The sequence below is a fragment of the Protopterus annectens genome, chromosome 5.part0 (genome assembly GCF_019279795.1).
Source record: "Protopterus annectens isolate FY-2018-M chromosome 5.part0, PAN1.0, whole genome shotgun sequence".
In the NCBI taxonomy this organism is placed as follows: Eukaryota; Metazoa; Chordata; order Ceratodontiformes; family Protopteridae; genus Protopterus; species Protopterus annectens.
The window spans coordinates 1,728,695,159-1,728,767,247 of NC_056735.1; the positions used below are offsets into that span (position 1 = coordinate 1,728,695,159).

Sequence of the window (72,089 nt, forward strand, 5' to 3'; positions counted from 1 at the left end):
AGAGTTGAGAGCTAGAGTGCCAGGTTTCAACTGAGGTAAAAGTTTGTGTGGAAGAGGCACAGATAGTAGGAAAGACTGTGACATATGTCCCTGTCACTTGACCTTTGCCCCCACCCCCTTATGTATGGGTGCTGTGTGGATCCCTTGTTCTAGGTGGATGTTCATCGTGTATACAGCTGCAGTCATAACAGATGGGTTTTCCTGCCGTCAGGCAGGTCCTCGGTCGGCCGAATTCCAAAGTCTAGGTCCGGCGTCTGTTGTCGTCTTCTTCCCTGACAGTGCGACAGGGGGTATAAAAGAACCAACCGACGCCATTTTCTCCAGTCTTTCTTGCCGTGTGGTGCCTGAAGCAGAAGCAGTTCGCAAGTGCCAATCGGCCAGCTCCTGAGATTACGAATATCTACAACCGAAGTCTTCTTGAAAGCTAAGTACCCCGTTGGGGAAACTTTTCTTGCCTCAGACCAATGTCAGACAAAGTTAATAATTGTATTTCATGTGGGAAGCAAATACCTCATAAGGATTTTCATTCCCTCTGCATTCCTTGCTTAGGCCCAGACCATGACGTCTCGGCCTGTCGTTTTTATTCAACAAACGCACCATTAAGCATCGGGCGGAGTTCGCCCAGCACTTTTTTGGCAAAAAATTTAACTACATAATGTCGTCGGATACTCCGACTCCAGTTTTGACTAAAAAACGCAAAGATAAGGACCGACACACTAGGTCCGCGGCCTCTTCCGACACCACGCCCAAGCCGACTACAGGTGGTCTGGTTCTCAGCGAGGCACCTACGCAGCCCCTGACTACCGACAACACTTCATTGGCAGTGTCTTCTGTACCCGAGGTCACAGGCTCTTCGGCCCACACCCCGACTACAGATACCGAAGCCACTCTTGGTGGTGAAACTCAGAGTTTAGACAGGTCTGCCTCCTCTCAAGGTGTCTTCAGGCTTTCCTCTTCTTTTTCCATCAAGGCTTTCACTAAGTCTGACAGCCATGCATTCTAAAAAACAAACCCCACAGGGCCCTTCTCAAGGCCCCATGCCTAAAAAGCAGATGCTCAAAATGGCTGAGGACTTGATTACTCTTATCAGGGGTTCTCAACCCCCCCCCCCCCCGGAAAAAAGGCCCAGAGTGGAGGAAGAATCCCCCTCCTCGGACCAGGCCTCCATTATTTCAGAACATTCTGATGACCAGGAACATTCATACTCCCCTTTTGAAGATTCTGATGCAGAGGAGTCCATTCCTTCTGTCCCCCCCCCCGAGGATTACTCTTTTGGGGAAACCTTGCATACCTTGAGGGAACACTTCCATTGGGAAGGCCAAGAGTACTCAGACTCCAAGAAAAGGCTTAGGGATTTTCTCTTGCTCCCTCAGCACAGGCCTCTGGCTATTCCTCCTGTCTTAGATATCCTTGATGATGTGTATTCGGAGTCCTGCCTCATCCCAGATTATTTGCCTCCAGCCCCAGTCAAGCCTGACAGGTATTACCGGGTTCCTGATTCACACCAATTCCTATACAAAAGCCATGTGGCTGACCCAGAATCTATCTCACAGGGCCCCAAGGGAGTTAAGGCCTCCACTGCTAAAAATCCATTAACTTCAGAGAGGGATTCCAGAGCTTTAGAAAGGTGGGGGAAAAAGGTATACACCTCGGCCACCTTATCCATGAGGGCATTAAACTGCCAGTTCCATATGTTAAAGTACCAACAGTTTCTGTTATCACAGTTGAGAAACAAAATGTCACAACCTGAACAACCAGATTTGAAGGAGTTGCAGGATTTGATACATAGTGCAGAGCAAGTAGGTAAACATACCTTGCAATGTGGTTTTGATGCTTTAGAAGCCTCATGTAGAGCTGCTGTTACAGGATCAGTCATACATAGACATGCTTGGCTTAGAGCAAACCTTACCAGATCATGTCAAAGCTAAATTACTGGATGCACCTCTGCCAAAAGATGTATTGTTTGGTGTTAAAGCTGAGGAGGTATTAAAGAAAATGGAGGAAAAGGCAAAATCAATGCAAACAGTGAAAGATTTCCTACAGGTACAACCTCCACGTTTTAGTAGAAATTGGCCTTCAAAAAATTGGTCCTTTCCAGCCACTGACAGACCCCAAAGAGGTAGATACAGGCGCCGAGGGGTAGAGGGCAATCTCAAGGATCGTTTAGAGGCAGACAATGGCAAGCACCTACCCAAAGAGGTAGTGAGGATAGTTCACAGCCATTCAGAAAGCAGAACCAATGACTTCCCCTTTGCATGCCAAGCAAGGCTCAAATGGCAGCACCTTTAGGCGGGAAACTGGCACTATTTTCAAATAATTGGCATATTGTCACAAAAGACAAATGGATCCTGGACATTATAGACAGAGGCTACAGATTCCACTTTCACACCCTTCCAAAAATGAGAGGCATGCCAAACCTGCCACACAATCAAAGGGCAGAGGCAGAAAAACAAATTTCAGATATCATGGACATGAAAGCTATTCAAGAGGTACCTGTACAAGAACAGGGTCAAGGTTTTTATTCCAGACTATTCCTGGTACCAAGGAAGGGCAAAGATTGGAGACCTATTTTGGACCTATCCATCCTAAACACTTTTTTACTCGTGCCAAAATTCAAGATGCTCACATTACAGCAGCTTCTTCCCATGCTGAGCAAGGAGTCTTGGCTGGTAACATTGGACCTCAAGGAGGCATACCTGCATGTCCCAATCAGACAAGATTGCAGAAGATACCTCAGATTTCTTGCAGGTTCAACACATTATCAATTCTCTGCATTGCCCTTTGGCTTATCTACTGCGCCCAGAGTGTTTACGAAATGCCTGGCATCAGTAATTGCCTACTGCAGACTACAAGGGATACAAATATACCCATATCTGGACGACTGCCTGATCCAAGTGGACAGCAAGCACATACTTCTGAAACATCTGGCTTTTGTAATAAGGTTGTTGAATTCCCTGGGATACACAGTCAACAAAAAGAAATCAAGGCTACTACCATCTCAAACAATAATTTTCCTGGGTGCCAACTTGGATACAAACACCCAGATGGCCTACCTCACGCCAGAGAAACAAGGGCAACTAACTCAATACTTCAAAAAAATGGCAACTTTCACCAGGCTGACTGCAAGGAAAATCCTGCAGGCTCTGGGATTCATGGCATCTTGCATCCTACTAATCCCATGTGCAAAGCTGCATATGAGGAAACTTCAATGGTACCTGAAAAACCTATGGTCTCAGCACAGCCACAGCTTGGAAACAATAATACCACTAATTCCATGTCTTCAAAAGGAATATCTGTGGTGGGCTCAAGCATGCCAAAGAAACACAGGTCTCCCATTCTGCAAGCCTCAAGCAAGCCAAATCATCACAACAGATGCCTCTGATTACGCCTGGGGGGCGCACGTGACAAATCGATGCATTCAGGGCAGATGGTCCCAAAAGGAAAAGCACCTACACATCAATCAAAAGGAAATGCTAGCAGTAATAAATGCTATTATAGCTTTCAAAGACCTGCTGCATCCAGGCCAGCTATTGATAAGGACAGACAACACCACAGTAATGTGGTACATAAACAAACAGGGAGGAACTCATTCATACCCCCTATGCAGGCTAGCCATGTCTCTTTGGAACATGGCTCTAGAATTGCAAATCGAGCTTCAAGCACAGTTCCTGCCAGGCAAGAAAAACACGCTGGCAGACAACCTAAGCAGAAATATGACAGATCCACAGGAATGGAAGTTGCATCCTCAGGTTTTTTCAAAGATAATTCAAGCATGGGGAAGGCCAGACATAGATCTCTTTGCCTCCCACAAAAATCACCAATTGGCAAAATTCTGCTCAAGGACCTTTCATAAACAGGCCTGGAAAGTAGACGCACTCTCTTTCAGTTGGACAACAATGACAGTTTATGCCTTTCCACCTCTTCCTCTGCTGCCCAAAGTTCTATTAAAAACCAGAGCAGACAGACCACAGATGATTCTCATCGCTCCAGACTGGCCAAGGCAACACTGTTACCCACTCCTGAGGAGCCTGACCCATTCCCCACCATGGATCCTGCCTCTAATGCCTCTTCTACTGACTCAGCACAACTTCAAAACTCTTCACAGTCAGCTGAAAACACTCAATCTAGCCGCATGGAAGATTCCTTAAAATCACAACAGACCCTACTCTCCAAGGAGGTACAGGATGCCATTTTGGAGGCCAGAAGTCCTTCTACTAGAAAAGCCTACTCCGCCAAATGGAAACGGTTTTGTGCTTGGAATGAGAAATAGGGCCAGAACCCTGGAATATTGAATTTACCTCAAATATTACAGTACCTAGCTGAGATGCTAAGCAGTGGACTTTCATTCTCTTCCATCAAAATCCATGCCTCAGCCATTTCTGCAGAATACAACACCGATCCTCCTTTATTCTCTCACCCCCTCTTAAGACAGTTCCTCAGAGGGGCTAAGAATATTAAACCCCCAAGGAAACAACCAGTGCCGGCTTGGGATCTCAATTTCATTCTAGAGAAACTGACTTTGCCTCCTTTCGAGCCAGCTGCTTCATCAGAACTACAATATTTGTCCTGGAAAACAGCCTTCCTGCTGGCTATCACCTCAGCTCGCAGGGTTTCTGAACTACAAGCCCTCATGGCTGTGCAACCTTTCATCATTTTCCATCAGGACAGAGTTTCCTTATGAACCAACCCTTCCTTTATGCCAAAGGTAGTATCCAGGGTAGCCTTGAATCAGGCTATCCACTTACCTACCTTTTACCCCAATCCTCAAAACAAAGGGGAGAGGCTACTACATTCTTTGGACATTCACAGGCAACTACGCTGTTATTTGGACAGAACAAAGCCTTTCAGAAAATCAGAGCAACTCTGTGTCCTATGCTACAGGGGCTCAAGGGAAGCCTATTTCCAAACAGACAATCTCAAAGTGGATAGCCCACTGCATACGCTTTTGTTACTCTCTTCATGGTAAAACTGTACCTGCAGGCATAAGGTCTCACTCCACTAGGGCCACAGCTACCTCTGCAGCTTTCCTCAGGGGGGTTCCTACCAAAGATATTTTGGAAGCTGCCACTTGGAGTTCTGTGCATACTTTCTCCAAGCACTATCACCTGCCTTTATACTCCAAATCTAGAGCAGGTTTTGCCACTGCAGTTTTGCAGGGCATCCTAGCTCCTCCTAGTTCCACCTAGTGCCTACCACCCTTATTTTAGCTTTGGGATTCTACCCATCTGTTATGACTGCAGCTGTATGCACAGTGAACATAGTACAGTTTTGTACCTACCATAAATGTAGATGTTCGAGTGCTAATACAGCTGCAGTCCAAGTTTCCCTCCCTCCTTCCCCTCTGGAACAGGCCTAATGGCTAACACCTCCTCATACAACCTGATTGGGGTATTCTTTTATGGTGTATTTGCTTGCAACTATTGTTTTGTGATTATATTGCATTGCATTATTGCATAAATTTATGTATTACCTTCCTTCTGGTGGCACCTGACATCTGGGGCAAGAAAAACTGAAGAAAATGGCATCGGCTGGTTCTTTTATACCCCAGTCGCACTGACGTCAGGGAAGAAGCGACGACAACCGACGCCGGACCTAGACTTTGGAATTCGGCCGACCGAGGACCCGCCTGATGGCAGGAAAACCCATCTGTTATGACTGCAGCTGTATTAGCACTCTAACATCTACATTTATGGTAGGTACAAAACTGTACTTTGTGAGGTACGGTAGGTCTGTAGCAGGTAGTTGAACATATTGCTGCATATGTTGCAGGCTGCAGCTGCTGTGTTTAGTCCAGGAGTCATACTGGGGAGTGTGAACACATTGGAGGACAGCAAGCTGTATGCGTCAGTCAGGGAGCAGTGTCAGCTCTGTTGTTACAGCATAGCCAAGGTGAGGATACCCATAACAGTCCAGGTGAGGCGTGTGCTATATGTTATGTAATAGTGCCATTCAGAGAGTGGTAGGTGACATTTAGGAAGCCTATACATATTTGTGCAGTGTGTCCCTACCTACAGGCCTTTGACATGCTAACATGAGTAGCAGCGAATGCAGTAGCAGCAACTGGTTCTGCTTAAAATTGCAGGACTCAGTCATTATTTGTTGTATTCACAAGCATATAATTGAAGTGCATCATACTGGAATCGAACCCAGGACTGTGAGTGGCAAAATGTACAGCATGCGAGGAATGTAACAGAATGAGCTACTGAGTCAATACTACAGCAGGTGTGTTTGCAAGATATATGTCCATGCATACAGTCTGTTACACAAGTTTCACATAAGCATGTGTGTTCGGACAGGTATGATGTGTGACACTGAACTGTCTGTCATCATTTTCTAACATCAGTCTGTACTGACTTGCCAGTACTTCAGCACACAGAATAGGTTTTGTGACAACTGTGCCAAAAGTAGGTGGCACAACTGTGGATATTCTGCAACAGTCTGTGCAGTTGTCAGCTATACCCGATGTCCTAGGCCTCACGTACTTCCATCATTATTTGGCTGTGTACTGGTTTGGTGTCTGCATCACAGTCCCAAGTACACTGCCAATTTTCCCATTATATGTACAAGCAGTGTGTCATTGGCAATCAGGGTATGTTTATGGAAATGCCTGATGTTCATCGTATTACACTGCTGCAGTCATTACACTTGGGTTATCCTGCCATCAGGTGGTCCCTCAGTCGGCCTGATTTCCAAAGTCTTGGCCCGGCGTCGGTTGCTGTCGCTTCTTCCCTGACGTCAGTGCAACAGGGGTATGTAAGATGCAGCCAATGCCATTTTCTGCAGTCTTTCTTGCCACGCGGTGCCCGAAGCAAAAGCAGTTCGCAAGTGCCGGTCGGCCGACTCCTGAAATTTTCATTTCCGAATCCAGAATCGAAGTCTTCTGCAAAGCTAAGTACCCCGTTGGGGAAATTTTTTCTTGCCTCAGACTGATGTCAGTAAAAGTTAATAACTGTATTTCTTGTGGGAAGCAAATACCTCATAAGGATTTCCATTCTTATTGTATCCCATGCCTAGGCCCAGACCACGACGTCACAGGTGGTCGGTTTTGTGCTAGGTTTAACAAGCGCACTGTTAAACGTCGGTTTGAATTTGTCCGACATTATTTTGGCAGAAAATTCAATTATACCATGCCGTCAGAACTACCAACGACCGGAATTCACAAAAAAGCGCAAAGACAAGGACAGGCATCCGAGGCCCAAAACTGATGACGAAGCCTCTTCTAGGCCAGTCGTCGGTTCTCCGGTTTTCAGTGAGGTGCCTTCGCAGCCCCTAACGACGCTTCTTTAGAACCTCAGGCCGCCTCTGACTCCCACGTGGAGATGGCTGGGCCTTCGGACGCACCAGTTTTACAGCCTACCGAGACTAACCCTACAGAGGGATCCGGAGTAGCTGAACAACCCGTAACTTCAGAGGGTGTTTCCAGACCTACTCAGTTAACCATTAAATCTTCTGCTACGTCTAAAACTCCTTTAAAAACAAAGAAACAAATTCAACATTCACCAGGACAGGCCTCCATGCCTAAGAAACAAATGCTTAAAATGGCCGAAGACCTAATCACCCTGATCAGGGGGTCCCATCCCCCTCCTGACAAAAGGCTCATCCAACCAGGTATCCATCTCTTCAGATTAATCCTCAGACCTAGGATACTCTCTACCCCCTTATGAGGATTCTGATGCTGAGGAATCAATTCCTTCAGTCTCTCCGCCAGAGGACTACTCCTTTGGGGAAACCTTACATACCATGAGGGAGCATTTCCACTGGGAGGTCCAGGATTATTCAGAATCCAAGAAAAGGCTCAGAGATTTCCTTTTATTACCTCAACACAGACCCCTTGCTATTCCGCCAGTGTTAGATATTGTGGATGATATTTATACTGAATCCAGTTTAAATCCTGATTCTTTACATCCTGCTCCAGTTAAGCCTGATAGATACTACAGAGTCCCTGACTCTCACAAATTTCTTTACAAAAGCCCTGCTGCTGACCCTGAAACTATTTCTCAGGGCCCCAAAGGGGTAAAGGCCTCCTCAGCGAAGAATCCAGTCCCCTCTGACAGAGATTCCAGAGAATTAGACAGATGGGGGAAGAAAGTATATACATCTGCAACTTTAGCTATGAGGGCCTTAAATTGCCAGTTTCACATGCTAAAATATCAGCAATATTTGATGTCTCAGTTAAAACAAAAAATGCTTCCAAACTCAGATTCTCCTAATTATAAAGAAATGCAGGATTTATTGCATGCAGCTGAACAAGTGGGAAAACATACTTTGCAATGTGGTTTTGATTCATTAGAGGCCTCCTGTAGAGCAGCAGTTACAGAATCTGTCATTAGAAGACATGCTTGGTTAAAAGAACAGACGTTACCAGATCATGTTAAAGCAAAATTATTGGATGCACCTTTGCAGCAGGATGTTTTGTTTGGAGTTAAGGCAGAAGAGGTGTTAAAAAAAATGGAGGATAAGGCAAAATCTATGCAAACTGTGAAGGATTTCTTACAGGTTCAGCCTCCTTGATTTAGCAGAAATTGGCCAACAAAGAATTGGTCTTTTCCAGTTACAGACAGACCTCAAAGGGGCAGATACAGACGTCCAAGAGGCAGAGGTCAACCACAAGGTCCTTACAGGCCTCGACAATGGGGTGCATCAACCCAGAAAGAAGGGGAAGACAGGCCTCAACCTTACTAAAAACAGCCCCAATGACTTCCCATTACAGCTGCCAAACAGTTCTCTCTTGGCAGCTCCCTTGGGAGGAAAACCGGCACTTTTCTGTCACAATTGGCATATGATCACCAAAGACAAATGGGTTCTCAACATTGTATCTCAAGGTTACAGGTTACACTTTCACACTCTGCCAAGGCTAAAAGGAATGCCAAATCTGCCACCAAATCAATGGGCAGAGGCTCAAAGACACAGCACTCATGGACATGAGAGCTATTCAAAAGGTACCAACACAGGAGCAAGGACAAGGTTTTTACTCAAGACTCTTTCTGGTTCCCAGAAAGGACAAAGCCTGGAGGCCCATTCTGGATCTTTCTTCTCTAAACACTTACCTGGATGTTCCAAAAGTCAAAATGTTGACGCTACAGCAGCTTCTTCCCATGCTGGGCAAGAAGGCTTGGCTCGTAACTTTGGACATCAAGGAGGCATACCTGCATGTCCCTATCAGACAAAACTGCAGAAGATACCTCAGATTCATAGCTGGTTCAATGCACTACCAATTCTCTGCACTGCCCTTTGGCTTATCTACTGCGCCCAGGGTCTTCACAAAGTGCCTGGCACCAGTAATTGCATTTTGCAGACAGAAAGGAATTAAAATTTATCCGTACCTGGACGACTGCCTGATTCAAGCAGAAAGCAAGGACATTCTTCTAAAACATCTGGCGTTTGTAAAAAAGTTAAGTTGCCTAGGGTACACAGTAAATGAAAAGAAGTAAAAACTAGTGCCCTCACAAGAGATAATATTCCTGGGTGTCAGCTTGAATACAACGGCCCAGATGGCTCATCTCACACCAGGAAAAAGAGAAAAGCCCTGCAAGTAGGATCCAAGTGCAAGGCAAAACAAGCTATCAGTAACTGAAAAAATGCCAGCACAAAACTCAGTATATATCAGCAACAAAATTACAGCAACACTAAGGTAAAACCTAAATGTTTTAATACATATCGAACAATTCAATAATCCAGACCGGTTTCAGCCTAACATGGCTTTCCTCAGTGGAACAAGAAAAGTACAAACAGGAAATGATGCACAAATGCAGGTTTAAATAAGGTCCATAGACCAATTAGGTGCTTCCAAAGGATTTTAGGCATGCCCATAATACTACCTGAAAGAAAAACTAGAAGGAAAAATACAAACTAGAAAATAAAATAAGTAAAAAATAGATGATCCAAATAGCAAATATGGTAATAAAACATAAGTATGATAATACATTCAATATTGGATATATTAATTGGTTATAAATGATCATTTAAACCAGGAGAAAATATATTGGATATATTAATTGGTTATAAATGATCATTTAAACCAGGAGAAAATAGTGCCCCTAGCTTGATAATCCAGTATTTCTCTTTTTGGTTGAGAATGGAATGCCATCACTGTTTGTTGGATCTGTCACCCAAAATTCTATCTACAATACAAAATTGAAATCTAGCAGTATGATGTTGTGTGTAGTGCCTGAACAGAGCGTTGGTTTCTCGTTTGGTTCGAATGTCACTACGATGTTCTGACATGCGTAATCTCAATGCCCGTGATGTCTGACCCACATAAAATGAACCACATGTGCAAGTCGCAAGATATACCACCCAATCACTATTAGTTTTATATATATATATATATATATATATATATATATATATATATATAATATATAACGTATTTCAAGCAATGGATAAAGTTTTTGAATTTTTATAATTTATCGTAGTACTCATTTGTACATTTTTTGTATGGTATTTAGGTTTGTTTTCTCTAACTACTACTGATACTATTGTTTTTTGCTATATTAACATTTTTTGATGAGGGTTAATAGCTTTGTAGCTTTTATTTGGTTTACTTTTACACTACCTATTTTTAGGTATGTTTGGTCATCTATTGTATACTTCAACATTTAGAAATAGGGGTTGGGACTAGATCTCTAATTCATTCTTTCTGTTTGCATTACACTACACTGTTAGGGCAACATAATTTTTGTTGGACTGTACAGGCATAACTGAGTTAGGCCCACATGGCCCATATGTCCTGCCTAGTAAGATTTAATCTGTCTACCTCAGGATATGCTTTTATTCTTTAATACTCTTTTAATATTAATAATCAGGTAGGCTCATATCAATTTATTTGATTTAGGTTACAATAGATGCTTTACAGGTGTTCATATCATAGGGAATTGAAGTTACTTAATGGTCACATATATATACTTTTTTGATCATCATATGTCATTCCCTGAATATTGACTAACTGATGCAAGTTTTCGTGTGTGTCAACTGTCCCTTCTTGCATTTTCAGAGGGCTTTGTTTATTGGTTGCCAACACTATTTTTGTTACTGAATAATTACATTAATACAAAAGGAACTTTATTGAGTTCATGCTTTTGGCTTAGGTTCAAGAAGGGTTCCTTTCTTCTCCCGCCTCCCCCCTTTTTTCTTCCTATATATGGTTCTTGTTTGGCTTATTTAAAGAACATCCCAACTGGTGTATTTGGGTGCTTGATATTATTCCTTAGGTTCACATATTAGCTATACATATACAGACTAAAAACATTTTATTTTGGCCCTAAAAATATGCTAGTTTCAAATACAGATATAACAACTGCAGTTACGTATGTACTCGTATATGTGTTAGTGTGTTTAGACACTGACACTAGCATATGCATGGGGGCAGGATTGTGGTGGTGAACAAGTGTATAGGTACATATACATCATCTCACCTATAATTTTTTGGTGGCACTGGGATTGCCCCCCTGATTGGAACAATTTTGGTTACACATTTTTGCTTAACTTTAGGCTCACAACCATTTGACAGTTTACTGGCATATTATTGTATATCAGCTTTTATTCTATCTGGAGATCTGAATAGATTTCATGTAGATCAGCTTATTGTCATGGATCTTGAACAAATAGGGCCTTTGTGCCGACAAAAATGATATCTGGGTTTTTGGTATACCCGAAGGAGATGGTCTTCCTCAACCCATGGATCCAGTTGTCGGCTGTAATGATGCTTTTTATAAACTCAGCAAAGGCATGAAGAATTTGAGATCCAACATTTGGCATTTGAGGCTTTTCAAAGCCTATATGAACAAACAAATTACGCCTAGGGGCTTAAGAATCAAAATTCAACCTTTGGTGAGCAAGATAGATGACATCCTTAGCAAAGAATGACATTTGGCACAACAACAGGCATCTATGAATTTCTTTCAGATTTTAAGTTCATGTTATAAACGGACTATTGAAATTAATATTAAAGAAGTTGGTGATCTGTGTGGACAAGCTAAAACATATGATGGTCACCCACAATTTTCTATATGCCTTAATAAACTGTCAAAGGAATTGCTTTTGTTTGAAAAACAGACTAAAGAAAAAAAGATTAAAAAATTCAACAGAGATATTACTGACTATCAGAGGGGGCCGACCCTTTGAGGCCACCAAAAATGTTAGGTTCATGGAAACTGGCCAGAGGTCTGGTAGATATATCAACCTCAAAAAAAGACCTAGATCCATACTCAAGGGGTCTCACACATATAGCAGCACCTCAGGAGATGATTCTTCGACAACCGATATGGAGGGTATTTGTACTGGTGAGTCTCTGACTCCCAAAAAGACTAAAAGCCAAACACATTCTTTAAACTCACTAGGAGGAGGGGTGGGAGAAAGCACAGGAAAACACCAAGATAGATGCAATCGAAGCACTTATCCAAACATTCATGACACGATAGATGACAATATTTTGAATATTTCCAAAATTGTCGTGACAGAAGATCAAAGGAAAGTGTTAAATAAAGGTTTAAACTTTGTTCCAGGGTTTTTTGTGGATGAATTTCATATTGTCAAAGATGTTAACGATTTTTGTCGCAGAATCAACCTCAAATTGTTTTTTGGGCCCATGTCTGATTCTCAAAGATCCACATAATTCAAATTCCATAAATCCAATTTTGTTCCACTTATGAATCGAAATGTGGCTATCTTTCAGCAAGCTGTACTCAAGGACATACATTTTAAACTAGATCACTTTTCACCTCTGAAACATAATCTCTCTACCCCTGAACTACAGGCTTTACAACAGCTCAGGGACAACAAAAATATTGTTATTATTCAGGCTGACCAGGGTGGGACATTAGTAATCATGGATACAGATTATTATCTTATCTGGGGGAGGGAAATGGACAATTAGCCAACCCATCCCACTACATGAAAATGCCTATTGACTCTACCCCGAACTTTGAGAGAAATTGACAATTTTCTTGAATTAGCAGTTGCGGAGGACATTATATCAGACACCGTTAAATCACAATTAATGGTACGGGACCCACAACAACAGATTCTTTATTTACTACCTAAGATACACAAGTGCCTGAACAAACCACCTGGTGGACCCATTGTGTCTGGTATGGGGTCATTGACGGAACCACTGTCTGAGTTTTTGACTTCATACTTGAAACCAATACTAAATTTGATTCGAGCAAGGATACAAGACACGACCCAATTCTTATCCATTATAGATAACCAGTTAGAACCTGAGTGGTTACTTTTTACATTAGATGTCAAGGCTTTATACACCAATATACCACATTGGGCTGGACTTCAGGCCCTCAAGTTTTGGTTAGATAGAGCCAAATTATATCCAGTTGGTTTCAACACGCTTTTGATTTGTATGGCGGAACATGTTTTGAATAAAAATGTTTTCTATTTTCAAGGTGAATGCTATTGGCAGTTGAAGGGTACCGCTATGGGAGCCTCTTTTGCTCCTATATATGCAGACTTATTCATGGGCTACATTGAGGAGTAACTCATTTATGATCAAACACATAACATCTATCTTGAGGAGCTGGATATTTGGCGACGTTATCTTGATGATTGTTGGTTAGTTTGGCGTTCCGATGAAGAATATTTGGCTGAATTTGTGTCATACCTCAACCATAACAAATGGGGTATTGAATTTACTTCAACTTATCACCAAAATCAAATCAACTTTTTGGATGTAACAGTCATCAGGAACCCAGATGGTACTTTACGAAGCAAAACATTTCGTAAATACCCGCAATACAATACTTTATTACATGCAACTAGTATGCACCCTAGCCACATCATCCGGAATATACCCAAATCCCAGTTCCTCAGGATACACAGGATTTGTTCCGCAGAAAATGACTTTGAAGACTCACAACAAGATCTAACCAACAGATTTAGAACCAGGGGATACAAGGAGCCTGACATTAGGTTGGCACGTCACTTTGCAACCAATTCCACCAGAACTTCCCTTCTGAAATATTGTGACAGAAATAGGGATGCACAGGATGGAGGATTATGGTTTATTACTACCTATGGGCGTAACATCATTTTGATTAGAAATACCATGATGAAACATTGGAACATCCTCACTGCCAATGAGGATATTGCCTCCTTAGTCGGTAACACTTGTCAATATGGTTACCGTAGAGGGAGAACACAAAGTTCATTTTTTTCACATTATAAGAGGATGGGTTCAGTTGGCATTATACATCAACAACTTACGATGACTGGTGACAAACTTTGGGGTACTTATCAATGCGGCCATTGTTCCTCATGTCCATTTATATTCACATCTAAACAATTTTCCAGTAAAAACACTGACAGGATTTTTAACATGAAACTGTAATCGTGATTGGGTGGTATATCTTGCGACTTGCACATGTGGTTCATTTTATGTGGGTCAGGCATCACGGGCGTTGAGATTACACATTTCAGAACATCGTAGTAACATTCGAACCAAAAGAGAAACCAACGCTCTGTTCAGGCACTACACACAACATCATACTGCTAGATTTCAATTTTGTATTGTAGATAGAATTTTGGGTGACAGATCCAACAAACAGGAATGGCATTCCATTCTCAACCAAAAAGAGAAATACTGGATTATCAAGCTAGGGGCACTATTTTCTCCTGGTTTAAATGATCATTTATAACCAATTAATATATCCAGTATTGAATGTATTATCATACTTATGTTTTATTACCATATTTGCTATTTGGATCATCTATTTTTTACTTGTTATTTTTTATTTTCTAGTTTGTATTTTTCCTTCCAGTTTTTCTTTCAGGCAAGTATTATGGGCATGCCTAAAATCCTTTGGAAGCACCACATTGGTCTATGGACCTTATTTAAGCCTGCATTTGTGCATCATTTCCTGTTTGTACTTTTCTTGTTCCACTGAGGAAAGCCATGTTAGGCTGAAACCGGTCTGGATTATTGAATTGTTCGATATGTATTAAAACACTTAAGTTTTAACTTAGTGTTGCTGTGGTTTTGTTGCTGATATATACTGAGTTTTGTGCTGGCATTTTGTCAGTTATCTCACGCCAGACAAACAAGGACATCTGACTCAATATTTTCAATTGATGGCAACAAAGGCCCAACTCTCTGCAAGAAAAATTCTGCAGGCCTTGGGTTACATGGCATCTTGCATACTACTAATTCCATATGCCAAACTGCATATGAAGAAACTACAATAGTACCTAAAATGTGTCTGATCTCAACACCGTCAAAGTTTGAAAACAGTAATACCACTAATTGTGTGCCTTCAACAGGAGTTTCAATGGTGGGCTCAAGCTTGTCACCTCAACAAGGGACAGTCTTTCACTCAACCCACAGCCAGGCAAACACTGACAACAGATGCATCGGATTACGCCTGGGGAGCACACATGGCAAGAAAATGTATTCAGGGCAAGTGGCCCACAGAACAAAGGCATCTTCACATCAATCAAAAAGAGATGCTAGCTGTACAAAATGCCCTTATATCTTTCAAGGACCTTCTGCATCCAGGGCAACTACTACTAAAGACAGACAACACCACAGTTATGTGGTACATAAACAAACAAGGGGGCACTCATTCTTATCCCTTCTGCAGACAAGCCATGACCTTGTGGAACACAGCTCTAACCTATCAAGTTCATCTGCAAGCACAATTCCTGCCAGGAGAGAAAAACACACTGGCAGACGACTTAAGCAGAAACATCATGGATCCGCACGAGTGGAAAATACATCCACAAATATTCAGATTGGTAACACAAAAATGGTGGAGCCCGGACGTAGATCTATTTGCATCCCCAATGAACTGCCAGCTACAGAAAGTCTGCACAAGGACTTACCATCCACAAGCATGGAAAGTGGATGCCCTCTCATTCAGCTAGAAAAACCTACAAGTATATGCTTTCCCACCACTACTTCTCCTTCCAAAGGTACTCATAAAAGCCAGGAAAGAAAGGCCAAACATGATCCTGATTGCCCCAGACTGGCCACGCCAGCACTGGTACCCAATCTTAAAGAACTTAGCACAAGGGCCACCCTGGATTTTGCCTCAAATCCCACATCTTCTGACTCTGCACAACAATCAGATACTTCACAGCCAGCTAAAGACTTTAAACCTGGCTGCATGGCAGATTCGTTAGTCAAGCAAGCAGTGCCTCTCTCCAAAGCTGTTAAGGATGTCATTCTGGAGGCCAGAAAGCCTAGCACCAGGAAAGCCTATTCGGATAAATGGAAGAGATTCTATTCCTGGAACCAGGCTCACAGCCTTGACCCTCTTGTCCCAAATATTCCTCAGATACTACAATATTTTACTGAGTTGCTGGGCAAAGGCCTCTCCTTCTCATCCATCAAGATCCACACCTCTGCCATCTCTGCTCATTACAATACGGACCCACCTATCTTTTCTAATCCTTTGCTGAAACAGTACCTCAGAGGGGCTAAAAACATAAGACAGCCCCGTAGAGCACCAACTCCAACTTGGGACCTCAACTTCGTGTTGGAAAAATTAACTTTACCTCCTTTTGAGCCAGCTAACTCAGCAGATTTAAAATATCTCTCTTGGAAAACTGTTCTGCTCCTGGCAATAACCTCAGCACAACAAGTTTCAGAATTACAGGCACTAATGGCGGTGGAGCCTTTCATCATTTTCCACCAAGACAGGGTGTCTTTAAGAACAAACCCTACTTTTATGCCAAAGGTGGTATCAAGTTTGGCTCTAAACCAAACTATTCACTTGCCAACTTTTTATCCAAAACCACAGAATAAAGGGGAGAGACTTCTGCATTCCTTGGACATACACAGGCAGTTACGCTTCTACTTGGACAAAACCAAAGCTTTCAGAAAATCCGAGCAATTATTTGTGGCATATGCTGCAGGAGCACAGGGAAAACCCATTTCAAAACAGACCAATTCAAAGTGGATAGGACACTGCATACCTTTCTGCTATACACACCATGGAAAAACTGTACTTAACAGCATTAGGTCACATTCCACCAGGGCAACAGCCACTTCAGCTGCCTACCTCAGAGGAGTTACCTATCAAGAACATTTTGGAAGCAGCAACTTGGAGTTCTGTACATACCTTTACCAAGCATTACCATCTGCCTCTTTACTCAAAATCCAGAGCTGGCTTTGCCGCTGCAGGGCCTTATAGCCACCCCTAATGCCTTACAGAACCAGCCACCCTACCTCAGCTTTGGGATTCTACCCAAGTGTAATGACTGCAGCAGTGTAACACGATGAACATAGTACAGTTTTGTACCTACCATAAATGTAGATGTTCGAGTGTATACACTGCTGCAGTCCAGGTTACCCTCCCTCCTTCCCCTCTTTCTTGCTGGTACGTACCTAAGCCTTATACCCTTTACTACCTATGGGGAGTATTTGCTGGTAACTGTATATTTTTGATTGCTTTTCATATGTATGTTTTATTAGCAATTTGCATAGCCTACCTTTTTGGGGGCGCCTGACATCTGGGGCAAGAAAAACTGAAGAAAATGGCATCGGCTGCGTCTTATATACCCCTGTTGCACTGACGTCAGGGAAGAAGCGACAGCAACCGACGCCGGACCAAGACTTTGGAACTCAGGCCAACTGAGGGACCGCCTGATGGCAGGATAACCCAAGTGTAATGACTGCAGCAGTGTATACACTCGAACATCTACATTTATGGTAGGTACAAAACTGTACTTTTTACTTCAGAGCTGAATGGCCTAGTGGGCTAATGCCGTATGCTGTAGTTGACCGGGTCCTGGGTTCAAGACTTGGCAGGGATGATTATTTTGCAGATGTGCCTAACAGTGTCAGAAACACAGAAGGTAATTAAGGCAATTTTAAGCGGGTTTGCATAGGTTTGAGCGATGCGCAGCACCACTTAGCTCCACTTAAGCTTGTGCTAATTCCAAAAAAAAAAGAAAAAAGGGGTGATAGGAAAGTGGTGAAATGAGGCAAGCAGGGGAAAAACATACTCAAAGGCAGGTAGGGATGTTCAGGATGGGTGTAGGAAAGGACCATAGCTCTCCATTTCTTGTACAGCAACAGCTTTGCAGGTTGTAGAGAATTTGGAATTTGGAGCCTCACATCCTAGAGAGAGGGGTGAGGGTGACATAACTGTGTTGATTAATTCATGTAATGCTTGATTGTGTCCAATGGATGCAGGTGTGAAATAGAGAGCTATGTATGGGGTGATATTTTTTTTTGGTGGGACAGATGCTGTTTTTTTCTTTTTAAGGAGAGAGTGGAATGTTGGGGAAGGGATCTAGGTACATGTGGGGAGGTAAGTTTGGTACGAGAGGCTGCATTTGCAAACAGACACGACAGCATACAGTGGTGGTGTGTGACACACAAGGAGGTTAAACACCTTGGACGGGAAGGGTGTTGTGGACTCAAGAGCCATGTGTTCCCAGAAGGCAGCAGTGAGACTTGGCTCCCACCCACGGGCAGTCAACACTGCTCCTTCACTGCCTCGAAGGTGTCTGTGCTGGGGGCTGGGTACCAGGGCCACCTTGCCCCTCCAGGTTGGCTAGTCTGTCCTCAATCTGGTGGCAGGTGATCCTCATAGCCATGGTGCATGATCCTGTGCCACCATCCCTGGTAGCTGTTGCTGGGTGATATTGCGTATTGTATGAGTGTTCCTTGGTATAAGAAAGTATATGGGTTGTTAGTAAAAATATTTAGGAGTAAGGATGGAACCTTGAGGGACACCTGTAGTGGTGTGGTGAAAGGGAGAGATGCTGTTTAACCATTTCAGTGCTTATTTTCAATTGTTTAGGTTGCTACGAAACCACTGTATAGTGGGAGATTCAAATCCTAGATTGGAGATCCTAGACAAGAGTATGGTGTGTGAGACTGTGTCAAGAATTAGTGCTTATACAAGGTTACCAGCATCTCTGGCCCTATTCACTGTTTTGTTGAAGGATAGGAGGGCAGTAGAAGTGCTGTGGCCTGAATGAAAGCCATGTTTGGTATGAGTAAGTAGGTTGTTGTGTAGTAAGAATTTCATTAGCTGTTGATGAATACATTTTTCCAGTATGATGTAGATGGGAGATGGGATGACTATAAGTCGGAAATTAGTTAGCTCAGTAGACCTTCCGCCTTTGTGAATAGGAATAATATGTGACATTTTTCAGATGCTGAGAACTGTAGATTCGGGGATGGATCTCTTGATAAGAATCCTGATGGGGTATGCAATGGTGTCAGGAGCTAATTTAAAGTGAATATACTGAAACACACCAAACAGCCAATACTTAGTCCAGCGGCTAATTTAAAGTGGTCTGGTGGGAGGCTGAGGTAGAGCGAGGTTTAACTTTAGACTTGTAGGAACAGGTTGGAGAGAAATGTAACAAGTTACTGGATTGGTAGGGACAGGTTGGAGAGAAATTGAACAAGTTACTGGAATGGGAAGTTGGGGAGTTGTAGTGGTGCTGTGGGATTGAAGGCATCTGTGGAAGAAGAGAAGCTGGGGATTGGGGAGTTAGAAATCAGAGAAGCTATAGACTGTATAAAGTGAGTATTGAAGTCATTAATTATTTGTAGAGCTGAGGCATCGGGGTGAGGACTATGGTCATTTTTGGCTGTAGGGTTAAGAAGAGATGAGATGGAGGACCAGAATTTTTTTGGGGTTGGATTTATGCTCTTGTTGGATGTGGGTTTAATAGGATTATTTCTCTTGGGTCACTTGCTTCTTTACTTAGTTCCAGAGTTGTCTAAATGCTTGAAGGTTTACCTCATTTTTATTTTGTTTTCAGTGATCCAAGGCTATGTCCCTTTTTTCATGAGATATTTACTCTCTTTGGATTACCAAGGAGCAGTCTTGTACCTGATTATTCTTTTTGTGTGTTGGAGTGAGGGCATTAAGAATACTTAAAGTAGTGTTAAAGTACTGTACTCCTGCATCAAGTAGACATTTCAGAATTGACCAATTTATATTCCTCAGTAGTTCGTTGAATTTATCCTGAGTAAAATTAGTTGGGTTACGGAAGCTTTTCAGAGTGTGTATTTTGGGTAATTGAGTAGTGGTTCTGAGGGTGTATGTGGGTAGGCGATCACTTAGGGTATTGGGAAGTGCACCTGAAACAGTAAAACTTTCAGGATGGGATACAGGAATGCAGTGGATTGTTGGATATAGTTTTTACTGCATCGAGTAGGGCCATTGATGATTTGGGTCAAGCCGTAGCGGTTAATACTGTTGGTAGCATTTTGAGTAGAGTGTAATCCAATCAATGTTGACATCACCTATGATTCTTTCTTTAATTGTGACATCTGTGGTATGTCTTGGAGTATGGGTATATTTTGGCCAGGAGGAATATATAGTACTCTGACACAGACACGTTTGGTCCTATTAAGATTTAGAAAGGATTTAAATATTTCTGCATTTGTGAATGTGGGGATGTTAGTAAAAGGCTTGTTGTTAAAGGAGTTTTGGTGTAGTAGGATAACCCTCCACCTTTCTTATGGATCTCTGAATCTTTAACATTAGAATTTAGCCAAATTTCAGTTATGGCTAGGAAATCTGGTTTGTACTAGTTAATCCAAGCATGGAAGGGGGGGGTCATTTTGTTTCATGTGTCGTTCGTCCCGTCAGGATGAAATAGACAAACATGCGTGGGCTTTGTTCAAGCAGCTTTATTATGTAAAAACACATCAGGATTGAGGCAAATAACTTTTAACTTAGACAAACTTATAAACCGACTATTTCTCTCATACATGCTCACTCTCTGGCTGCACTCTCAAAATGGCACTGAAGCTAGCATGTGCTTGCTATTTATACATGCACGTTCAGTCCTTGGAAGTGCTTCTTAAAGGTACACCACACACATTCTACATCCTCCCTTTTTGAGAAATGAATCATACTTCATTGACAACATTGATTGACATGCAATAAATATAAGATAATTACTTTACATGCAGTTATACGGAACTAAATACATATAGACAATCATATCCAAGTTGCTATATATTTCACACTAGGTCTAGAGATGTTACCAAATCATGTGCCATAGCATTTGGAAACTGGTTTAGCAACTGGAACGGTCTCTGTTGAATGTTCAACCTTAGGGACATCTGGAACATCATCTGGCATGGAAATTGTTAAGACACGTTCTGCAACAGGAACATTGTATTGCTCTGAGATTGAGAGTCTGTATCACAGGAACAATGCTGCGATATCGATTCAGATACAGGAAGGTTATGTCTGCGATTTCTCCTGTACTCCACACCCTCAGATTTTACAAAATGGCATCTCCTGTTACTTGACCAATCTGGTCTAAACCTTTTACCGTTTGTATCCTTACTGCCTCTTTTTTTCAGTGAATGAAGAAATCTGCTCATTTTGTCATAACTGAACTTCTGGAAAGAACTCTTTCTGAATAGTTGAACTTTGCTTTGTTGTTCTTTGCTTTAGGTCTTAACAAACTGCAACTGATAGGCAAGCTTGTTCTGGTTTGCCTGGAAAGAAGTCCCTGAGCAGGTGAACCAAGTATATTGTCATGGAGTATGTTTCTGAGATTGAGTAAATTCAAAAAGTCATCAGTATTATCAAGCTTTGACTTCTGTCGTAATTGCTTTGCACTCAGTACTGCACGTTCAGCTAGACCATTTGGCTGTGGGTATTCAGGACTACTAGTAACGTACAAAGTCCCATTCTTTTGCAAATTTCTGAAACAATTGACTGGTAAATGGAGTACCATTGTCTGATACAAGTTTATGTGGACTACTGTGGACTGAGAAATAACATTTCAGCTTGGTAATAATAGTAGTGGAAGTTAGGTTAGGCAAGAAATCTATCTCAAACCAGTTTGACTAAGAGTCGACCAACACTAGATAATGATTGTTCCACTCCAATATGTCAGTGGCTACTGTTGATCAAGGCAGTTCAGGAACTTGGCTTAGCTGAAGTGGCTCATTTTGCAGATGCGGTTTAGTACTATTGCATACTGAACAAGGTGAAAGTACTTTGTCAATGTCTTTTGCTAAAGAAGGCCAAAATACTATTCCTCTCACCCTTCTTTTGGTAGATTACGAACCTGGGTGGCCACGATGGAAAATCTGGATATATTCACATAGTAAGGAAGCAGGAACAACAACTTTCTGACCTTTGAAAATAATGTCATCTTCCATCAACATCTCATCTCTGTAAGGAAAATAAGCTTGTACTTCAGGCGGTACACTGGATTGCTTCAACAGCCATCCTACCTGGATGTAGTGGTTGAGCTTTTGCAAAACAGGATCAGTCTTTGTATAATCTCTCAGCTCATCGAGTCTTGTGGTTGAAAAGTTGCACACTCCCATGACATCAAAGTTAAAATTTTCTGCATCAGGCTGTTCCGTTGTATTTCTGGGCGATCTGGATAAGGTATCAGCCAGATAAAGAAGTTTGCCTTTTGTATAGACCATTTTGAAGTTGTATGTTTGCAATTTGAGCATAGTTACTTTTAATCTTGCTGGAGTGGAATGCATAGGCATCTTTAAAATAGTAACTAGAGATTGATGATCAGTTTCAATCTGGATATCTTGACCGTAAATGTAATCATGAAACTTGGAACGTGCAAACACGATTGCCATACGTTCCTTCTCAATTTGAGCATATTGCATTTCAATTTCTGTAAAAGTTCTAGATATAGACTACTGGCCTGCCCTCTTGAATATCTGCGCCAAGGCCAAACTTTGAAGCATCACAGGAAAGAGCAACTGGTCTGTTGACATCATAAATCCTTAGTGTAGGTGGAGTGGCAATTTTCTGCTTAAGATCATCAAATGCTCACTGATGCTGGTGTAGCCACGACTGTATGACATTTTTGTGCATCTCCTCTCTTAAAGGTGCTGTCAGTTCACTAAAATCTAGTATGAGCTTGCACAAATAGTTAACGATACTAAGAAAATGCTGTAAAGCTTGAACATTATCTGGAGTGGGCATGTCAAGAATAGCTGCTTGCTTAGATTGGTCTGGTCGTAACCCAGAACTAGTAAGCAAATGACCTACATATGTGACTTCTGGTAATTTGAATTTGCACTCTAAAGCTTCAAGTTCACTTCATGTGCTCTGTCATGCTCTACTTCACTATTGCCTCTGATCAATAAATCATTTGCTATTATGGCACAGGGGTAGCCTGAAAAAATCTGTCCCATTGCACGCTGAAAGATTTCACTTGCAGAATGTATACCAAATGGAATCCTGAGAAATCTACATCTTCCAAATGGGATACTGAGTGTAGTCAGTAGTGAAGATTTGCAATCAAGCAGTAGTTGCCAAAATGAACTCTCTGCATTCAAGACGGAAAATGCAGTGGCATTTGGTGTCAGGGCTGTGACTTCCTGGACTGTACACATGGGATGATGTCTGTTCAATCCCCCTATTCAAGTCTCTTGGGTCGATGCATATTCTGATCTTGTGTGAGCCTTTTTTGAGTTGCTACCATAGACAACACCCATTCAGTTAGTTCTGTGACTGGATAAATCGCACCTTGTTGCACCGTTTTATCTAACTGAGCTTCAGCTCTGCTCTGCATAGCTATTGGAACACTTCTTGGTAGTCTGACCACTAGACTGACCTGTGGGTCTAACTTCATGGAATACACAACTGGAAGCTTGTCTAGCTCGTCATTGAATAGCAGCATATTCTGAGAGCCTGCTGAAACCGTACTCTTCTCACTTGCAAGCATACTTGTGTGCCTTTCTGTAACTTCATGACTCCGACAAATCACACTAGCCTTGCTCAAAGTTAAGTCTCTGTCACGCAGCAAAATCTTTCTCACAGCAGCACTGTTAATACCACACACAAGCCTGTCCTTTTTATTAGCTTATCTTTTAAGTCACCAAACTTATGTTTTAGCTTTTTCTCAAGTCAGTAATGTAGGCTGCAAATATTTCTCCTAGCCTTTGGTCACTTGTATAAAACAAATGCCTCTCTAATTTAACATTGGTCTGTGGGTTGCACATTTCTCTAAATTTATCCTGCAAACACTCAGGATCTTCCCTTGATTCAGCCTGGATAACAATATGGCAATTTTCACATGTAATTCTGCGGTGGTGCAGCAGTAGTGTTGTTGCCTCACAGCAAGAGGTTCTCCCGTTCGATTCTCGGCTGGAGTGCAGGGAGTGCATTCTGTGTGGAGTCTGCATGTCCTCCCCGCGGTTGGGTGGGCATTCAAAGATGTGTAAAAGGTTGGACGTCGAGCTGGCATATCGGCATTTGTGAAAATCTACTACCAATCATTAGCGGACCGGAGTTCCGCTGTGGCAACCTCTAACCGGGAAAAGACGAAAGACAACAACAACACTGCTGGTGCATACAGAAATGAATGCTCTGTATCAGTGGCCTCTGACCCTGCTAGCTTTAGCAAAATTAATGCCCTGGTGCGTGCATCTTTATCTGAGTAAGCTACTTGTATGAAACTATCATTTTCTTGCGCAAATGTCCTCCATTTCTCTGTAATAATCTGATCAAATACAGATTTCTGGTCTGCGAATTACATCTGCCATATTAACGCATCAGAAAATGTTTTGCAAGTATGCACGAGCACACACACAAATTTTATGTATAGATGGGAAACAGAAAATTTACCCAGAACTGACCTCTGTCTACTAATGGACAAATGGATCTTCTAAGTGCTTTATCCCATGCATGGGTCCCCACAAATTATCTATGGGATGATTCCAGTTATTCTCATTAGGGGAAATGTATTATTTTTGATCACGGGATGGGTAAGGCAAGTCTATAACCAAATGAAATAGGTTATTTCAAGCACAAAAATGGAACTTGGCTAGGCTTAAAATGGCACGCAAGGCCAGATAGCCTAGTACATACTTATGAGCCTATGCAGTGTACTCCAATTTTAGGGGGATGGCCCAAAGAAATGTTTGTGTAGTACTCCAGGTTACATATTACTCACATTCACAGCGAGAATAAGAAAAATGCATTGCAGCCGTTCTAGCAGTAATATATGGCCTTCTATGCATTTGTTTTTGTAATGTGAACACATTCGACCTATACTGCCATTTTCAAAGTACTATAATTTGTCATCTTACAGTATAAATTACTGTAGAATGGAGGAGCACACCTAGCATACTCTCATGTTCTACAGGCCAGACTGACTGTGTAACAGTCTAGAATTTTTTTGAATAGGTGCGTGTAGCTGCACTTTATTACTTGCTTTCCAAATTTTGGGAGTGCCTTGTCTTTGAGATTCTTAAATCTTTTAATAGATGTTTTGCAGTTTTTAGGGAATATCTTTGCATGCAGAAGTACTGTGTGATTAGAGACTGTTTAAAATGTTTTAGTACTGTGTTTACCATGTGGGAGCTGTTGCTTGTGTTAGACATGAAAAGTAGAGCTTGAACTTTCCTCTGCTGGAATTCACAGTGCTGCTGTGCAGAGTACTTTATCTGCTAGTACTAATTACTTGGCAAATGGTATTTCCATTTGCTTACCTCCATTACCTGGTGCTGACTAAATACTGTGACTAGTTACATTCTATCACTACTGCACTGTCCATTTTCTTATGCCACTGAAGTGGAGGTCAGCACACTGCCATTAGCTAAATAATTTTTTCATATCTTAACAGATATGAAAGATTAAGTACCTCTAAGTACCTCTAGAGGACTGGAAGTGTGGGTCTGCAGCATATATCTCAACTGTACTGCTTTTGGTAGTACATAACTATTTTCAGCCTGACTGAAAAGGCTGCAGTGAAGTAAAGATGGCCCCTTTGCAGCTTTTCCTTTTAATGGCTAGCATTTGTTCATAATCCTCAGGCAGTTGGTCAGATAAGAAAGGTGACCAGTAGTATGCTACTTAGAGCAAAGCCAATAAGTGGGAGGTTAGTAGCCAGTGGATGGTAATTATTGTATGTATTAGTTGTACAGAGTTAATTACTTTTTTTTTTTTTTTACAACTACAAAGAAAAAACATACTTTGATTTTAAGAAAATAGAAAGTTTCCAGCCTCCATGCCACTCACTCTTGGGTCCCCTGCATCAAGATGGTTTATAACTAAGTGCTGACATGAGAGTACTGCTGCCAGTGCATGTGGCCAGTCTGCTGGTGTTCGCCGGAGTGAGGAAGAACAAAAGTCAAGCCGTCAGATCAGATTTCGGTCTTAATTGCATTGTGCCTGTAAATAGGGTACTAGGGAAGAGTTGAGATGTGCATTTTTTTTCTTTCCAGGTTAATTTCTTCTGTGTTTCAGGCTGATCAGTTATCTAAGGTATATGATTTCTTAATGATAGCTTTAAATTGCATCGAAGCTCACCTTTTTTTTGGGGTGAGTAGCCTGGCCTTCCCTGCAAGGGTTGTGTGTCCCAATTTGTGATTTGTCATGCCACTTACAGAAAAACATTTCCAACAGCTGTATAAAACATACCTTTCAGCTGAATCTGATTTTACAGAATATTTCTGCTGTTGCCTCTTATTTTTGGCCAGTTCCTGGTAAAATGTGTTTTTTTGGCAAATCATCGAGGGCTGCAGACACTGAATAATGACATACATTAAAATTTAACATGCAGACTTCAGATCCTTCAGAAAACACATGCTAATTCAAAACTTGTTCATGTAGCAGACTTATTAGCTTGGGGCAGTCTTGACACTGTGACAGTTTCCTTCATTTCTTCTTACACTGCCAGCTGTTAATGTTTCCATGTCATATGCTTTACTTATTTTAACAAATGGAAAAAGTCCAAGTGCTGTGTGAACAGATGATTGGTTTATATTGCCTTTAAAGTGCTCTGCTATTTTCTGGATCTTCCATGAAGAAAAAAAAAAGGAATTGGCTTACGAGTTAAAAGTAAACTTAAAGTTCCTAGAGCTCTTGCTTCCCGTAAACATAGAATTGTGTTGTGCTCTACCTTACAGAAGTATTATGTTCAATGAGTTGCACAGGGAATTCTGGGATGGAATGCATTTCTTTCCCTGGTGTTCTAGACTGGAATTACAGCATTAAGATATGAAGTAAATTACTGGCTTGCGACATAGTGGGGTACACTATTTTAAAAGTTTCTACCATCAAAACATGCATCACTGCATGTAAGTCATAAATCTCTATACATACATTTCTGGATGGCGCAGTAATAAATTATGAAATCCTGCAAACAAACCTGATTTTTCTCTGAAGGTTTATGCCCCTTCTGACTTCCAGCTGAAGAAAAGCCCCTTGTTATACCTCACCACTGTAACTTCCAGCTCACATGTATGTATGAAAAATGGCAAACTCTGTTCTTGTGTTGTCCAGAACTGTCTTCATGGCTGCAGCATGGAAGCAGCAAGGTCATAAGTGTTTGGCTGAATTTCAGAGCGTTTCTGAGAAATAGACAATTGTACACATTCAGCAGTACAGCTATTATTACATGATTAATGGAGATGCCTTAAATCTGTGATCCACAGAATGTGTATGTGCAGATTTATATGTGTGCACCTGTCTAGCTTTTCCTCATGGGGCTGAGCTGAAGAAAAGTTGTTTCTGGGCTTTTCATGGGTTCATTTGTTTGTACTAGGCTAATGACCACAAGGGCCTTTTAAGCCTAGCATGCATCCCAAATCTCTAAGTTCTGATACCCTTGATAAGTGTAAGCAGGAGCTTGGGAGGTGAAACATTTACAAGCAGAGGCCTGGGAGATGAACCATTTACAGGCTGCCTGTGTCCAAGACATAGTTGCCACACCTGCTTGCTTACTTGTTTTCATCATATGATTTCTCAGTTTGGTGAAAGTAATTTTGATTTTTCTTGTTTATGGTGTGAAGTAGCCAAATCTGGAAAAAGGGGAGCTGGCAGAGAAATTATCTTCATATGCCAGTCATTGCATTTCTTGCATCATTTTGCCACTTTTTTAAACTTATGTTTCTGAGTGGCGGTATTCCGCAATCTCACTGGAAGTAGGAGGAGTCATGGTATTGGATATGAAAATTTCATTTTGATTACCAGTTCAAGTTTTTGGCCAGAAATCATAGCTGTAAATGAATCTGGGACAAAGCCAGAAATAAGGGACAGTCAGGGACACTTTTAAATGAGTAGTATTAACTTGAGACCTTGACAGAATAAGAGACAATACATTAATGTACATTTTCTGAAGTAAAAGAGGTCTATAACTCTAAGTGTAATTCACTACCTGTTCTCCAAAAGTCTCCAGTTTCAGGAGGGAGTACAAGTATCAGTGAGTCAGAATCAGGGACATCTGTGATGCCCGTGCCCTGGCCCAGCAATCAAGGAGCCTCAATCCTCACCACTAACACCAGAGAGGGAGTCTCCTATATGATGAAAGGATAAAAAATACACACAGTAAAGTGCAATTTCCTTTAAGAGCACACAGAGATCAGTCAGTCCGGGGCTGGTCGCTCCCTTGCTCTCCAGGTCCCCAGTAAGACTCCCTACTGGCACAGGGTTCAGATCTCAGCCTAGTGGGCAAGTTAAAACCTCTAGCACCCACTCTGTCCAGCCAGTGCTTCATGACCCTGCCCAAGTAGCTGACACACGCACACTTTGCGAAGAGTTTATACAGCCACGCAGACACTCCTGGGGAAGGCTGACACAGGTTTTCCAGCTGTGCCCCTTTTTCCCAGACTATACAATAGTACCAGCTGCCACCACCCACTAATAATTATCAGCTACTCAATGGCCCTTAAGAGTGTCTAATTATTACTGTGGAATATTATCCAATTGGTAAGTGTGACTAATCAGTCAAGGCTTATTTGGAGTGACGTGGACAGTAAACTCTATAAATATGCAATGTACTCTAAAGCTTATCTTATCCCTGCACAAGCCAGCCACAGTTAAAAGCGTTTAAAATATTTAATAATAATATAATTAAAACCACAAGTGAGAAATACCTCACTAAAAGAATCACAGGCATGAAGCAGATGCCCTATGCTGACAGTCTTAAAAACTCCAGCTATACTCTGTCACATATAGTCTACTCAGAGGCGATCTTTGCATAACATACAAGGCCATGTCAAACCCAAAACTGTTGGACAAGCTACACTTAAAGAAATCCCAATCCCTCAGTGCCACACGCTCCAGGGATCTAAACCTTATCACAATAAACAAAACATGTTGGAGGGATAGGTTCCTGACCCAGAGACTCACCAGACTCTGGAATAGACTGCCCATGCATGTCAAGCAGAGCGCCTCTTTGGCTCTTTTCAAAAGGAACCTTGACGATTGGATGGGAGAAAGGAAATTTACCCCGGGATTACGTCAGTCGCCCTGCTAGACAGGGGTCCAGGGAAGTAAATGGTGTGGGAAGAAATAGCCAGGGAATTGTTATGGCTAGGCTAGTATAGGCCCTAGGACCAATTAGCCAAGTACCAACCTATGAACCTAAGACAATACTTTCTACTACACACAGTGCAAGTCAGAGAGTTCAGAGTTCACACAGAAATACTTAAAATAAATCAGTAGTACAGTTCTGACATCACAGAAAAACACTTAGTCTAATCTTTCTCGTTCCTAACTATTTCTAAAAGAAAACTCAAATCTAAGACAAACTTGTGTAATGGCAAGACAGTGCTGTGAATTGGATGATCAAGACAAAAATGCTTAATGCCTTCTGATTCTCTCTATTTAAATTGAAATCACAGTTCTGATCAACATTACATCATTTTTTTACACTTTCCTGGTGTTCCCATGCTAACAGGTACTACATTCTTGTTATCTTGCACCTGCAGGAAACTACAGGCATAAAAGACATTTCACATGTAAACTCTAGTAATTATCCCTTAAGTTAAAACAGTAAGCAGGATGCCTTCATCTAGCCCGTCCGGAGCCGAATTGTAAACATCAAAGACAGTCATAAAATAATTTGAATTTCAAAGGACAAACAAGAAATGCTTGTGTTAGCTTTCTTTACAGCAGCGAGCAATGTTGTTACATTGTTTTAAGTTCACATTTCACAGCATATTCTTTCATATAAGAAAACAAGTCTGTAGTTCAACATTCACATTTACAAATGATAGAATTATCAGTTCACATTTCACAGCATATTCTTTCATATAAGAAAACAAGTCTGTAGTTCAACATTCATATTTACAAATGATAGAATTATCTGCACAGCCCAGTCTTCACAACATCCTTGAGACTCTGGGACATTGAGAGGTATAAGCCAGATATAAATACATTTCAGTAACCTTTGTCCAGTTTTTCAATGTCTGCAGGTTGAGCGGTATAGCCTACCTAAAGAATTGTGACAGTCCTGAACTTTGAGAATAGGATGTTTCACTTGCATACTTAAACAGGTTATACTAGTTTAGCCCACATCCTGCATAACGTTATCTTTTTTATGTTATGTTACGCTTGGAAACTACTTTCTTGTGCTTCCATTTTTGATTGTTTTACTGGTGGTATAGTTTTGATATTTTGCCATTGAATGTTTGCATATGTAGAATAAGTAATGTGGGGCATCATGAACACTGTTAAACTTTATTCCCCATCATGGTTCTCTTGGCCTTTATTTCCCTTTATTTGCCTTATTGCAGGTGTTACTGATGCCTTCATTCCAGATAGCTGTTTTTTAAGCTTTACGGGATGTAAGAATGTTTTCTTCTGTGGTAGTGCATTAGCTACTAAAACATGAGGATTGAAACATAAATGAGGGCTTTATATACTGTTACCTTCTAGTAGTTTGGAGTCTGAAGTGCTTTAGCGAGGTCATAAAATTACCTTCCTGTTAAATTTGTAGTGTTGTGCAGTACATCTTAGAAACTGGTTATTGAGAGAGTGTGCCCAGATCATGCAAGTCACAGCACAGCACAACACTAATTTTAATTGGTGAGCAGTAAAATATGGCAGACTGTTCTTAAGGGGTAATCCAGAAGTCAAGTGCAATGTACCTTGAATGAACTGTGTAGTTATCTCAAATTAACCAAAGTTAATATTTATGCAGACATACGACTATGAAGATGGATTAAAGATATATGGTCTGTTGATTTTCACCCAAGTGTTTCATTTAGCCTCTGTGTAGCTGACCCAAACATTTTTTCACTTTGGCTAGGCTTGTAAAGGCTCCAGGGCCATTAGCCTAGTACACGCATATGAACCTATGAATTTGTTCCAAGTAATTTGACTCTCTCCCTGCATTGATCTCCACCATACTGCTACTTCTTGTGCATTCAAAAATGTGTACCACTTTCTTGAAATATTTGCCATGGTCAGTCTTGAATCATCAGTCTGTGCTAGTACAATGGGTTTTTGGATTTTTGTATTTTTGTACCAGGCAATGATGATTGAAATCTGTTCTATTTTACTAGGGTTTTTGAAAAAATCATTCAACCGCATTTCAACCGTAATAGTGCAAAATCTCTTTTCTTTGCTGTTATTAAAATAATTTGCCTTCTTGTCATTTCAGGAATATGAAAGAATTTCAATTGTTCTTCAAGACTACCAGAAGAAAAAGAATGTGAGTGTTGCTGTATGTTTCTGTCAGTCTGATAGTTGTCATCAAATTAAGTTTTTGTTGTGCCTTCTTTCTAAAAGATTAGGAATTAAAAACAATTATTTTTTTAATCCATCTTCATAAAGGATTTTTAGCAATTTTAATGGACTAATTTTCTTTTTATGTTCATCTGTCCTTCGTTATCTGATTTTTTCGTAACGCTATCATCTTTTAGACATCTATGGACAGCACTATATTCGCACTAATTTGGGCTCTTATCTTAAAGATATATGCATGTAAACTTCAGTGTCTGTCTTGTGCCATTTTTAAGCCTTACAGCTTCCGAATTTTAGGTTACTCTATACCATTTTTGTGCCATAGTTAGTTCATTAGTCCCTTCATCTAGCTTCAGATCTGCAAGTGAATTTGTAGTAATTGTTAGGTTTGCAGATTATTCAGCTTTTATTTGTTCACTTTTGTGAGCTTGAAAAATAATTGACATATGAATATTGTAAGTAGGCAGCACAGTAAAATTTTCATCTAGTAGCCAGACCCTGTTGCGCTAAGAGATAAAGCCCTGACGACACATATTCAACTAACCGCAATGTGGTGTGGAAGGACTGGGAGGGGGGAAGATGAAAATGAGCAGCTGTTCTGCTTCCTCCATCCTAAGGAGAGGGAGGCAGCTTGTCTTGGTGCGTTGGTGACTCCTGCATGAATGTTGGTGCATTGCCGCAGCATGAAGAGTCTAGTGTGCTAGCTGTGCAAGTGTGTGCTGCTTTGTCAGGAGGGTGCACACCCTTAAGCCCTCATGCATCTTCAGAGACAGCTGTATCAGAACTTGCAGGCTGCAGTGGATGTTAGAATAAGAGAATCAGCAGAACCTGCAGACTGAGCTTCTCTCTAACTCCAGCCCCTCACTTCCATTAGGGAACAAATGGGCTGGTGGGCTCTCACCCCGATGGAAGAACAGATATGGACAGTTGAGTACAGGAATGGGATGCATTGAAAAAAATGCATGCAGACACGCACGTACACACACGCATATATTTTATGGTGTGTTTACTTTGCCTTACTGCTACCCATGTCTCTGGAACTTGCTGGTAGTTTCAGAAGTTTACTTGTTTAGTATTATTAGATTTGATTTGTTGACTGGGCAAATAGACCCTTTTCAGTTCGTAGAGTAGTACTGTAATTATAATTTTGAAGCAACACCCACCTCCAGTATTGATTAAAGTCGACAATAAACTTTAATTATGGAAAATAGGAAGTGTATTAATAAAAATTGACAACCACTAAGCACTGAATTATTTGTAAATCACACATTTTTCAAATATTATGTAAATATAAATTCAAACATACAGATAGTTATAAAAATCACTTGTTTTGTGTTTTTATAATAAACTTTTGCTGTCTTAAGCTAAAAGATATGAAGCAGTAATTTCAGTTTACAGTAGAACATAAATTTAATAAAGTAAGCTATAGTGATAAAGGTACACGAACCAAGTTAAAGAATAAGTAAAGACTAAGAGAAACTAGAGAACAGGGGATAACTGTGAGTTAAATAGTATGAGTAGCATTTTTTAAATGGAATAGTAACACAATTTTCAAAATGGTGTAGAGTGTAATTGCTATATTCATTTATGAGATTATTTCTTACAAGAATAAGGATGGGAACATGCCATTTGCTCATTTTCTGATGCCAGTGCAGTGAAAAAGGGTTTCTGTAATGTATTGTATTGGTTTGCTCCCAAGGTTGGTGGTTGGTACTTTTAGACGCATTTTTGATATCTGGAGGTGATTCCAGTTCACTGAAACAACTTTGCTAAAACTTTTTCCTCCTATAATCTCTGTGAAGAGTGATCTGTGTTACTGCATAGGTCATAAACTGAAATTTTTATCTTTGAAATGTTTTTGAGTAGGCAGTGTGTATTGTGTAGATGATTGAAGATAAGGTAATACTGATGTTTGAAAATGCAGGAACAGAACCATTTGGCATTTATTAGTGTTTAACAGAGGTGTTCAAACTGAGAAGCAATAGATACAAATGTACACATTTTGTTAGTGTTGATTTAACTTAATATCTGAAGTAGGTACTTCATTTGTCAGCAACCTTTGGGTCTTGGATCCGAACTCGGATCCGAGCCGGCAACTTATACATAGCTTAGAGATCCGAGCTCCTAACTCCTCCCCTTACCCATAACCCCCTGCCAACCCTGACTGACCTCAGATCTAGTTTGCCGCTCTTGCGTACGCTTCTAGATTCCTGAGCTCCTGGCATGTGGTAGTTAAGTGACAGTTTTTTGTTTAAAAAAATACTTTTTTTTCTTACTTATTATTTGTAGTTAACTGTTTGTGTGTGGTTAGGTTCCCTTTTTAGTGTAATTCCTCCCCCTCCTTTGCTGGTGCGTAGTGTGTGTGTGGACTGTTTTGTGTTGGGGCCTGGTCTGTGTGAGGTAGTTTAGTTTTAAATCCTTTCTTTTTGTTGTTTAAAACAAAAAAAAAGAAAGAAAAACTATGTCGGAGGCCCCAAAGCCTATTTTCTCAAAGTGCACCGAGTGTGGCCATAAGCTTTCACCGGCGGATGGCCACACTCTGTGTGTTCAGTGCCTTGGGGTTGAACACCTCTCCTCTGGGTGTTCTATTTGTGCAGGGTTCAACCCCAGGGCACTGAAAGACCGTAGGTCGAAGCTGATCCTGGCGGGACTTTTGCCCCCGGATCCGGCTTCGGCCTCTGGTACTCCCGTGGCGCCACCCCAGTCCTCGGTGGCAGCCACTCCTGCCTCTCTCCCCCCGGCCGGGACTCAAACTCCCACTAAAGCGCTGGAGGAGAGGGAGGCCAGGAGGGAGAAAAGGAGGGAGAAGCACCACAAACGACGGGCCGAGGCCTCCGCTTCGGCCCCCCCCCCCCAGCTAAGCGGGCTTCTCCCTCCACGGCTTCTAGGTCTCCTCCTCCTCGGCTCCGATCCCCCTGCTTTTCTTCGGGACCTGAGGAAGAGGAGACCCGATCTCCGTCTAGGTCATCGAGGCGGCACTCCCGGCCCGCCTTGGTGGCCTCTTCGAGATCTACCTACAGCCTTTTGGATGCGGACTTGGACCGGATGATGCGAAGGTTCATCCAGGCCCAGCTGCAGATGGGAGTTCTCATGCCCCCCCCCCCTTTGGGGGAGAGCTCATCACCTTTTTTTGCCCCGATAGCTCCTTTTCCGACCCGCTTTTCGGGTTCGGAGCGTACGGAGCCGGGCAGCGTTGGAGCCGGGGGTGGGTCGGCGCCGACAGTACTGGGTACTTCGGATCCAACTCTGCCCTCGAGTCTGTCTGGTCCGAGCTCTCGGAGCCGTGGGCCGAGCTTCGGATCCGTGGGATTCTGTGTGCCTTCGGCTCCGTCTGGGTCGGTGCACACGGGTCCTTCGGATCCGATGGTCTTGGCTCCGGTTCCGATCCCTCCATCGGATCAGAGTGGGAGTCTACTTTCGCATCCCAGAGAGAGCGACTACCCCTCGGCCTTCGATGCAGTGGAGAGGGCTCTGTTGAGGGCACCCGGACCCCCGGCCCTTGCTTCGGCTCCACCCCGCACTCTCTCTCGGCTGAGTCAGGCTTCCATCACCCGGCCTCAGGGACAGCCTGCTTCGATGTCTCCAGTCGTTGCTGGTGAGACCTCCTCGGACAGCCCCCCCGAGGATGTGCCTCATAAGCACAAGTGTAAGAGGAGACACGTGGACTCCCCCGAGTCCTTAACAGAAGACACGGACTTGGATGAAGGGGAAGGCTCCCCTAGGTCACCCCCCGAAGATGTCTTCTTTGGAGACATCATGGAATTGCTCAGGATTAGGGGGGCGTGGTCTGTCCCCAAGGCTTCCTCCGACGAGTCCGTGTTCCTGGAGGCATTCGAAGCAGGACAGTCTACCTCTTGGGTGTCCTCTCCGCCCGAACCCCTGGTGGACCTTATTACCACCAGGGCGTGGAAGGAGCCGGACACTGTGGAGCCAGTTCCCAAACACCCTGATCGAATTCTGAGCCCCCCTGCGGACAGATCCCACTGGAGCAAGGGTCCCCCCGTAGATGCCATGTTGACGGCGGCAGCCACCAAGAGGGAATTAGCTCAGGAGAGTCCCTCGGTCCATCCACCGAGCAAAGAGTCCCGCTCGATGGATCGCCTGGGGAAGCGGGTTTTTAGTTCAGCGACCTTCTCAGTAATAATAAGGATGCAGCGAGACCTTATCAAAGAGTACGCTGCTTCCCCCCCGGAGTCCATGTCGGCGGAGGACAAGCAATTCACTCGCATGGCCACTGTAAGATCGATATCTAATACCTCTATGCGGTTGTTGTCCCATGCTACAGAGGGAGCCGCTAGAGCCAGCGGAGCAGGCCTAGTCATGAGACCCCAGGCCTGGCTCCGACATTGTGACTTCGCGGAACCCTTTAAGGCATCATTTGCGAATGCCCCTTTTGATGGTTCTGCCTTATTTGGCAAGACCGTTCGCGACACTTTAGTCCAGAGCGAAAAGGACGGGAAGACGTTGTCTGCCGTCGGAATCCGCTTCTCCACACCCCAGAGGTCCTTCTCCAAGAACCAAAAGGGACAGAAGAATATGTGGTTCTGGAAATCGCAACATTCCCAGCCTGCTCCGGACAACCAGTCCTTCCGTGGCAGAGGAGGACAGGGAGGACGCTGCCCTAGAGGCAGAGGGGGCCCGAAGAATTTTGGGTTCAGAGAATCTTTCTCTGAACGACCCACGCAACAACCCTGAGGGGTTGCCCGACTGCTCCACTCTGGAGGCAGTCGGGGGGCGTTTCTCGAAGCACCTGGCAGCTTTGGGAATCCATCACATCGGATCACTGGGTGCTTCGTATCATATCCAGAGGGTACCAAATTCCCATATCTCATGTCCCCAGATCCAAAAGCCTCCCCGATGTACCACCCGATCAGAGGGAGGCAGCAGCTGCAGAGATCCAGCAGCTGCTAGAAAAAGGAGCCATCCAACCCGTCCCCCCAGACCAGCTCGGATTAGGGTTTTACTCCAGGTTCTTTCTGGTGCTAAAAAAGACAGGGGACTTAAGACCAATCCTAGATCTCTCTCTTCTGAACCTGTCGGTAACCAAAGAAAAATTCCGAATGGTCACTCTTCAATCCATTCTCCCCCTACTTCGGGAGAACGACTGGATGTGCTCTATGTGCTCTATAGACCTCAAGGATGCGTACTACCACATTCTTATGGACAGACGATCCAGGAGGTTTCTCCACTTCCGGCTAGGAGCCAGTCACTACCAATTCAGGGTCCTTCCATTTGGTCTCACCACAGCCCCCAGGGTGTTTACCAAAGTATAACAGTGATAGCGGCCCACCTGAGACTCCAGGGAATGCAGGTGTTTCCATACCTGGATGACTGGCTCCTGACCGCCCCAAGGCATCTACTTTGCTCAGCGAGGGACTACTTCCTCCAGCTGTCCCCCCAGCTGGGCATCACCATCAACATGAACAAATCCTGTTCGCTCTGGTGCATTCTTGGCCCCCCGGTCTACTTTATGCCTATCCTCCTCTGCCCCTGATGCTGAAACTCGTACAGAACGCCAGTCGGTTGGGGAGCAGGATGATCCTCATTGTCCCATTCTGGCCTCGTCAAACGTGGTTCCCCTACCTGTGGTCTCACCTGGTGAATCCGCCTTGGATTCTAGATCCCCTCCCGGATCTAATATCTCACCCGCTAGACCTCCCGATCCCGAATCTGGACAACCTCAAGCTGACAGCGTGGCTGCTCCAGTTCCACTCCTAGTCAGGACTCCTGGAATCTCTTCACTGGTTAAAGCCATTCTCGTAGCAGCACATAAACCTTCCACTAGGAAAGTCTATCATAGTAAGTGGAAGTGCTTCTCCATCTGGGCGGAGAATAATAACTTAGACCCCTTCACAGCCCCGTTACTGTCTGTCTTGGAGTTCCTTACAGGTCTCTTCCATCAGGGGGCTAGCTGCTCAACGGTCAAGGTTCAACAAGCAGCTATTTCTTATTACCATGTGGGGTATGAATCGGGCCCCTTGATTACAGCAAAATTGTGTAAGTCCTTTCTCAAGGGTACTTTCTTGCTCAGACCTCCCATCAGGGAAATTGTACCCCCTTGGGATTTAGCTCTAGTTTTGCAGGCCTTGACAGCTCCCCCTTTTGAACCAGCTGCTTCGGTCGATCTTAAGTACCTTTCTTGGAAAACGGCGTTCCTAGTCGCCATTACTTTGGCGAAAAGAGTTTCCGAGCTTCAGGCCCTTTGTGTGAAACCCCCATACTTGGCTTTTCATCAGGATAGAGTGTACCTCAGGACCAATCCTTCTTTTCTTCCCAAGGTGGCTTCAGAGGCCAATATCAATCAGTCCATTAAACTACCAGTTTTCTTCCCTAAGTATCAGAACAAGGGAGAATACAAACTTCACTCCTTAGATGTGCACAGACAACTGCACTTCTACATTCACAGAACTACTGGTCATAGGCAATCCGACCAGTTGTTCATTTCCTTTTCCAAATTTAACCTAGGTAAATCTGTCTCTAAGATCACTTTATCACGATGGATCTCAGTGTATTCTCTTGGCCTATGACACTTCTGGGAGGCCTGCACCTCAGGGAATTCGTGCGCACTCTACTCGTTCTGTATCTACCTCTGCAGCCTTTAGATCCAGAGTTCCACTGGATGATATTTGTTCTGCGGCCACTTGTGCCTCATCTCATACCTTTATCAACCATTATAAGCTGGACATTATCTCCAGAGGGAGAGCGTCCTTTGGCTCTGCAGTGTTCCGGAACATCCTTCCATGATGGCCACCCAAGATTCAGGTAGCCGGGGACTCTGTCCCAAAGGTTGCTGACAAATGAAGTACCTACTTCAGATTAAGAAGTTATGTACTCACCATCACCATAACATTCCATCTGAGTAGGTGACTTCATTTGTCTGCAACCATCCCCCCCTCCTTCCCCCTGGCCCTCAGAAATTTTCTTGTTCCTGTATGTCTTTCTATTATATCCTTTGGGATGTATTAGCCTTCGGCTTTTTTGTATACGGGCAAACTTGATCTGAGGTCAGTCAGGGTTGGCAGGGGATTATGGGTAAGGGGAGGAGCTAGGAGCTCATATCTCTAAGCTATGTATAAGTTGCCGGCTTGGATCCGAGTTCAGATACAAGACCCAAAGGTTGCAGACAAATGAAGTCACCTACTCGGATGGAACGTTATGGTGAGTACATAACTTATTACACCTTCCATTACTATGTCCAGACTCTCAATTTGGCAGTTAGTGCAGATGATTAAGGCTACAAGCTTCCAGTGAGCTTAATACTTTAGACTGTGGTTTGATTCCTTCAGTCTCGATTTGTTTACTCTGTGAATCTAAGATTCACTTAACATTGTGCCCTGGCTTCCACTGAAAATGAGCCTCAACTTACCTGGTCATCCCAGTTAACAAAACAAACTACCTACTCCTCCGTCCGTCCCAGTGTTATTGCCCTTTCCCCATTCGGATATTTATTTGCTGGCTGTACCGCCACATCAGTGTACACATACAGATTTTTGATGTGCATTGCTTTCCTTTCTCGTGGTATGAGCTTTCTAAGAGCAGATGTCTCTTTTGCCTTTTGAAATTAGACTTAATGCATTGGATCCATTGTAAGGAAACCCATTGAGTTTGGAGTTTGCTTTCCTGTCAGTAAACCTAACACTGTGAGGGTATGGGTACTGAATCCATCTATAGCTTTGTATACAGTGGTTCTTGTGTCTGCCTATTATGTGACCCTGTGGCATCGATCTACCATGTCCTCCACCTTAAAGACAACTGCTTCAGTGATCATTTTAACTGTGACTCCTCTTCATTCTGGTCCTGCCTAGATAACCAGATCTTTGGCAGCCCTGATTTTCCATGGTGGTATCTTAGTCTTTGCCAAATGCCAACACATCTTCCACTGTATCTGTGGATGTAATGGGGATGCTCTTTAGCACAGAGTTCTAAGCTCTTTCACCCATTAAACGGAATTACATTACATAGTGCAGAATGATTGTAAAGATAGGGGAGTTGACAAACTCCTCCTCCTCAGAGTCAACTTGTATTATCTTTTCAGGAATACTTGTGCTACATACTGAGGAGAAAGTTCACCGAGTTCTACAGTCTCTGTACCAGAGGACATTCCTTTGATCAACTCTTTCAAGAGAAGACAGTATCTAGAATCCAGAAGGCATATAGTGCTCTAAATTATTCTTAAATGGTGCCACCAGCTTCTTGGAAAGTAAGCGGGAACTTTTGACCATGCTTTTTGTTCTGCTGTTGAACACCTCAAATTTGACACCACTATGACAGCAGAATTTTTTAAATGCAGCCTTAAAGTGATCCAAGTTCACCTAGTCATGTGAGAAGCATGTATGTTTTGCATTATCTTAGTCAGTCAGCTTTTTCTCATCTACTTACTGTATATTTGAATTATTCGATGCGCTACAGAAAGCAAAGGAAAGGATCCCCATAAGGCCCTGGTAGCTGCAGGTTCTCAGACTAGCTTCCTACATAGTGTTGATTTCATATCTGTAGAACATATTTTTAGGATGCAGCATTAAAAAAAAAAAAAGAAACCTATGGCAGGCCTTGCAGTAATGCACATCATGCCTAAACAGTGTGAGAAAGACCATGACAATAATCCCAGTACCATCCAAGAACCAATAATGTGGTATTTGTCCTAGTGGGCCATTCTAAGTCTAGTTAAATTCCCCATCCAGGAGGTAAGAGTTAAACTGTGTACTTTGTGTCTATGAGGTACAAACATTGACGATTATGCCAACCTCAACCTCCCCTGTGTAGGAGTCAGGGAAACCTGATGGGTATTGTAAGAATGTGTCTCATCTCCACTGATATTTAGGTCTTTATAAAGTATGTTTCCCACATAAATAGTACCAGGAGGACATTGTTGCAGCAGACTGTAGTAGCTGTACAAGCCATGTCCATGTCAGATACTACTGATAAAATAAGTTGCTCTACACAGCTGAAAAGGTAGTGAAATATGTTACTAGATGTTCTTTAACTGCAACTGATGCAGCTGTAAGTTTGCCAGCTATAGCTTTAACCATAAGAAAGTATGCTAGGGCTAGACACATCCTGAAAAAAGTCTGAATGATGCACCAACCAATCAAGGCATTTTTTTATTCTACACATTATCCCTCTGATTTACAGGGAAAAGGGGCTAAATTAAAGATTTCATGAAGAACTTTTCCAACCATCTCCCTTTAGGGGCCCAAAAGATGCATGTTTTTTTCACAACAAAAAAGCTTTACCTGATGCAAGCCAAGGCTTTTTGCAAATAAGAAATGGTGTAAAGCTCCAACTTGTGTACTTCAGTTAGTCTGTGGAATGGCAAGTTCATTTCTTATTTTCAGTGTTAAAGGGCTGTTGCATAGCTCATTGTTGGACATGATATTCATGTTAATACAATCAATGACCGTGTAGTATGCGGTTAAATAAGAGAAGAGTACAGAGCACACCATGAAGAATGACTTGCAAGTGGCCTGACAGAGGTTTTGATAAACCATTCAGTGGCTCGTGGGGTGGCGGTGTTCTCAGCAAGAGTAGAAAAACACTGCTCTTGACTGTGATTTCATTGAAAGGTGAAAAGAATGCTTTTAGGATCTCATGCCTTCTTTGAGGAGGCAGTACCAGAAGGATTTAATGGGTTTAGGTATATTTCCATAGATCATGACATAGCTATGTCAAGAATCTAGATGGCAACACCCAGATCTGCTCTGATTTACAGCACAAAGGCACAAAAATTACAGAACCAACTGATATTGCCAACATCCTGGCAGATTGGTTCAGTGCTAACTTTAACCCCCTCTCACCCCCTAAAGGGCCCATATCTATACCGAAAGAAAGCAGAGTCCCTGTAATCACAACTACGCAGGTAAAAGCTGCGCTCTAAAGCCAAAAACACAGCATCCATGGGACCGGACAACATCCCAGGCTGCATTTTACATGAACTTCAGAACGAACTGGCTCCCCACTTAAGCACCATGTTCAATAATAGCCTCGCATCAGGCTTTGTGCCCACTGAATGGCACACAGCAACAGTTATCCCACTCCACAAAGGGGGAGCCACCACTGATCCTGAGAACTATCGACCTATTAGCCTGACGAGCCTGGTCTGCAAGGCCATGGAATGTATCATCATGGAACTCATAAACAAAGACATTGGTAACCTCCAAACTCTGGATCCCACCCAGTTCGGGTTTGTGAAAGGCAGATCATGCCTCCTGAACCTGATCGACTTCTTTGAGGCAGTCACCAAAGCCGTGGATGAGGGTAAGGTGGTTCACACAGCCTATCTTGACCTCGCCAAGGCTTTCAACACCATCCCCCATTCTGGAAATATAGCTAAACTCACTAAACTAGGTATAAATCCCTATATCACAAGATGAGTTGCCAACTGGCTCACTGACAGAACCCACACTGTAAAAGTTGCAGACTCCAAATCTGACCTCAAAGCAGTGACAAGTGAAGTACCACAGTGTTCCATCCTGGGACCTCTCCTGTTTGGTATCTACTTCTCTGAAGTACAGGCTAACAATGAAAGCCTCTGGCTAACAAAGTTCGCAGATGACTGCAAACTAGGAGCCATAGTCAAGTCCCCAAATGATGTGGACATTCTACAGAAGGGCCTCACTGAGCCAGATGCCTGGTGTCAGAGCCATGGCCTCAATCTCAATGTCAAAAAGTGCATTGTCATCCCCTTTGGTAAAAACTCTGTACCCATGAACTACAACATAGGCAGCAATCTACTTAACACCGAATGCGTGATGAGACCTTGGGACCCAGGTGGGCAGTAGTCTCTCCTTTGATAGTCACATCATCACAGTAGTCAGGAAGTCCTATGTGACACACCTCATCATAAAAGGGTTCTCATCCAGGAAAAAGAGGTCCTTGTTCCCCTCTACTCGTCACTCATTAGACCCATTATAGAGTACAACGCCCCTTTTGGAATATACCTCACAAGACATCTGCAGCAGCTGGAAAGGCCACAGAAGTACCTCACAAAGAGGATTACTGGCCTCAAACAAATGCCCTACACTGACTGCCTCAAAAAAACTCCAGCTTTACTCCGTAGCATATCGCCTACTCCGAGGTGATCTCTGCCTAACATATAAAGCTATGTCAAACCCAGAGCTGTTGGACATGCTACACCTAAAGAAATCCCAATCCCACCAAGCTACACGCTCCAGGGACCTAAACCTTGTCACCACAATAAACGGGACACGCTGGAGGGATAGATTCCTGTCCCAGAGACTTCCTGTACTCTGAAACAAGCTACCCATCTATGTCAAGCAAAGTTCTTCATTAGCATTCTTCAAGAAAAATCTTTGAGTGGATGGGAAATAGGAAATACACCCCGGGGATCACTTCTGTGTCACTGCTCGACAGTGGCACAGGAAAATAACTTTCTTGGGTGGCGTAAGCCTTGGAACCTTGCTGGCTAGGCTTACGTAGGCCCTTAGACCGATAGCCTAGTACCTACCTATGAACCTATCAGATTATGGTAGCAGTTAGGTCTGATGTGTCAATACTGTGAAAGTGGAAATGCTGATGGGTCCAAATATCATTTGGATTCTGTGGCTAACTTGCCATTTTATTGCTGGTTGGGCGATGGTGACATTGTCTTATACTAGCAGACTGGAGTGCCAGATCTCATTTTCAAAAAAATGGGAAGGGAAGGTCTGATCCAGTTATTTATGCACTAGCATTAATGTAAAGCTGTGTGGGGTATTTTAGTGTGTTCTGATGGCCACACTTAAGGCAATAAAGTATGGGCTCTTAATTTATAAATTATAGTAAAGTATAATGAAAATCATTACTGGTTAAAGAATGTTTTTTTACCTTGCAAGCAAAGCAGTGCAGTGTGTATAAATCATATAAAGGTATAATGTTCATACAGCAAAGCAAGGCTTGTATAATGTATTTAATGTAGACAAAATTAAAAAAAAAAAAAAAAGCCACGTGATGCAAACAGTACACATCATCTTCAACTGTAGCATTTTAAACTGCTGCAGCATGCTGCAGACGCATTTCTATCCAGCTGCCTTTGTATACTATTTTACAGGACTTCAGTGTAAAGCAGCTTTCAAGGACTGTCATGCATTTTCTGTGGATAAAAGCAGGTCTTTCATTTTTGCCATAGAAATTAGGCTCCTTTAGTTGCAATAATAATAATAATAATAATAATGATTTGCAAGGCCATGGAATGTATTATCTGAGAATCTACAGTATTCAAAACGTCATACAGCCTGACCTACAAAAGTTTAGTTTCAGTTGTAGGCCAGGTCTACATAATGTAATTTTTTTTTGAAAAGTTCACAAAGGCAGTGGATAAGAGTTCGTTCAGTTTGTACAGCATATCTGGATCTGCCAAAGTCCTTTTACACTGTACCCATGCTGGCATTGTAATTAAGCTAAAAGATTTCAAAGCAAACATATACATGGTTAGATGGAGTGCAAGATGGCTGAAAGAGAACTCACGTAATTAACATGGGTGTCACTTCAGAAAGTAAGTAGTGAAGTTCCCAACCCTCAGTGCTGGGACCTTATTTACACTTACTTTTCTGACTTCTACTATAAACCCAGGTAGAGAAGAGCATGTCCTTGGTTCATAAATAACTGGGTCATACCTTCCTGCCTAGTTATTCACTCACCTCCAGATGTTAAATCGCTACAACAATAATTAATCTTTAGAAGCCAGCGGTGTACAGAAAAAGGGTTCTTACCAAATGCAAAAAAAATGTGCAGTAAATGTCACTTATCTACAACTTACAATATAGGCAATACCCCGCTCCAAATGGACATTGTAGTGTGGGACACTGGCCGTTGGTTGGCAACTTCCTCTTCTTTGACCAAACTGTATTGGAGTAGCAGGAAGCCCTTCTATCCCAATTACTTTCTGAAGACATCCAGTCTAGGTGAGAAGAAACTATCCATCTGTATTCAGGCATAATTAGACTAGTTATAGAATACTCTGTACCTTTTGGCATGTACCTAACCAGACATATCCCAAAGGTTCCCATCTAAAAAGATTATTGGTTTAAAAACTCTTACCACCAAGACAGGATTAAAGCCCTATCTTTTGTAGGTTCCTGTGAGCCATTTTGCATTCTGTGTCATCAAAGAATATAACCTGCTAGAACTTTTGTACCTCCATAAGACAGAAACAGCACTACAAACATGTAAGCTAAAGATCACCATCAACACACAGTTAAACATGCTGGAAGGGCAGATTTATTACCCAGTGGTTACCCCACCTTTGGAACAAATTGCCTTCACATGTTAAACAGAGTGATACTTTTGTAATTTTCAAGAAGAACATGAATGATTTGGACAGGCATCCTGTGAGCCTAAGATTTGTCACTGTTCATGTGAGCATTGTGGCATCTGGTGAGTTACATGCTGCAGTGCATTTTCCTCCTTCTCACTCCTTATCTTTTTCATCTGGATTTTAATAAAAAGCTTCAGAAACGTGCTGTAGGTCATAGCCCAGTGAATCCCTTGGTGACATCATCTAAGGGATAGCACGAGGTGTGTCCTTAGACTTTCATCAGTGCATCTCTGCACATGCATAGTGATGCCTCCCTTAAAGTCACCTTTGGCTTACTGTGTGGTGATGGCACTAAGGTTAAAGTTTACTGTTTATACCCAGTGGTATAAGCATAAGAAAGGGGCTGGTTCTAATTTTTTTAAACTGAGCAGAAGCCAAAAATATTCACTGATGGAGCAAAAGTGCCATTCAACATTTGCCATTATATAGGGTAAGAAATCTCTTCATTATGTGCCTGTGTCTGTCAAGATATCCTGTTAATGCAGATGGAGAGATTTGCCTGAATTATAAGAGAAGAAGCTCAGAAGAAAAGATGTTCATCGTGCATACAGCTGCAGTCATAACAGATGGGTTATCCTGCCGTCAGGCGGGTCCTCGATCTGCCGAATTCCAAAGTCTAGGTCCGGCGTCGGTTGTCGTCGCTTCTTCCCTGACGTCAGTGCGGCAGGGGTATAAAAGAACCAGCCGACGCCATTTTCTTCAGTCTTTCTTGCCGCACGGTGCCTGAAGCAGAAGCAGTTCACAAGTGCCGGTCGGCCAGCTCCTGAGATTTACGAAAAATATTTCAGCCGAAGTCTTCTTGAAAGCTAAGTACCCCGTTGGGGAAACTTTTCTTGCCTCAGACCGATGTCAGACAAAGTTAATAATTGCATTTCATGTGGGAAGCAAATACCGCATAAGGATTTCCATTCCTTCTGCATTCCTTGCTTAGGCCCAGACCACGACGTCTCGGCCTGTCGTTTTTGTGCTAGATTCAACAAACGCACTAAGCGTCGGGCAGAGTTCGCCCAACACTATTTTGGTAAAAAGTTTAATTACATTATGTCGTCGGATACTCCGACTCCAGTTTTGAGTAAAAAACACAAAGATAAGGACCGGCATATGAGGTCTGCGACTTCTACCGACACCACGCTAAGGCCGGCTACAGGTGCTCCGGTTCTCAGCGAGGCGCCTACGCAGCCCCTGAGTACCGATGACACTTCTTTAGCGGTGTCTAATGTGCCCGAGGTCGCAGGCTCCTCGGCGCCCGCTCCGACTACAGATACCGATGCCACCCTTGGTGGGGAAACTCAGAGTTTAGACAGGCCCGCCAGCTCTCAAGGTGTCTTCAGGCCTTCCTCTTTTTCCATTAAGGCTTTCACAAAATCTAAAGCAGCCATGAAAACTAAAAGACAGGCTCCACAGAGCCCCTCTCAAGGCCCCATGCCTAAAAAACAGATGCTCAAAATGGCTGAGGATTTGATTTCTCTTATCAGGGGTTCTCAACCTCCCTCGGACAAAAGGCCCAGATTGGAGGAAGACTACCCTTCCTCAGACCAAGCCTCTATTACCTCAGAACATTCTGAGGACCAGGGATGTTCATATTCCCCTTTTGAAGATTCTGATGCTGAGGAATCCATCCCCTCGGTCCCCCCCCCCCCAAGGACTATTCTTTTGGGGAAACCTTACACACCTTGAGGGAACACTTTCACTGGGAAGGTCAAGATTACTCAGATTCCAAGAAAAGGCTCAGGGATTTTCTCTTGCTTCCTCAGCACAGGCCTCTGGCTATCCCTCCTGTCTTGGATATTCTAGATGATGTGTACACAGAAGCCAGCCTCAACCCAGATTCTTTACCTCCAGCTCTTGTTAAACCTGACAGGTATTACCGGGTTCCTGATTCACACCAATTCCTTTACAAAAGCCATGCTGCTGACCCAGAAACTATTTCACAGGGTCCCAAGGGAATTAAGGCCTCTACTGCCAAAAACCCATTACCTTCGGAGAGAGATTCCAGAGCTTTAGAAAGGTGGGGGAAAAAGGTATACACCTCGGCCACTTTAACCATGAGGGCATTAAACTGTCAGTTCCATATGTTAAAGTATCAACAGTTTTTGTTATCTCCGTTGAAAAGCAAAATGACACAACCTGAGCAACCAGATGTAAAGGAGTTGCAGGATTTGTTGCATAGTGCAGAGCAAGTGGGTAAACATACCTTACAATGTGGTTTTGATGCTTTAGAGGCTTCATGTAGAGCTGCTTTTACAGGGTCTGTCTTACGTAGACATGCTTGGCTCAAAGAGCAAACCTTACCAGATCATGTCAAAGCTAAATTACTAGATGCACCTCTTCAAAAAGATGTATTGTTTGGTGTTAAAGCTGAGGAGGTACTAAAGAAAATGGAGGAAAAGGCAAGATCAATGCAAACAGTTAAAGATTTCCTACAGGTACAACATCCACGTTTCAGCAGAAACTGGCCTTCAAAAAAATTGGTCCTTTCCAGCCACGGACAGACCTCAAAGAGGTAGATACAGGCACCCGAGGGGTAGAGGGCAATCTCAAGGATCATTTAGAGGCAGACAATGGCAAGCACCTACACCAAGAGGTGGAGAAGATAGATCACAGTCATTCAGAAAGCAGACACAATGACCTTCCCCTCTGCATGCCAAGGAAAGCTTTAATGGCCGCACCTTTAGGCGGAAAACTGGCTTTATTTTCAAAAAATTGGCATATTGTGACAAAAGACAAATGGATCCTGGATATTATAGACAGAGGCTACAGATTCCACTTTCACACCCTTCCAAAAATGAGAGGCATGCCAAACCTGCCACAAAATCAAAGGGCAGAGGCACAAAAACAAATTTCAGCTCTCATGGACATGAAAGCTATTCGAGGTACCTGCTAAAGAACAAGGTCAAGGTTTTTATTCCAGACTATTTCTGGTACCAAGGAAGGACAAAGATTGGAGACCTATTTTGGACCTATCCATCCTGAACACATTTTTACTCGTACCAAAATTCAAGATGCTCACATTACAGCAGCTTCTTCCCATGCTGGGCAAGGAGTCTTAGCTGGTAACATTGGACCTCAAGGAGGCATACCTGCATGTCCCTATCAGACAAGATTGCAGAAGATACCTCAGATTTCTTGCAGGTTCAACCCATTATCAATTCTCTGCATTGCCCTTTGGCTTATCTACTGCGCCCAGAGTGTTTACGAAATGCCTGGCATCAGTAATTGCCTTCTGCAGACTTCAAGGGATACAAATATACCCATATCTGGATGACTGCCTGATCCAAGCGGACAGCAAGCACATACTTCTGAAACACCTGGCGTTTGTAATAAAGTTGTTGAACTTTCTGGGATACACAGTCAACAAAAAGAAATCAAAACTAATACCCTCTCATACAATAATTTTCCTGGTTGCCAGCTTGGATACAAACACCCAGATGGCCTACCTCACGCCAGAGAAGCAAGGGCAACTATCTCAATACTTCAGAAAAATGGCAACCTTCACCAGGCTGACTGCAAGGAAAATCCTGCAGGCTCTGGGATTCATGGCATCTTGCATCCTTCTGATCCCATGTGCAAAGCTGCATATGAGGAAACTTTAATGGTACCTAAAAAACTTATGGTCTCAACACAGCCACAGTTTGGAAACAATTGTACCACTCATTCCATGTCTTCAAAAGGAATTTCTGTGGTGGGCTTAAGCATGCCAAAGAAACACAGGTCTCCCCTTCTGTATGCCTCAAGCAAATCAAATCATCACAACAGACGCCTCGGACTATGCCTGGGGGGCGCAGATGACAGATCAGTGCATTCAGGGCAAATGGTCCCAAAAGGAGAAGCACCTACACATCAATCAAAAGGAAATGTTAGCAGTACAAAATGCTATTATGGCCTTCAAAGACCTACTGCATCCAGGCCAGCTATTAAGGACAGACAACACCACAGTGATGTGGTACATAAACAGGGAGGAACTCATTCATACCCCCTGTGCAGACTAGCCATGTCCCTTTGGAACACGGCTCTGGAATTGCAAATCCAACTTCAAGCACAATTCCTACCAGGGAAGGAAAACACGCTGGCAGACAACCTAAGCAGAATTATGACAGATCCACACGAATGGAAGTTGCATCCTCAAGTTTTCGCAAAGATAATTCAGGCATGGGGATGGCCAGACATAGATCTCTTTGCTACCCACGAAAATTACCAACTGAAAAAATTTTGCTCAAGGACCTATCATCCACAGGCCTGGAAAGTGGACGCACTCTCTTTCAATTGGACAACATTGACAGTCTATGCCTTTCCACCTCTTCCTCTGCTGGCCAAAGTTCTATTAAAAGCCAGAGCAGAGAGGCCAAAGATGATTCTCATTGCTCCAGACTGGCCAAGACAACACTGGTATCCACTCCTGAAGAGCCTGACGCATTCCCCACCATGGACCCTGCCTCTAGTGCCTCTTCTGTTGACCCAGCACAGTTTCAAAACTCTTTTCAGTCAACTGAAAACCCTCAATCTAGCCGCATGGAGGATTCCTTGATTTCCCAACAGACTCTCCTCTCCAAGGAAGTGCAGGATGTCATCTTGGAGGCCAGAAGACCTTCTACTAGAAAAGCCTACTCCGCCAAATGGAAACGGTTTTGTGCCTGGAATCAGAAAAAGGGCCAGAATACTTGGGTACTAAATTTACCTCAAATATTGCAGTACCTAGCTGAGATGTTAAACAGTGGACTTTCCTTCTCCTCCATCAAGATCCATGCTTCAGCCATTTCTGCACAATACAACACTGATCCTCCTTTATTCTCTCATCCTCTCTTAAGACAGTTCCTCAGAGGGGCTAAGAATATAAAACCCCCAAGGAAACAACCAGTACCTGCTTGGGACATCAACTTCATTTTAGAAAAACTGACCCTGCCTCCATTTGAGCCAGCTGCTTCAACAGAACTGCAATATTTGTCATGGAAAACAGCCTTCCTTCTGGCTATCACCTCAGCACGCAGGGTTTCGGAACTACAAGCCCTCATGGCTGTGCAACCTTTCATCATTTTCCATCAGGACAGAGTTTCCTTATGAACCCAACCCTTCCTTTATGCCAAAGGTAGTATCCAGTGTAGCCTTGAATCGGACTATCCTACCTTTTATCCTAACCCACAAAACAAAGGGGAAAGACTACTACATTCCTTGGACATTCACAGGCAACTTCGTTATTATTTGGACAGGACAAAGCCATTCAGAAAATCAGAGCAACTCTTTGTATCCTATGCTACAGGTGCTCAAGGAAAGGCTATTTCCAGACACACAATCTCAAAATGGATAGCCCACTGCATACGCTTTTGTTATTCATTTCATGGAAAACCTGTACCTGCAAGCATCAGATCTCACTCCACAAGGGCCACAGCTACCTCTGCAGCTTTCCTCAGGGGGGTTCCTACCAAGGATATTTTGGAAGCAGCTACTTTGAGTTCTGTACACACTTTCTCCAAGCACTATTACCTTCCACTATACTCTAAATGTAGAGCGGGCTTTGCCACAGCAGTCTTGCAGGGCATCCTTGCTCCTCCTAGTTCCACTTAGTGCCTGCCACCCCTTTTTTAGCTTTGGGATTCTACCCATCTGTTATGACTGCAGCTGTATGCACAATGAACATAGTACAGTTTTGTACCTACCATAAATGTAGATGTTCGAGTGCTTATACAGCTGCAGTCCAGGTTTCCCTCCCTCCACCCCCTCTTGGGACAGGCCTTATGACAAACACCTCCTCATACATCCTGAGTGGGGTATTCTTTTATGGTGTATTTGCTTGCACATTACTGTTTTTTGATTATATTGCATTGCATTATTACATAAGTTTATGTTTTGCCTTCCTTCTGGGGGCACCTGACATCTGGGGCAAGAAAAACTGAAGAAAATGGCGTCGGCTGGTTCGTTTATACCCCTGCCGCACTGATGTCAGGGAAGAAGTGACGACAACCGACGCCGGACCTAGACTTTGGAATTCGGCCGACCGAGGACCCGCCTGACGGCAGGAAAACCCATCTGTTATGACTGCAGCTGTATAAGCACTCGAACATCTACATTTATGGTAGGTACAAAACTGTACTTTTTGTAATGTTTGTCCATTTTAGTTTGTGAAGTTTAATAGATTTCTGAAGTAATTTCTAAGGTATTCATGACAGCTTCTGTTTTTTTGTGATACGATTTCAAAGATTCAAACGTGTTTGTGAGAGTAACTTTTAACTAGTCCTAGAAGGAAGTTACAATTTTTTTCTGCTGCTGCTTTGATGTTACAAATTTGAGACCAAAATATTAACTTGTCTTATTTTACTTAGTGTAGATTTCTAGTAAGCAGTCAATATTTTTTTTTTTCTTTGCTTAGTTTTTGTCCTTTTCCAGTTGGCCAGCTTGTTTCCAGTTTACTTTGTAAAGTACCTTTTCTCTGTGGATCCTCCTTCAGGAAGTTGTAGCTTTATAGACTATTATACCCACTTGACAGTAGAGGAAAGATTAATTACTTGTGTCGGTGATGACGGTGACTGATAGCCCTCATAATCAGGACTTGGGTGACAAACTTCATTCCACCTCACTTAAGTCACTCCCATTCAATGTGCTAGAGAATTGCTCCTGTCACTCTTGTAGTCTTCACTATAGCTCAGGTAGCTGCCAGGAATCTGGTCTTCTCCCTTTGTGGCATGTCCATGCCATTCCCCATTGGCTCTTTGAGTAGGCAGAGTCCATTTATGAGCCTAAGTTGTTTGCATCTTAGGTTGGATGTATTGCCCTTGCAACACTGGACTGCCACCCTCATAAATTGTGGTTTTGTTTACCAGATGAGGCCTAATGGCCACATTATTATTATACAGACTGTGGATGCATCTGTCTGTTAAATGGCTTGTTTTAATCAGCTTAGTGTACAATCTAAGGTGATGGTACTGAAACCTACATCTTGTGTACAGCTTGTGTGTTTTCAGACTCTACAAGTGTTTGATATTTCTTGGGCCCCTAGTTACTTAAGCATACTGCTGTAGTTTACTTGTCTCATTAAAATAGCTGTGAAATTATTCTTGGGAGATGTAGTACCTCAGCTGTATCACTTTTAATGCTTTTTGATTTAACTGAAAGCAATTCAAGTGTTACAAACATTGGGCATTGTCTGTGTTATCATGTGTGAACTGTCTCAATGTAAAAAACTTGTAGGAAGTTGGACTTAATTCATCCTAACATGCAAATGTTCATCTTGCTTCACACACATTTTTCCGCAGTCAGGTTTGCACTGCAATTTTTTCATCAACTGTCAGAAAAACTAAGACCTGTATAAATAGCACTGGCTTTGAGCCTTTTCATTTAAGTGCTCACTGTAGAGAAATGCCAGACCTGAGGTATTTTGAACTAAGTATTTATGCAGTGAACTGTATTAATTATGTTTTGTTTAGTGGTGTTACACATCAAATTAAAAGCAGCATCCTAAACACTTGTACCTGCTTGGTAATATGACTTGTCTTGTAATTATGTACTTTCTTTTTTATATTTTTTTAATGCAGGATTCAACATTTTTGGAAAAGAAGGAGCGTTGTGATTATCTGAAGAACAAATTGGCTCATATTAAACAACGAATTCAGGACTACGATAAAGTTATGACTTGGGATGATCAATACATCCCATGAATTCCTTCCTGTATGGAAACTTTAGTTTCAGCTTATGCAGTTTATTCACTGCATATGATTTCAAAAATAAGTGCGAACTTTGAGCAAATAGGAGATGTTCTTTGTTGTTAAAAAAAAAAAAAAAAAAAAAAGGCTCCTCATTGCTTTTTTAGTATAACATCCTAGTACATGTACTCTTGGCCTGCAGGTTATGCTTGTATGCTGGATTTCTTTAGGGCTGTACAAAAATGTTATTGACTTGTATATAGTCCTTTCCAGTGAGAGAGAAAGAAAGGGGGGCAGGAACGCAAGAGAGAGAGAGCATTGTTCAAGAGTCTGTAGATCCTGAGGTCTTTGTAAACATTATGGAGATGTGCTTTGTTCATGGATACATACATCAATGTGCTTCATTTAGTAGGTGGGTCACTGCCTTATGGTAAGTTGTTTTTTATGAGTGGTGAGGTTTACACAAGAGGAATAGCTGTGATAGTCCATAAATTGATATTTTTATGCGGCATGTTTTCACACATGAATTCCATCTTTTCATCTTGGGTACAGAAGCACCACATTCTTTTAGAGATGCCAATCTGTGTTGTGAACATAATGCCAGCATGCTACTCTAGCAGTGTGAGTAAATCCATCCCTCCCCAAAGAATAGATGAGCCAACATCAGTCTGTCATGTGCATTCTCCTCCCCACACAGGTGTACGCACTTGCCAGGTCCTTTGGACTTTTTAGTTAAACCCTGGTGACTAGAACTCCAGTTAGAGCATAGTCCTTTTCTGCCACAGAACTAACTATTCCTTACATTTTTTGGCAGTTTTGTTGCTGTTATATTGTGCATATGTACTGGTTATTGCTAGAAGCTGTGGCAAGTCTGGTAGTGAAGGTATATGGTACATTAAGTACCTTTCATCATTTCTTTTTCAGTTGTGAGCTGTAATGAGTTCAGAGATTAGGAGTGTAGTGATGGAGATGATGGTGTCCATATGAATTAAAGGACCTGCAGTAGTGTCTGCTGTTTAGCACTTTTTTCACTTCTGTGCACCATACATTATAGCATAAATTTTGGATGGAGACATTTACTGTTTATATTCTGAAAAGTGATGTCCACGATTTTGACTGTAGTAAAGTTTTCCACATCACTGCTGACCGCATCTGTGGTTAGCATGGATTTCAGTGTGTTTTTATTGTTTTTATTTGGTATTGCTTAATGTTACTACAGCTTTTATTTGGCTAGAACTTGAGTGGATCCTCTTCTCTTTCATTGATAAGATTTACTCCTATTTCTAAGTATTGTAGAGTAAAAAAAACTACAGACATAATTATTCTTTTAAGAGCAATTGACTTTGCTGGTATAGTCATATTTATTAACTGCTTGTTCCAGGCCCTAAGCTATTTCAGTTTTCTTCTTTTTTCTTCCTGTTTAAATTGACTCATTATAGTTACTTTACCTTTTTTGCTAGACGGAAGCCTACTAAGCACTTACAAGATATATATTTTGACACACATTGTGAAAGGATTCTTGGGACTTTAGATGATCTACTAGTTTCATTACTGCAAGCAGCATTTATGGCACACTCCTTGGTAAACCCAATTAAAAAGTACCAATTGTTTGTCACAAAAGTAATGTGACCTTGCTTTGATGGCATAATGCTGCCCATAGCTTTGTAGCATCTGCCTAGCATTAGAATGTGTATTTGTTGGCAGAACTACTACAGGTCTTGCACAGCTTTGTAGTGGCATGAATTACACGTAATTTACTACAAATGAGTAAGTAAAAATAAAGTTAGTACAAGATAAGAATTCAATTTACTTCAGTGGTGAGCCAAGTTTGATTTCCATCCTGGATACTTGAGAACTCACCAGAAAGGAGGAGAAGATTTAAGATGAGGACCAGCTGTTAGATCTTGTACATGTCAGCAGCGGTTTGTTTAGGACTGCATTTTTACAATTCCCAACTGCTGTCCTTTCATTTGGAGGTCAGGTGACTGACAGTAGGGAGGCAAGTAGGAAGAAATGGTCCTTGTATGGCAAGATATGCATGGAAGCATATGCGTTTTTCACACATTGCCTTGATTGCATGCCTGGTTCCTGGAGTAAGGCTGTGACCATAAAAAAGGTCCTGCCATCTGATTACTTCAGATCCACTGTCCAATTTGACTCCTTCAGAAAATGGATAAGAAAATGAGCAATGGATTGCCTCTGGTGTTTGATGATGTGGGGAAGGAGGGTTACCAAACAAATACCATAAAATGTAACAAGAGATAAAGAAAATTGAGATGGCTTGTTTATTTTGTAATGGGCAGTTACTAAGTTACTAACCAGGAGATGTTGGCAGCAAATGTTTAGAGGTTAATAAATGGGTCACCAAGTGTCTGAGACAGAGTTTTGACTCTTAAGGCCCATCCTTTCTAACTGCCTTCTTTGCTGCTGCTGGAGAGTTCTGAATTATTTTTGTTTCAGGCCACACAGGCACTCTTTACTGTGTTTTAGAACAAGTCTTGCTTGTTGCTGGTAAGTTCAGTGTTTCATTTCAAGCATGGGATGGTGAACTTGACGGTTAGTGCAACATCCGTCAAAGAATGAAGTTCACATAATGCTTTTCTGAATGCGGGCTATTTCTGGCTTTCTTTTTGGCAGTATCAGTCATTTAGTACTGATCACTAGCTTTATTCTACTCTGGTATTTCCAGTAGCAATAAAGCAGTTATATTAAATTTGGGGTACTTTTGTGGATAGCATGAGACATGGCCTACATGATATAACAGTTGAGAGACCCAGTAGCTCTTGAATGTTTACTTTGTTGGGAAGAGGATCATTTTAAACGTAGGTTCTTAGTGTGACAGAAAGGCTCCAGAATGTGCATGCATTACATTGATGTGCTGCTATACAGTAAAACTGTCTACAGATTTCTGGCACTTTTTTTGACCTTGCTTTCCTTCATCATGGGCCTAGCATATTAAGATTAGTTGTCAGTGAAGAATGAAACTGAGAGTTAACCGTATATACACAGTTTGCATTCATATCAGCAGTGCCTCAAACAAAGGAGTTAAGTCTCTTTCGGCCTACTGTCATTTTCTTTTCCCTTCCTTTTTCACAGAATTATGATAGACACTAGTGAAAAAGTAGACAACACATCAGAGCACTTTTGCATCTTCCAGTTCTGCTAAATGATGAAGACTCTATCAAACTTTCTGCTCCTTAGGATTTCATTGATCCCTCATAGTGCTTTTACATTACCAAGACCTGTTCCATCAGGGACACTGCTGACTTTATTTGCTGAGTGTTGGCTCCTCTCACTGGTCTGTAACTGATGATAGTTTCCAAGAAATGTAAAGGATGTTCATCGTGTTTCACTGTTGCAGTCATTACACTTGGGTTATACTGCTGGCAGGCGACCCGCAGTCGGCCCGAGTTCCAAAGTCTAGGTCCGGCGTCGGTTGCCGTCGCTTCTTCCCTGACGTCAGTGCACCAGGGGTATAAAAGATGCAACTGACGCCATTTTCTTCAGTCTTTCTTGCCGCGCGGTGCCCGAAGCAGAAGCAGTTTGCAAGTGCCGGTCGGCCAACTCCTGAGATTTTCGAAATAGAGTTTCAGAACCGAAGTCTTCAATAAAGCTAAGTACCCCGTTGGGGAAACTTTTTCTTGCTCCAGACCGATGTCAGTAAAAGTTAACAATTGTATTTCTTGTGGGAAGCAAATACCTCATAAGGACTTTCACTCTTACTGTATTCCTTGCCTAGGCCCTGACCACAACGTTACTAGTTGTCGGTTTTGTGCTAGATTCAACAAACGCACTATTAAACGTCTGTTTGATTTTGCATTTCTTTACTTTGGCCGAAGGTTTAACTATATAATGCCGTCGGAACAACCGACGACCGGAATTCATAAAAAACGCAAAGACAAGGAAAAGGACAGGCATCAGAGGTCCAAAACCGATGACGAAGCTTCTTCTAGGACAGTCGCTGGTTCTCAGTGAGGCACTTTTGCAACCCCTGACACCTGCTACCTCAGAGCCACAGGCCGTATCCGACTCCCACGTGGAGACAACTAGGCCTCTGGATACTCAAGGTATTGGGCCTACGGAAAATATTCCCTCAGATGGGTCTGGAGCCGTTGAGCAGGCATCGGCTTCTGAGGGTGTTTTCATACCTTCACAGCTTACTATTAAATCCTCTGCAGCAGCCAAAGTACAGTCAAAGACACCATTAAAGACAAAGAAGCAAGTACAGCATTTTCCTGGACAGTCAACCATGCCAAAGAAACAGATGCTTAAAATGGCCGAAGACTTAATTACTTTGATCAGGGGTTCCCATCCCCCTCCTGATAAAAGGCCTAGGCAAGACACTGACTAGGATTCCTCTGACCAGGTTTCTATTTCCTCTGGTTCCTCTTCAGATCGGGGCTGTTCCCTTCCTCTGATTCCTCTTTAGATCAGGGCTGTTCTCTTCCTCCCTATGAGGACTCTGATGCTGAAGAATCTGTACCTTCAGCCTCTCCACCTGAGGATTACTCTTTTGGGGAAACCCTGCACACCATGAGGGAACATTTCCACTGGGAGAGCCAGGATTATTCAGAATCCAAGAAAAGGCTCAGAGATTTTCTTTTACTGCCTCAACACAGGCCTCTGGCTATCCCCCCTGTGCTTGATATAGTTGATGATGTTTTCTCTGAATCCAGTTTGTCTCCTGATTCTTTACCCCCTGCACGAGTCAAGTATTACAGGGTCCCTGACACTCATAAATTTCTTTATAAAAACCCTGCTGCTGACCCTGAAACAATTTCTCAGGGTCCCAAAGGGGTTAAGGCTTCCACTGCTAAAAACCCTGTTCCCTCTGATAGGGATTCTAGAGCTCTGGATAGATGGGGGAAAAAGTTTACACTTCTGCTACTTTAGCTGTAAGGGCTTTAAACTGCCAGTTTCACATGCTTAAATATCAACAGTACCTCATGTCTTTGTTAAAACAGAAAATGCTTACAAATTCAGAGAATCCTGACAATAAGGAAATGCAGGAATTATTGCATGCAGCTGAACAAGTGGAAAAGCATACTCTGCAATGTGGTTTTGATTCATTAGAGGCTTCTTGCAGAGCCACAGTTACAGGCTCTGTCATTCGAAGGCATGCTTGGTTGAAAGAACAAAGTTTACCTGAACATGTTAAAGTAAAATTATTGGGTGCTCCATTATAGCATGATCTTTTGTTTGGTGTTAAGGCAGAAGAGGTGTTAAAGAAAATGGAGGATAAAGCAAAATCTATGCAGACAGTAAAGGATTTCTTACAGGTTCAACCACCTAGGTTTAGTAGAAACTGGCCTTCAAAAAACTGGTCCTTTCAGGTGTCAGACGGGCCACAAAGAGGCAGATACAGACACCCAAGAGGCAGATCTCAGCCACAAGGCTCCTACAGACCTTAACAATGGGGTGCTTCTGCCCCCAAAGGAGGAGAAGACAAATCACAACCTTGTAGGAAACGGTCCCAATGACTTTCCTCTACAAAAGCCAAGCACTTACCTTTTGGCAGCACCCCTAGGGGGAAAGCTAGCACTTTTCACACAAAATTGGCACATAATCACCCAGGACAAATGGGTACTGAATATAGTTTCTCAGGGTTACAGGTTCCATTTTCACACACTTCCAAAATCAAAAGGTATGCCGGACCTGCCACAAAACCAATGGGCAGAGGCCCACAAGGAAATTGCTGCTCTCATGGACATGGGAGCTATTCAAAGGGTACCACAGCAAGAACAGGGACAAGGATTTTACTCAAGACTTCCTGGTTCCCAGAAAGGACAAAGCCTGGAGACCAATACTGGACTTGTCAATCCTAAATACTTTACTGGATGTTCCAAAATTCAAAATGTTAACACTGCAGCAACTTCTACCCATGCTGGGCTAGAAGGTTTGGCTAGTTACTTTGGACCTCAAAGAGGCATACCTGCATGTCCCAATCAGACAATCTTGCAGAAGATACCTCAGATTCATAGCTGGCTCAATGCATTACCAATTCTCTGCACTGCCCTTTGGCTTATTTACTGCGCCCAGGGACTTCACAAAATGCCTGGCACCAGTAATTGCATTTTGCAGACAAAGAGGAATTCAGATATATCCCTACTTGGACGACTACCTTATTCAAGCAGAGAGCAAGGACATTCTACTAAAGCATCTGGCATTTGTAAAAAGATTATTCATTTGCCTAGGGTCCACAGTAAACGAAAAGAAATCAAAACTAGTGCCCTCTCAAGAGATAATATTCCTGGGTGCAAGCATAAATACAACTGCCCAGATGGCTTATCTCACGCCAGACAAACAAAGGCAACTGACTCATTACTTTCAAATGATGGCAACAAAGACCCAGCTCCCTGCAAGAAAAATTCTGCATGCCCTGGGCTTCATGGCTTCCTGCATTCTACTAATTCCATATGCAAGACTGCATGTGAGGAAACTACAATGGTATCTAAAAAGTGTTTGGGCTCAGCATTGCCACAGCCTGGAAACAATAGTGACTATAATTCCCTGTCTACAACAGGAGTTTCGATGGTGGTCCAGGGCCTGTCACCACAACAAGAGACAACCCTTCACCTTACCCACTGCCAGGCAGACAATAACAACGGATGCATCGGATTATGCCTGGGGGGCACATATGGCAGGAAAATGTATTCAGGGCACGTGGCCCAAGGAACAAATGCATCTTCAAATCAATCAAAAAGAGATGCTAGCTGTACAGAATGCCCTGACAGCCTTCAAGGATCTACTACATCTAGGACAACTATTAATAAAGACGGACAACACCACAGTTATGTGGTACATAAACAAGCAAGGGGGCACACATTCCTACCCCCTCTGCAGGCAAGCCATGACTCTGTGGAGCACAGCACTGACCTATCAAGTACATCTGCAAGCACAATTCCTGCCAGGAAAGAAAAATACACTGGCAGATGAACTAAGCAGAAATCTCATGGATCCGCACGAATGGAAACTAAATCCACAGGTCTTTAGCATGATAACAAGGAAATGGGGACGCCCGGACATGGATCTTTTTGCCTCCCCTCACAACTGTCAACTACAGAGATTCTGTACAAGAACTTATCACTCACAAGCATGGAAAGTGGATGCTCTTTCATTCAGCTGGAAAACCCTGACAGTTTATGCCTTCCCTCCACTGCCTCTTCTTCCCAAGGTACTCCTAAAAGTCAGACAAGAGAAGCCAAAAATGATCCTGATTGCCCCAGACTGGCCACGCCAGCACTGATACCCAGTCTTAAAGAGCTTGTCTCGAGGCCCAGCCTGGCCTTTACCTCAAATTCCTCATCTTCTGACTCAACAAAACAATCAGATTCTACACAGTCAATTCAGAACCTTAAATCTGGCTGCATGGCAGATAATTTAGCCACTTAGACCACTCCTCTCTCTAAAGCTGTTATGGATGTCATTTTAGAAGCCAGTAGGCCCAGCACTAGGAAATCTTATGCTGAAAAATGGAAGAGATTCTGTGCTTGGAACCGGGCACAAGGACTCGAACCGCTTGTTCCAAATATACCTCAGATTTTACAATACCTAACTGAGATGCTGGACAGACCTATCCTTTTCATCTATTAAAATCCATGCCTATGCCATTTCAGCTCATTACAATACGGAACCTCCTATTTTTTTCACATCCACTGCTAAGGCAGTACCTCAGAGGGGCAAGAAACATAAGACCCCCAAGGAGAGCACCAATACCTATTTGGGACCTCAATTTTGTATTAGAAAAGCTCACACTGCCTCCTTTTGAGCCAGCCAACACAGCTGATATAAAATTCTTATCATGGAAAACTGCTCTGCTCCTAGCAATAACTTCAGCAAGAAGAGTCTCAGAGTTACAGGCATTAATGGCAGTGGAACCTTTCATAATTTTTCATCAGGACAGGGTCCCTCTAAGGACGAACCCAACATTTATGCCAAAGGTGGTTTCCAGTGTGGCTCTTAACCAAACCATTCATTTGCCAACTTTCTATCCAGATCCCCAGAATAAAGGGGAGAGACTTCTGCATACTTTGGATATACACAGACAGCTGCGATTCTACTTGGATAAAACAAAAGCTTTCAGAAAAACTGTGCAACTGTTTGTAGCTTATGCTGTAGGATCACAAGGAATGCCTATCTCAAAGCAGATAATTTCAAAATGGATAGGACACTGCATTCGCTTCTGCTATGCACAACATGGCAAATCTGTGCCTAAGGGCATAAGGCCACATTCTACCAGAGCAGCAGCCACTTCAGCAGCCTTTCTCAGAGGAGTGCAGCCTTTCTCAGAGGAGTACCAACCAAAGACATTTTAGAAGCTGCAACCTGGAGTTCAGTGCACACTTTCACTAAGCACTACCACTTAACTCTCTACTCTAAATCCAGAGCAGGCTTTGCCACTGCAGTTCTGCAGGGCCTGGTAGCCTCTCCTAATCCTATTTAGGCCCAGCCACCCAACCTCAGCTTTGGGATTCAACCCAAGTGTAATGACTGCAACAGTGAAACATGATGAACGTAGTACAGTTGCGTACCTACCATAAATGTAGATGTTCGAGTGTATTCACTGTTGCAGTCCAGGTTACCCACCATCCCCTTTCTCTTTGCTGGGTCTTTTTGTACTTCTCAACTCTCTACAACCTATGTGATGTATTTGCTTGTAGATGAAGGAAATGTTATTTTGGTACATGCATGTTTTTGACATACTTTTTCCAGCCTTTCCTTTTTGGGGGCACCTGACATCTGGGGCAAGAAAAACTGAAGAAAATGGCGTTGGTTGCATCTTTTATACCCCTGGCGCACTGACGTCAGGGAAGAAGCGACAGCAACCAACGCCGGACCCAGACTTTGGAACTCGGGCCGACTGCGGGTCGCCTGCCAGCAGGATAACCCAAGTGTAATGACTGCAACAGTGAATGCACTCGAACATCTACATTTATGGTAGGTACACAACTGTACTTTTTCTTATGTGCAGAGTGGTGGTACATTTAATATAAAGTGGTGAAGGTGGGTGTTTATTTTGTCACAGTACAAAAAACAGCAATAAGGTCATCTGTAGTCTGTAAATTGTGTGTGCCATTTTTAGCTTGGATTATAACTGAAAAGGGGTCCCAGCAACTTTCCAACTGTGTGTTTAGCAAGCAAAAGGGTTCAAAATCCAGTCCAGCTTTAAATGCATCTTGATCGTTGTGACTCTTAGCAGAGCATTACACAAGTGTTTATTTGAGCTGTCTAGATATTTTAAGCCATGAGTGTGAAACATAATCTTGTGATAGGGAGAACAGGCACTGGGGTAAACTTCAGCAGTGCTGTCATCCTTTATTTCATATTGCAACCCTTTATTCCCATTCCTTTTTTTACTATCTTGGTAGTTTTTCTTTGTTTTCATCGTGTTAGCTTGTGTATAGTCATCTTTTAAGACCTCTAAATCTGTATGTGCTTTTGGGATTAAATGGTTAATTCAGCAAATTGTACATTATGCAATTGCATTTTTGATGGCTTCCAGACATATGTATGCACTCATTGCATAGACACAAACATTATCGTTAGAACAAGTATTTTCATAGAGCAGGGCAGAAAGTAGAGAGTATGGCCCTGTGCTTGTGTGCTGAAAGTTACTGAAAAAGTGTTAGTATAGTACTAGCAGTCCTTTCATGAACTGCAGCATTTTGGGTGGAAAATCCCATATGATTGACCCTTTTAAAATGTAAAATGTCTGAAAGATTATATTTTTAATAATGCATTACTGAAACATTCTCATGTTTGCTTTGTATTCATGTTTGCATAGTATTTCGTTTCACATTTCTTGTTTTAAATGTGTACATATATCAGTAGATGTATTAACTACGTTTTGTACATTTCAAGGATCACACTACTGAATCATAATACTGATCTGGAACATTGATCAAGTATTCTGTGCCTGTTGAAAACTGTGCCTTTTTTGTTGAGCATTTTTATGAAGAGCTGCTGTTTATACTTTTATTTAGTAAACCATGAACTATGGGACTGGCTCTGTCACTTTGTTTATATCATAGCTGTAATTAAGCAACTGTTACATTTTTATTCACTGCAAAATTGCACACTGCTTTTTTTCATTAGCGCCATTGCCAAGGTACAGACAGCAGGTGTATACCAACAAAGCGGAGTAATATTTTTCCCAAGTATGGGATGTTTGGCAAAAACAGTAGGAAAGGACATCCATCCGTGAATGCCTTTGAATTTTTAACATTTATAAAATTACCTGAAATAATAGCGGTATTTTGTATTTAATGCACCATCCAAAATGGTTGCACAGGAACAGCATCACTCCCAGGTGTTTATGTACTGTACCATACAACTCGTGGTGTTTTTTACAAACAAGATTAATTCAGAAAGAATTGTCTTTATATGGTGATTTATATTCAGATGTTACAAACAGTGCAGGTCTTAACATTGTAAACTTGTTGAAAATGTTAAAAGTATGGTGGGTGGGAGGTTTGCATAATGGTTAAGGTGTTTACCTTGCAAACACAAGGTGCAGGTTTTGATTCTCACATGGGGTAGTAGGCTAGGCTTAAAAGGAACCACAAGGGCAGTTAGCCTAGTAATAATCTATGAACCTATGATTCAAATTCAAACAACCTGTGTTTAACACAATCTAAGAAAATTTGGAAATTGTTCAACATTCCTTTTGCCTAAGTTAGCATGGGATGGGGAAAGTAGGAACCATTATAAAATGTGAATCTTCTGAAATGCATGCTAGAATTCACTGGTTAAACTATGTTTTGAAGGTATGGTGGTTCACTGGTAGGACGATGACAGTGTCAGTGAATTAAAATTAGGTATAGCTTTCTTTGTTAAAGGGCCAGGTGGGATAAGGCTTTATGAGCAATAATGTGACTTGTTAACTACAGTGGCAGTTTGCTGTGTTTCTGTTTTATAGGATGTAAGGTTAGGAATAAGGATAACTGTTCAGAATATCAGATACTGGCTGTAGTTAACTTAACAAAACTTCCTCTTTCCAGAGGAAAAACAATAGTCCAGTTAAGAGTTTAAGCAGATCATTATTCAGTGATGAATGAGCATTCTTGTCCGATTACAAACTGACAGCTGAGCAGGTTGAATAGTATCATGGGGGAGGTACCAGGTCTGCCTAGGTAGAGATGGATCGGTTGATAGAAAAATTAAGCCACCATTTGAATAGCCAATGGAAAGGGGGCTGTACCTTGAATGTCCATGTTACCCTGAAGTTAGTCTTTTATCATTTTACAGTTTTACAGTGTTTGGTATTGCTCATAAACAGTACATGACAGAAGTGATAAGTCACCACCTTAACACAACTTAAAGGAGCAAGAACTTAAAAACAAGGATGCATAGGGACAGACTTGCATCAGAAAGTAAACCTTCAGAAATGCTTTTCAACTTTAGGCTTCCTCAGGTCCACCCCAAAAGTACATTGTAGTTTTATGTCCTTAATGTTGGTTTATTATCATGTGTGTGTGTGTGTGTGTGTGTGTGTGTGTGTGTGTGTGTGTGTGTGTATATATATATATATATATATATATATAACACACACACACACCTGCTTGTACAGGGCTCATAGTTTTAAAATTTGCTGTGCCCTCTTTCACGGGACCAGTGCTACTGAAAGTGTGCAGTGAAATTAAAAAAAAAAAATCCTAGTTTGCTGAAAATATGCAGTGATGCACAGAATCCCAACCCAGAAGTAATCTAGACTGCAGCAAACAAGGCACACAAATGCAAATAGATCTTATTGGCTGTTTTCCAGAGAGTGGGGAAAAGTTATTACCCTTTTCAGATCTTTTTTTTTATGAGGTGGAAATGGCCAGTAAGCACACTTTTGAGACCTTTTGCACTATAAGGTGATTCATGGCCATCACATTTCACCAGCTTCTCCTTGACTAATTTACATTTGAGCTTGAATCCATCCTATGAGAAGTATATCCCTAACAGTCACAGAGTTGCATCCCCAGTTGCCTGCACTGCCTTCTCCATGGTTGTACCCAGCCAGCCATCATGGAGTGGTCACTGGAGTTTTTTAGCACATTTACTTTTATTGCATTTGGGACCAGGAATCTTATTTACAGCTTCTCTCTCACATCTACCTGGACTTGGTTCCAGGGGTATGAAGGTTCCCCTTGGTCATCCCACACACTCAAGATCTGTGAGGCAGCATCAGATGCTGAATGTTCATCAGGTCTTTGCTCTCTGAATGACTCTATCCTTATGAGTGTGGCAGCCCAACCAGGGGGAACACCCTGAACTAGTATCGCCTGCTCCAATATCACTTTATTTGATGCTTCTGCAGATAGTGGGAACGTATTACATAACTATTTGTATTCATCTGTCGTGATTGATTTGAGTTTTTAGCAAGTATAAGCCTGCCTGTGGAAGAGCAATGCTAAATTCTGGGGTTCTCCATCCCTAATAGTGCCCCAGGAAGGAGACTTTAACTCAGAGCTAAAGACCTCCTACTTAATGACACTGAGTCATTTAGGAGACTTTCAGGCTGTTATGTTTCTTCATAGAGGGATCACTGGTGCCCTTGCATTTGTGCCATAATACTTAAATCCTTTAAACATTAAGAAGGAAGAGGAGCTCTGTTTCTCCCTGTTTTTCTGTAGTGTACTTAAGGATGTCATGTTTGCAGATTGAAAGCATCTGGACTCTGCTTCTACAGCTTTTAAGAAGGTAGATGTCCTCTATCCCCTGTAGAGTGTAGTGAAGTCCTGACTTTGTTTTGGTTGGACTTCAGTGAGATCTCATCAGTCCTAGGCAGGTCCCAGAGACCATGTTGTATAAAGACTTAAAGTTTTTGACAGGGTGGCAAGAGGTTGTTCCTTAATGTTTTACTTTGGCTGAGGGGCCTCAACTACATGTTGTACTTGCCAATGTTCCAGTCCTGACAGGTACTGGAGGAGCTGGCAGACCTCACTGACCCTGGGATCATGGAGGACTTGAGAGATAATTTCCTCAAATGCTACAGGCTTCTATGTGGTCCCCTAACTTTGTTATTGATGATGCTTTGGCAAGTTCCTGTACAGGATGGTATGGCTTAGACTTTGTAATTCCTGTAGGATGAGGCCAAAGTATCCTGTATGCCTCTTTCCTGGGAGGGGTGCTCTTTGGGCAATGGGCAGGTCTCTAAAGGGCTGGTTGAAGATCTGCTAAAAAAGAAATAGGCCATTACCATTCTGGACAGGCCTATATGATGCTTCTCCAGCCCTTTCTTTTGTTTCTGTCCAGATTTGTAGGCAGAATAGGTTAAGGAAGGACTTCCCTAAAGAATCCGTGTTGCTTCCCCACAGTAGCGTAGCTTGGAAGGGTGAAAGAGGCAACTGCCCCATTCACATAGTGTTGGAGGGGTACACAATCAGCTGTTACCGATTTCTCTCTTATGCAGTACTGGCTTTTAAAACCCTGTATTGCATTTGCGGTCAAACTTGAATGCTGCTGTAGCACTCCATCTGGTCTAAACTGTATCAACTGCTTGCTACAGTTTAAAAGTTGAAAAAGAAAAAAAATCCCTTTGGTTGGGTGGGAATAATCAGCTTCAATTTTTTTTTGTTTTTTTTTTTGTTTTTTTTTTTTTTTTTTGAGGTGAGAATGGCCATTAAGCAAACCTTGAGACTTTTTTGTATCTTCCACACTCCAGGAAGGACCTGCTGAAGGACCATTTATCCTATGACACTGAGGTTTTTAAATACACTTTTGACAGAGCAACAGGGGCTCTGACAATATGACACCACAGCTTCTCCAAACCCTGTAAAGCAGACTGTGAAATCCATGAAGCACTGATGTAGAATCCCAAGCTGTATCCTCAACAGTCTGCAAGACAGAGTAAAAGATTAGGAATTAAGGTAACAGTTCAGAATTGGATCCTGGCTGCAGCTATCTTAGCAAAAAAAAACTCCTCTTTTCAGAGGGGAAAAAACAGTCCAGTTAAGGGTTTAAGCAGATCACCATGCTCCAATTCGCTCTATTAGAATTAAAGCTAAACCAGCCCCTTGGCTCACTAACAATACTAAACAAAAAATCCAACTTAGAAACAAATCCTGGGCAAAATGGCGTACAACTAAGAATACAGCTGACCGCCAAACCTTTAGAGAACATAGAAACAATACAAAAAAAGCCATTCTTTTAGACAAAAAGAATTATTACCTTCAGCTACAACAAACCTCTCTCAAAGAACCCCCAAAATTTTGGACTTCTATTAATAATCTTCTTTACCCAGGCCAACTAATAACACCTAACCCACTAGGCTCTAACCCTGAGAATCCCACACAAACAGCAAATGCCTTTAACTCTTTCTTCACTGATACCATCCAAACTCTAGCTAGCCACCTATCTCCTAACACATCTAATCTGTCCACTTCTCTACAAATCCACCTCCTCTATTTCACCTCCAACCAGTATCTACTTCCTACATTTCCTCTCTTCTACATAAGTTAAAACCTACCACCCCCTCAGCTGACAAACTCCCAGCAGAATTCTTGCAAAAAGGAGCTAAAGCCATTGCCTACCCTATTTCTATTCTGATAAATAGAACAATAAGTGAAGGAACTGTCCCTTCAATATGGAAAATTTCACACATCATCCCACTACACAAAGGTGGGAGCTCCAATGACTTTTCTAACTTTTGCCCCATAGCTTTACTTTCCCCTATCGCAAAAATTATGGAAAAATGCATCCATAAACAACTACTCAACCACCTTCTCCAGAACAACCTACTCGCTAACTGTCAACATGGCTTCAGACCTTTCCATAGTACCACCACTGCACTGCTATCATTCACAAACAGCATCAACAATAATCGTAACAATAATTGTCTTTCATCTGCAGTCTTCATTGACCTATCCAAAGCTTTTGACATGGTTAACCACCAACTACTACTCCATACACTGAATACTCTCTCACTTGATCCTCTTGCCTTGAACTGGTTTACATCTTACCTTGATAATCGTCACCAGGCTGTACTCTGGAAAAATAAACTATCCGATCACCTTCCTATCTCTCTGTGTCCCCCAAGGATTTATATTAGGCCCACTCTTATTTTCCATCTTCATTAATGACCTGCAAACAGCCATTCCTTATTCCACCTGCATTCAATATGCAGATGATTCTACCATAATCTGCTCAGCCTCTTCTCAAATTAAGCTACAGTCTCTTGCCCAAAAAGCATTCAACACTATTAAACTATGGTTTTCTCAACGCTGCCTCCTTCTGAATCCCAAAAAAACTAAACTGCTACTCTTCTCACCAACCCAAAAGTCCACGTCTTTACCTTTCAGTCTCACTTCTAGCAGTACCACTAAACTTCTAGGAATAACAATAGACAACAATCTAAACTTTGATACTCACATAAACACTACAATAAAGTCAGTCAACAAAAAACTGGGATCCCTCTATAGAATTAAACCTTATCTTACACCAGCAGCTAAGACTGCTATAGCCAGAACCCACCTAATATCCACCCTGCTTTACGCCTCTCCCATTTATACTAATCTCTCAAAGAACAACATCAGGAAACTAACTACTTCCTATAATAATATTGCTAGATTTGCTACAGGCTCTCCTTACAGAACCCATCACTGTCTAAATCTTAAACAATTAAACTGGCTTGAATTTCTTAATCGGCTTCAATATCACCAGCTTATAATAGCCCATAAGACTCTATATCTTCCTAACAATATCCCTGGACTCTAGCCTCATTACACCTTATAAAAACCTCACATCCCTACGCTCCTCTAACAAACTACTGATCAATACTACTAAACCCAACAACACAGCAGGTGAGTCGCTGTTCTCTAACTCTGTAGGAAAGCTTTGGAATAAACTTCCCTCTAAAATCACATCTCAAACTTCTCTCTCACTTTTCAAAAGGAATTTGAAACTCTACCTTAACAATCACTGGCTATGTACCTGTACTAACCCTGACTAAATCTTCTCATATTCACTTATCCCACCTCATCCCTTATTAGCTCCCTTTTATGTATCCATAAACTTCATTATTGCATTTATCTTACTAGTATATATCTACATCATACCTCAATCTCTTACAAAATGACCATCTTAATTCTACTCTGTACCTTACAAAATGACCATGATAACACCAATTTGTACTATTGAATAAAAAAAAAAAAAAAAACTTTTTTTTTTTTGTAATACTGCTATCTCTATTATCTGTACAACTCCTGTTTTTAACTTTGTAAAGAAACTCTGTATTGTTCTTGGAGCTTTTCTCCCCGGGCCTCTACTGAAAATGGACATGTCTCCAGCTAGACTAGCCCGGTCAACAAATGTTAAATAAAAAAAATAAATCTTTATTCAATTATAGCTGCGTGTTTTGTCTGATTCCAAACTGACAGTTGTACAGCTTAAATAGTATCATCCGGGGGGGGGGGGGTTGTGGGTACCAGGTATGCCTATAGAGATGGTTTGGTGATGGTTGGAGGAAAAATTAAGCCACCATATGTATAGCCAGTGGAAAGGACTGTACTTGGTGCCTCCATGTTACCCTAAAGTTACAAATTTTTATTTTGTGTTCTAAAATATGGGCACTGTATCACTGTGCAGTCAGAGTATAAACTGTAGCATCTGTTTGCTATGTTTGTAGCAAGCAGTTTGCTAGAGTTTAAAAGAATTTTTTTTCAATATAATGTGTAGAAAGAGAACTGGATGCAGGACACACAAACACGACCTGTATGCCTGGGGCGGGGGGGGGTGGATGTGTGTTATGCATCCAACCACCTGGTAGGTGTGCCAGTAGAATTAATGGTCATTTTTTTTTCTGTCTTCTATGGAGAAGCTTGGGGGGGGTGGATCTAATTGTAATAAGTCAGGTCACCCTTGCTTGGACAGCAGTCCAAGGGACCTATATATTCTTTAAGTGCTTACAGTAGGCCACTCCTGAGAGCTATTGTGCCCCTTTCTAGAAACAGCTTCTTCATGCAGGGATCAAACTGTCTCCACAAATCTTTTGAGATAAACCCAGCTTCCTTGCTTTAAAGGATAGCCTGTCCTGCAGAATAAAGCCTACCATTTTACTCACTTCTTCCTAATCCTGCAGAACACAAGGGACTTTATCTTTGATTCTGGATCTTAGTGACTTCAAAAAATACATCCAGAGCATCAAGTTCTAGTTGATAACTTTGCAAGTTTTAATTCATTTGCTGCCACAGGACACCTGCATAGTGACATTGAACAAGTTCAGTGCTTTCTGGCACTTGAATATTTGGGTTCTACACAAGACGTTCAGTTGCTCTAACCTTCAATTTAGTACAGAGGATGCTGTTTTGCCATTTCTCTGCACTCTAGTGTGTTTACTATATTACCTGCCACTATGGCAGAAGCTTTTCAGGAGAACACAGTAAATTCCCTTGCATGGGTGACTGAACCTGGTAGCATTCTTGCCTTGGACTCTCCTTTAATTGCAGGCCTTGAAGGTCTTCATAAACTGAGAGAAGTTCTGTTTGAAACTGACTCAGAGTTGCATTTACTGGAGCAGGGTTGGATTCTTCTCCATGTCAGTTATTGCCTATGTAGAGCACTCAGGAGTTCATGCCCTTGGTTCCTTGGGTGAGGTCACAGTGAAAGTTCCATTCTTTTCTTTTAGGTTCATAGGTTAGTACTAAGCTAACTGCCCTTGCGAGCCATTTTAAGCCTAGCCAATTATTCCTTGCGAGACTCAAACCATGCACCTTGTGTTTGTAAGGCAAACACCTTAACCATTAGACCACCCGGGCCTGATTGTGATGGTAGCCACCCCATCCATGGTTCCATCCACATGTCAAAGTGTGAATGACACAGCAGGTTGTGAGTTGTGTGCAGAACCATTATGCTGTTGAACATTTTTAGGTTGTCCATTGCCGTCAATTTCTTTAGAGGTTTTCCCTTCTTGCAGCAGATCCCATCTCAGGCTGTTATAATAGATACTTCAGTAGCAAAATGTGGACTTCACCTTGGCACCTCTTTGACCCAGGGAAGTGGAACTCAAGAGAAGGATCTCCTCTTTACAAGCTGTAACAATAAATAGTGAAAGAGGAGTAGAGAACTGACTCCTTCATGTATTGGTCAGACAACTAATCCATTCTATACTTCATATACAGGGAAGCCTTACACTTTGTTTCTGTATTTTTGTGTAGTGGCTTACACTTTATGCTCACTTAGTGGATGGGATTGATCTTGGTGATATAGTGACTAGGCTGCTATCCCAGTGTTTGACATCTGCATATGTGTTGCCAAGGGGGTATCGTGCCCCTGAGTACAAGAATCTGGAAAGCCATTGTTGATCTATTTTTCAATACATAAGTCCTATGTCAAACTATAATTTTCTGTTTATCCCGATTACTCCTTCAGCAGTTCATTCCCCAAGCAAATATGGATTTTTCTTGACACGCGTCTATCACTGTGTTTTGGCTATTGATTCCCTACAGAAGTTTTATCTTTTTCTAGCACACAGCCATCACCTCCCTTTGGATACCAGTTGGTTCTTTCCTTGTGAAGCTGTTAATTTAATTTATTATTTCAAAAACAAACTGTAACACTTCCACTTGGAATATTTAAGGTGTTCCAACAGGTACCAGCAGCTAAATTGTTAAAATCAGTAAGGACTGATTAACTCTCAGATTAAGTCTCTGGACCGGTAAATTAGTCCCAAGAACTCAGTATCTGATTTTGAAGGCATTCATTGGTGGGTAACTGTTGGGAGGTGCTGCCTATTGCATTCCCACCTTGGATAAATTCTGAAATGTTCCTGTTATGTGCTTGGGAGCAGGTATACAATAGGTTGGTGTGATTTGTCAAGCAGTTTGCTAGGCTAGGAAGGAGTTTTCAGCCTCTGTGCTGCTCAGTTCTTACCTGACGCTTTGATATCTTTGATTGTGATGCTGATGTCATCACAGGAAGGCTACTATGGTTCCTAAAATGTCAAAAACTCCCAAGTGTTCCCTTTGTTGGTATATCATTAGCTAGGACTCTCAGATTCTTTGCTCTTATTTTGAAATAGGGCATGGTTTGAAGCACTACCTCACATGCCAGTGCCAGAACCTGGTCACCCAGAGAAGGTGAAGAGAAAATAGTGCAAGGCCTATGTGATACCCCAGCACTGGACCAGTAATCATGGAGCCTCAATCCTCATCACTGGCACCAGTGGGGGACATACACTGGGAGGATGACAAGGTACACACACAGTATTTCCAAATGCAGCTCTTGGCATCAAGTGCAATTTCCCTTAATAGCACACAGACCACAGTCAGTCTGGGGCTGGTTTCTCACGCTTTCTCCAGATCCCCAATAAGGCACCCCACTGGCACAGCTATAGAGTTGAGTCCTTAGCCAGGGTTCCAAGCCAAGTCCTCCAACATTCTCTCTGTCCAGCCAGTGCTCCGTGTTCCTGCCCAAGTAACTGACCTACAAACTTTTGCACAAACACCTGGGAAAGGCTGGCACAGGTTTACTAGCTATGCCCCCTTCTGCCCAGACTGTGTAAGGTGGTTATCACTGCCACCAGAACCCCTTATCAACTACTTTAAGGCCCTCAATAAAGGGTGTCCAATCTTACTGTGTGACATTACTATTTGGTAGTTTGACCAAGAGCAAGGCTATTAGGAGTGGCCCACAGTGTCACCAAATAAAATGTGCAAGTATTCTCAGAACTTAAATAGTTCTACAAAGATCAGCCACAATGAAAGGTTTAAATGTATTTAATAATAAAAAGAGAACAAGAAAATACTCATCAGAGTTCAAAATCAC

General features: G+C 42.3%; 1 long non-coding RNA gene across 1 annotated transcript; it reads left to right on the forward strand.

Moving 5' to 3' along the window:
* The first annotated feature begins 31,310 nt into the window (after positions 1–31,310).
* Positions 31,311–53,637, forward strand: LOC122801864. The gene is made up of 2 exons (XR_006364812.1): positions 31,311–31,365; positions 52,233–53,637. It is a non-coding gene; the product is annotated as an uncharacterized LOC122801864 (long non-coding RNA).
* The last annotated feature ends 18,452 nt before the right edge of the window (positions 53,638–72,089 follow it).